The sequence below is a fragment of the Chenopodium quinoa genome, unplaced genomic scaffold (assembly GCF_001683475.1).
Source record: "Chenopodium quinoa cultivar QQ74 unplaced genomic scaffold, ASM168347v1, whole genome shotgun sequence".
Classification (NCBI taxonomy): domain Eukaryota; kingdom Viridiplantae; phylum Streptophyta; class Magnoliopsida; order Caryophyllales; family Amaranthaceae; genus Chenopodium; species Chenopodium quinoa.
Window position 1 is genome coordinate 193,787 of NW_018744991.1, and position 72,089 is coordinate 265,875.

A 72,089-nucleotide genomic window follows, 5' to 3' on the forward strand; every position below is an offset into this window, starting at 1 on the left:
AGCCGTTTCTCAGACAAGGATACCTCTCACTTAACTTAACTATCCGTGTCAACTAACCGATTAAACTACTTGGGATAAGAACAGTCGGTACCTTATGAGTTAATAGCCAACAAACATTGGCGAATAAAGGGGAACAACCGGTATCTACCGCTTGAAACCTCTACTACTCAGTCACTCGGCGACTAAGTAACAATCGTGTTTACTTGGTCACTCCTTAAAAACTTAGTATGAAACTAAAAAGGTGTTCATATAGCGCCTGTCCACACTAGGTTAAATGTGGCAGGGAACAGCCGGTCTGGACCGGCTAGAGTCTCTTGCCTAAAAGCAAGGCAGGTAGGAAACCACCTTCCTACTTGGTTAATTTTACAAACGATAGGACTGCCTGCCTAAAGGGGATCCAGTCTTTAAAATGGCCGACTGATCGCTTAGCCTGGAAACAGACAACCAGTCGTCCAGGGGCATAGGCGGCGTGACTACGTCGTACCAGTCTGAAGACTACCTCGTACCAGTCTGAAACTATCGGCCATGCAAAACAGTCGGTATAGTATGCAATTGGATATCAGAGTTTCGATACTTAGCAAAATAAAAAGCACAAATTCGAAACATTTTGGCAAAAAGGCGACCTAAAATAACGGTCGCCTGAGTTATATTAACAGCCGGCCATAAAGACCGACATAAATATTCATAACCCCGGCCCCTTGGCCTGGTAAAAGATACAAAAAGAAGCTGGTCAATAAGACCGGCAAAATATTCAGAACCCCGGCCCCCTGGCCGGGTAAACAGAAACAAACGGCACGCAGGCTGTAGAGAGAAGACAAAAAGCTTAAGAAGGGGGCAGATCTTCAATAATAGCAGTTGCCGCCTAGTCAGCATTCTTTTTGCTGGACTCGGCTTCAGCTGCATCCTTCTTCGATGCATCCACCCCAAGCGGCACAATCGCCACTACCGGCTCCTCCACCTCAAACGCCTCGTCCTCAGCAGCCGCCAGGATCTCTTGATTATATCTATCAGAACACTGGCGGTACGCTTTTTCCCATGAGGCAAAGTCGGCATTGGGGAAGAGGCGGCCCCAAGTCAGGCGCTGGATCTGAGCAGAGTCTTCCATCATCTCTCGGACCAGCTCCTTCTTTTCCTGCTCGGCCTTAGCCGAGATCTCTTCGGTGAGGCTCTTCTCCTGAGTCGCCAGACGCTCCTTAACGCTCGCCAAGGATTTCTCCAAGGAGTCGAATGAGCTCGCTTTTTGGCGAAGAGGCCTCAGCTCGGCCTTGAGATTGTTGATGGTCGCCTCCAGATCATTATTCTTCTTCTGGGCCGCCTCCAACTGAGCCCGGATAGCAGAAGTAGCCTGCGCCTGATAATAAAGAATATCAGTTGTCAAAATCTCATTTTGGGCAATTTGAAACATTGCCTTATCGCAGTCAGAGGCGGCCATAGCTTTAGAAGCCTTTACCTCTTTGTTCTTCCTATCAAGCGGCTTGCGAAGGCCGTTCACACGGAGCAGGGCCTAAGTAAAAGGGAACATGCGTCAGTTTTAAACAAAAAACAGGCGTCCTGGAATTTAAATGACAAAAATATGCCAAGTATACCTCAGCAAGGACCCCTGCGATCCCGTCTAAGTCAAGGGTGCCGACACCCCTGACCGCCTCCCTCTCAGCTGGAGGGACGACTTTGATCATGGACTTGGCCACCTCGACCAAGTCTGGCTCCTGAGGGTCGGCTGCATCAAGCATAAACGAGCATGTTAGACCTAGTAAAAGGAAAGCAAGTCTGAATTTGCAAGGACAGTTCCATACTCCTAGGCGGCCTGATTGGAGTTTGAGAGGGGGTGGCCGGCTGTTTCTCAGCCGCCGCATGTTTCCTGGCAGTACCAGGAGAGCTCGCAACAGTTGTCCTCCGGGTCTTGGAGTCCGGCTGTTGGGAAGAAGAGGTTCTTGGAGTGCCCGTCTAAAAAAAAAAACACAACAAGACGCACGGTCAGTATCTACATAAACTCTAACTTTAAAAAGGAGTGAGAGGCTTGGAACTTACCAAGGGCGCCTCCTTGTTGGGGGAGTCGGAAGAGGACTGTTGCATGATGGAAGCACGCAACATAGCAGCCGCAGTCTTTGAGGCGGTAGTTTTGCTCATGGCGTCCTCTGCAAGAACAAATACCAAGGTTAACAACAGTAATAACAGTAATGCAAGGCAAAAGAGAGTATTCGACAGTCCGGCTACCTCTTGAGCACCGACTGCTGAGGCCACAGGCGGCCAAAAAGTACTCGTCATAGAGCCATTTAAAGCTCGGGACGCAGTGCAGGGGTACTTGCTCTCGCACCCCTGTAGTAGAGTCGACCCTCGACTCTACTTTGAAGAGTCCTTTATCCAGGATCTCTTTCTTGGCTTTGGGGGGAACAGGCGGCATGCTGCGGCCGCCTGCGAGAAGAGGCGGATCCCTGTTCCACCTGTTGAAGCGCTTGTTCAGCTCTGTGTCTGAACTTTCAATGATAAGGAAGGTGCTTCGCCAATCCTTCCACTTATTTTCTTTACCTCTTGTCATGAGGTAGCCACGGTGGCTCGTCAATTGATACCAGCCGGAACCGCCTGCCTTAGGGGTCCGGCTGAGGTAGTTCATATGGGCGAAAGCCTCGAAGTTTGGCTCCACCCCGTGCAGTTCGCACCCGGCCACATAGCCGAGAACGTTGAACCAGGAGTTTGGGGCTAACTGCCATAACCCCAACTCATACCCATCCAAGATCCGCTGAACAGCCGGATGTAGTGGGAAGCGCATCCCAGCCCTGATTGCCGCCTCGTAGCAGCCAAAGCAGGCGCTATCATAACTAGTACCAGCCGGCCAGACGACTGTGTCTTCTGGATCCGGCACAAAAACTAAAAAGCCGGGGCCCATTGTGTGGTTCGCAATAAAGCTCCCCTCTCTCTCTTGCATGGCCTTGATCCGGCCCTGTGGGACAGTGCAGTAGTAAGGGGTATTTTGCTCTCGGTAAGAGGCGGATGGCTCTGCCCAATTGTCCCCCTTCTCAACTGCGTGAGAAAGCCTCGCCTCTTGTAGGCGGTTGTTTTTCTCCTCTGTGTCTAGAGAAGTATGACCAGAAGAACTAGACTCGGACTCGTCCTCTGACGAGCCCGAAGAGGACGACTCTTCCCCTCTCCTAGAGGGACCCGCCTCCTCTCCTTCAATAGGAGTAGGAGAGAATGTAGACATGTCAACTGTAAAATGGGAGGGGACCACCTTGATCCCTCCCTCAGAGCTGTCGGCGGTCAAGCCGCCTTGGTTAATTTCGGCATCTGGCGCCTGGTCAGATGTTTCACTAATCGGCACCCGGTGGGAAGAGCCGTTGAGTTTGAGATCATAGCAGTCCTTTTTGTTCTATCCATTATGTTCTGCATAGACACAGAGACAGTCGGACTTTGTATAAAGGGCAAAGAGTGGTTCGGAAAAGGGCAGGCGACACTCCTAGTCCTAGATTCAGCCGTCCCCGGTGACCGGCTGATCACTAATCTAGGTCGTGTCGTGTGCTTCCGTGGTGCCATTTCAAAAAGGAAAAAATAAAAAATTAAGAGTAAGAGAATCGACGGTTACCTGAACGAGTGAAGTTGACGAGGTTCTGGAAATTCTGAGCAGCCGGCTTGTCAGAGCAGGCGGTAGGCAGAAAGAGTCCGGAATGTCAGAGCAAGTTCAGGGGTCCGAATGTTCTCTTCAAAAAGTTCTCAAGTGTGAAAATGACTGAAGTCAACACACCCTTATATAGGCAAAATGAGAAGGCGAAGGGTCACTTCCAAATTCAAAATTTGGGCGGGAAAATTTCTCGGCCTTTCGCTGAGTGACACCTGTCACAGGTAACACGTGACCAGTCGCGTGCCACCTGTGAGGGGCAAATGATTAGGGGATTTTTATCCACCAATCAGCATCCGACACGTGGACCAGCCAGGTTTCGCCACGTGTCCTTCACGTAGGCTAATAGGAGCCTGCCACGTGTCATCATGAGATACGTCCTCCATGGACCAATTGTGATGTGACACGTGTCCATCATGCCAAATAGGTAAATCAGCTAACAAGGCCCAATCTTGGTGGGAAGCCTAGTCAGCCTTAGGTTTAACCTAAACCTAGTACTGGCACGCATCCCAAGGCATATAAATATGCCCATTAATCCTCATTAAAGGGGATTACGCACATTTAACACTCTCACCTAGAGAGACCAAATTACATTTATTTTCCGCATTAATTACTCCTTAATCAAGTACTAACTTGACCGTTGGAGGCGGATCTCCAATCATCCGGAGCATCCGTTTGTTTTGCAGGTACAGGCGTCCGGTTCCAGTCTCGGAATTGTAACTCTCCCGCAGGACATCAAAAAACCCCGAAACAATTTCCATCAAAAATATTTACCAAAAAGGGAAAAATTTGGAAAAGTTGCAACTAATACTAAGGATCCAAATATAGTAAAAGTTGCAACTAAAACTTAACGAAGGTAATAAACAGAAGTGAAGGTCATGTAGGTCTTGTTCTTTTGGACTTTAGACCTGTTCAGTTCAGTTCAGCAAATTTCAATTTAGTTCAGTTCAATTTTATTCTATTATTATCATTATAATAAATATATTTATTATTAATAATTATTAATTATTATAATTTTATTAATTATTATCATTATTTATAAATATTATTAATATTAGTATTATAGTATTATTATATTAATAATTTCAATTATAAATTTATTATTATTATTATTATTATTATTATTATTATTAATATATTGTATTTACTATTAATAACTAATATTAAATATTATTAATCATTATTAATAAACATTACTACTAATAATAATGATAATAATTATTATTATTATCATATATATTATTATATTTATTTTAATATAAAATTATATTATTATTATTATTATAAATCAAAAATTAACAAAGTCATACAACCTAAAATAAATTAGTGGGAAGCCGAGATACAATTTGGGCCCCCACTCCTCTAACTATGCTCGGAAATATGCCACCAGCAAGCACTGAGAGTCTGAGACTCTGAGACAAAGCCTAAGCTAATGTTGAGGAAATAAACTGTCATACAAGAAGTGGCAAAGAATAACTCAAGTGCATTAAGAAAGAGGCTGCAGTCGTAAAAGAAATTTTGTGGTTCCGGACTAACATAGTTACATAGTAACATATATACAATTTATTATGTATGTATGTCTTTATTATTCTACGTCTCACAGTTTGTTTGATAATACAAGTGATAGTAGTAAGCAATGGTAACTGTATTGTATATGTACATAAATTTGTAGGAGAAATCAATATCATCCATTCCGATGATAATGATTGTTCACTTAATTAAACCTAGTTTCAAGTTTCAACTACTGTCAGATAGATGTTGCAACTCATCTTTCCTTAATATTGAACAGCTTAATTACGAAGAAGTGCCTTTATTTCTCCAAATATATATGGTATTGTGCTAATATTATTGAACTATACCATCTCTAATAATTTTACTTCGAATTCGAGGATTACTTGTCACAGTTGATAAGAGGCTGAGGAGTACAAAGCAGTATAGAAAGAGATTACTGCAATATATTTGAGACGTAGCCCTAACTAATCAAGACTAATGCAGTAGTACATGATTAATTTCACAATGCATGTAAACAATTCTAAACGAGGCAAAGTACTTCCAAAGGTCTATCTCCAAGGCTTTAAATGAAAACAAGAGCACACCCTTCTTATCGAGTCCATAACAAATTATTGATGCTTGAAAAATCATCTTCGCAAAGGTCTATATATCGATCTCCAATCCTCAAAACACCAAGAGTTCCCGCGTATGGAAGAAAGCAAATGGTTCAAGTTAAATTACATATTGAGAGAACTTGCATCGAAACATTGAAAAAAAAAATTAATTAGAACCAAAAATAGAAGGAAATTCCGTACATCTGTACAAGAGAAGGATTATAAATATACACTGGCAATAATATTGGTGTGATCTCTGCTAGAGGTTGCTTAACAAACCTGTGCAGCTCTATACTAAACATGTCGATGCACTAGAAGGCCAGGAGAATATTAGAAGTGGAAAACACTGCGCGATAGCTCCTGAGTTTTGTTACTACTCTTCCAATGAGTAGACAGCACAAATAGGGCAACCATTCTATCATGAGGGAATGCCTCATACAGAGGCATAATCACCCAAATTTAGTTAAAAGAATAACTAAGTGCGAAATTTCCTATGATCAGATAATGTGATTTCAATCAAACCCTGCGCATTCTTTAAATACGAAGTATAATGCTTCATTCGATAGAGGACTACACTACCAAGCAAATTATGATGGTTTGAGAGGTTATATTATACGAAGTATCTAACTGCTACTATACAGTATACACTACTAATTCCTAATCAGTGTATCTAACTCCATTAAATTAAATATCGAACAAATTTGGTCATCGAGTATAGCAATTAAGTAATCGTAGAGAGAGGCGGCCTACGAACAAGGATTTTCAATCTTCGATATACTTAATATGTACGTGAAAATTTAGTCATTCGATTTTAACCTCAAAGGCAAAGGACATACAAAACTGATGTTGGTGGCCTTGGTGTTATTCATGTAAACTTTGAATAATCAAGCTAAAGTCAATTTTACAAAAATATAATTCATGGCAATTTTAAACAAGCAGCTTAGCACTGATAAAGATAAGATTTTTACAGCAAGCAAAATAGCCTTTGATAACAAGATCACTCTAGCTGAGAGAGCCAAAGAGGCATACCCAAGTAATGCTAAACTAGAAACCAGAAAAAGTTATAAACAAGATTAAATCCATCATATTTAATTGACACGTACAAATTGCCAAATAAGATTCGATTAAATTTTACATGTAACCCCAACAACATGCATGTCACATGTAAAGAGGATACACAAATATGAGCATTCATAGAATCCAGTATACATGCAATGCTCCTTGACTACATAAAAATTTCAAACAATAAATAAAGTTGTATGAAAAAGTTCGACAAATAAATGATACGACATGACTAAGACACACCACTACACCAGTAAGATCAACTCTTGAAGATGTAGCAAGTCATCCACAGGTTCCGCAGATCTCTTCATAGCTCGAATCTGCTCTTGTTCGTTCTTCATAGGCTACATTATTGAATTCCCATCAGATTGGTGAACCAAAAGGTCCGTCCTCTAGGAATATATACTAAGATACACAACAACAGGTCTACAGCCAATAACACAGAGAGAGTCACTCGATTAGGATTTTGGCATGAGGTGAGGACCGCGGAAAGCTCAGCAATTTCTTGATTATTCCAAAGAAATCATCCCCTTGGCCAAAATATCTCTGCCTATTATTGCCCTTTGATTTACGGAAGATCATCGCCTCCAAGCCCTGTGCATGTTGTAACAAAAACTTTGCTATTTCAAGCACATTATGAGTAAAGCCAATAATCTCAACAGTCTTCAGACAATGAGATAGCAGTTTCTTCGATTCCCAGTAGTTCTTGGCATTGAAATTCCATATATGCCTAGGACCTCCTTCATATTCCTGCATAATCAAAACAAGTCCACATATATCACCAACATTTAATATTATACCATATAGATTAGACTATCATGTACTCGTATGAGTATTAAATTAAATACATTGCATTTCCAAAAAAAAAGGAAAAACGCGTGTAGACAAAGAACGAAACAATCAGAGAAAAGATAGGAAAATTCAGTAGTTACCTCATATTCATGAAAGCCAGACAAATCTGCAACAAGTTTCTCTAAGTTGGGTGAAGATCTTAACAGTCTATTGATGCCCGGGAATCCCTTTGCACATAGATTGATATCCAATGTCAAGTGCTTACACAGTAAGATAATGGACGGAGGAAATTTCTGTAATTCAAGTGTTGAGAGAGTCTGAAAACATTCAAAAAAGAACATCGATTAGTACATGGAGCAAAAAAAAAAAAATTACTCTAACAACTTAGATACAGCAAATTAAATCTTGATTCCAATTTTTATCTAATATAAAGTTGATAGACTAACCTGAATTGGCCATGTTCCAACTGTAAGATACTTGGCATGACGAATTTTGTTTAGAAGACGGCTCACCATGTCTTGATAAACATCGGCTACATTATTATCAATGGTTGTAACAGGATTGATAACATCGTCCAGTGAGAATGTAAGAGTGACATGCACCAAGGCCGACAATAAGTTCCTCAAACTTTGCAGCTTAATCCTCATACAACCTATAAGCTCCAATGAATGAAGATTGGGAGCATCAATCTCTAGCCATGTCGTCGGATCAGGATCATTTCCATAATACTCTATTACGAGTCTTCTCAGAGTAGTTGAGTTGATATGGTTATACCCTCCGCAATTTCTTAATAACAGTGATTCCAGTCGAGGACTGCCCACAAGAAGCATTTGAATCACATGATCATTGAGAAAAGCATTCGCAATAGAAAGATCTCGGAGTGTTCTCCAATTCACAGTAGCAGTAGGAAATATCTGGCAAAGAGTTGAGCTTAATTTTTTCATCGATCCACATGAGTAAATTTCTGGCGGCAGCAAGTATAAGCTAGGAAGCTGATAACTATCGAAATCCAAGCAAAGCTCCTCGACATGCTTAAGCACCAATTGATGAAGACAGGAGTTGATTGTCGGAGTCAAAAAGGTTGTGTAATCTGATCTCAAGACAAACTTATGAAGTTTACGAGACCTGTTGAGCATCATGGTTGATATTATAAACTCGTTAAACATTAGCAAAGAGTCATTGAACTCTTAAAAAAGGAATTCGAGTTTGGTGATGGAGGCCCATGACCATCGCCACCTCTCAGACAATATACTCGTTTTTATAGCATCCATCATTGGCATATATGATAGTATGTCTTCAACTATTGCATCTGGTAATTCACTAATCCGATCATTGCCTTCTACTTTCTCCTTTCCTTTCGCCCGCTCTTCCTCCTTTTCCTCCTCCTCCTCCTCCTCCTCCTCGCTGTTTTCTACGTCCAAATCCTCATCCTCCTCCTCGCTGCTTTCTACCTCCCAATCCTCTTCCTCCTCGCTGCTTTCTGCCTCCCAATCCTCGCTTCCTTCTAACTCCCAATCCTCACTTTCTCCAGCATTTTCCCGGTCGCTTATAGTCATATCACTGTCTGATTCCATGATCGGAGAGAGTAGTCTTCACCCTATGATGAAGATGTTCAACAAAAATAATAATTTAGCTAGCCAGATCTCGTTCCTTCAGAATTCCACATACAACACAAAAAATTAAGTATATGAAAAAGATCCATCTTCGGAAAGATACAATAATTAAATAGGTATATAGTCATTAAGCTCAAAATCAGTTATATTATAATCAAGCATCGATTAAGCAACTACAGGTGATCTATCTATATAAAAAAACGATTAACATAGAATCTAAACAAATTCATCGAGGATTCGAGGTTGATTATCTTATATCAAAAAAAATAAATTAAAGGGCTCGAAGTTCACACTTTAGGAACTCAGTAATTAACATATATATGCTTCTTTTTTCTTTTCTTTTTTTTATATATCAAAAATGTTTAGTTAACATCTAATATAATTTATGAGGCCATTGAATTGCATTAATGATATTCATTTATTTGTCGCAATTATAGCAATCAAAACCACATCCTTGTATAAATTGATTTTATCCAAACAAATCAAGCACACTGGAACACTTATCAAATTACAATTTTGTAGAATTACAATTAATCTAACATCAGCCATGGCAAAGACGACTACTTTATTTTTATAGCAAATTCAATTCATTAATACAAAAACGAATACTTTAGTGTTAAGAAATTGAATTGAATTTGCTAATCACGGCAAATTCCAAATGCCTTACAATTGACATATTTTATCAAAACCACAAACAAACAACTAGCAGTTAACTCGAAACGAACGAGAGAAGTCATACCTTACAATTTACAAATGAAATTACCGTAGATCAAGATCAAAAAAATAAATTAATAAACTACATTTAAATGGCTCGATCGAAAATTGACATCTAGAGATCTGATAAGTAGCCATAACCAAAAATTGTAGTAAAACCCTAATACATATAAGCCATACACATGCACGTCATTTGTTAGGGTTTCAATTATTTTTACAAAATTACATCAAAATCGAATTAATCAAACAACAACGATTTGAATTCTCAAAAATCATTTAATTAATTATGTTGTTTTCCGTTGATGCATAAATTTTAGTGAGATTAAATTGACAAAATTCAATGAAATTTGACATTAATATTAAAAAGCCCCTAAATTTTCGCACTAATATTAAACAATGAAAAAAAAAAGATTGAATCTTGGATAAATAAAGGAAGTCAATATCAGAAATTATAAAATCAACAAAAAGAAATGGAGTGAAATTACCGTTTAGAGAGGTGATCAATTGGACGTGCTTTACTGGTTTTGTCGCTCTTTCTCTCTCTTCCCTTGATAGACTGCTCACTGCTTGTAAGAATGAGATGAAATGTAGGAAGCTTTTAGACAGCCGCATGTAATAAAATGACCTTATATATATACCAAGTTGCTAGGGTTCAAACCGGGGTTCAGAGGTGTCAAAAACCGACCCGAATTGGGCTAACCCAAAAGTGACCCGTTTCAAATTTTGACATGTATGGGGACAATGGTTTATAAGCACTATCCCTAAATGCACGTGATGCGTGTGATAGGTTAAAGAATTATCTATTTTAACTATCTATTACGATTTTCTCACATATATATACTCCGTTTGATTGAATAGAAATTTTATATATAAAATATTATATGAAATTAAATATATTAATTTGTAAATACGAAAGGATAAAGGTAGATCATTGAGTTCGATTGACCGTATTTCTTCGTTGATATATAAGCATCAATACTATTACTAATGCAAAGTATAAAACAATATCAATTTTACTAATATATAATAAATATCAATTATGTAGTAATTGATTGATTGTATAGACATAAAATAAATTATGTAATTGTTTGTTTTTGGTTTTACTTCAAGTAATTGAATTTTATTTTATGAAATTATTTGCCTATTGATCTTTCTAGTGGCGATTACACTTTTTAACGACCGAAATACACTTTTATATCCAATTACACCCCTTTGTAGTGGCTTTGTATGAATGGAACCCTTTTCTCTTACTAGCACTTTGTTCTGTTGTGATTGTTTCATTTATAATATTTCATTTGAATAGAAGGAAGGTTTAAAGAAAAATTTAATCTTGTGAGATTTTGTTAATTTTGTCTCGATATTGCAGTTTCAAAATATTATATGTTTAAAATTATGTTAGTAATACGCAATTAAATATGTTGCTGAAAATGACAAAGATTGAAAATAATCAATAAAAGGAAAATGAAATAATAATCATTACGGAATGGAGGGCGAATCTAGTTAGGTCAATTAGATCTCCAGGCATTGAGCTGAGCATTGCACGAGATATAATTAAATGTTGTAAAAGTTTAATTAGGTGTGTCGAATTTATAAGGAAAACTCTTAACGACGGAAATACTATTGAAACGAATAATAATTCTTTTTAATTAATTTTAAGAAACTTTTAATTGAACTTTTTAGCATATATTAAAACCTTATAGTGAGACAATTTCACGCAAGACTTGAACACGCAAACACAGATTTGAGTGGCTCAAATTAGGTCAAATCATAATCAATTAGTGCAATTAACTTGTTTGCTAAGGGTACATACACTTATACTAATAACTAGTATAAATCCCGTACAATGCACGATTTTTACAAATTTTATTACGAATTACAATGTTTAGTTATTACTACAATAATTAATTTTAAAAATGAATTACATTACTGAACATAATAAAACTAACTTCATTATATACAATATATTATAACAATAAAATCTAGGTCAATACCTGTGCGATACACTTTTAGTCCCACACGTTGATAGGCACATGGGTAATTATTTAATTGATAATTTTATTCATTTTTGGTGAATGGTGGAGAATTTAATTTTTGTTTTATTAGTACTTGTAGGAAATATATCAAACATCAACTTTGAGCCCCATTGTGATCATGCAGTTAAGCATGGTGGCGTCCAAAGGGAAGGAAGCTAGTGATAAAAGAGTCGCCAACAAGTTTTGGGAACTTGTAAACCGTTCACAGGTGTGAAGGTTACACCTCATTCACGATCACGGAGATCGCTAACTCCATAATGGTCTGAAACCATGACTGGATATTCGGGGATGATAGTACGAATCCAACCTAAAAGAGATTGAACCCGCCCTAAATCGGCCTCTACTTAATTTTTATGATATTCATGTGCGCTTTCCGATCAACATATATACAATAAATTAATCTTATACCTGTTTAATCTACGTTAGTTGATTATTAATGCACAAATAAATCTATTATTGACGATCACTTGAATTAAAATCATATTAGCCTAATTCATCAAATTATTAATTATCTTATTAGGCGTGATTTCAAGTACAAATTCCCTTTAAACCTGCAAGAAAGGGCGTGATCAAGCAATAACAATAAATCATGAATAATCAAGCAACATAATAATTATTGACACAATAATCATCATAAAAACATAATTAATAGCAAGATCCTAGGCATGATACTAAACGGATTAATAACAAATCCTAGCATGTCACTAAAAATCATAAGCAAAGCATTATCCTAAACATGATACTAGGAACATGATATTAGAAATATTAATTAACACCCTAAACATGATACTAGGAATTAAAATAATAATCTTAACATGGTACTAGAAATCATAAAAACATCCTAACATAATACTAGGAATTGAAATAATATTCTAAGCATGATATCTATATCAAAAGCGAGGATTAAGGATAGTAGATCTACTTACTTTGATGCCTCGTATCACTTTCTATCAAAACAATACACACATTAGTAACTTCAAGAAAGATTAAATCAAACAAATAAATCAAATAATTGAAATATATATTTGAGACCAAACCCTTAGAACAATCAACCTTTCACGTCGAGGTTGAAGGCAATTTCGAGGTTGGCTTGGAGTATTCGAAGCTCGTGAAGGAGGTATGGTGTATGATGATAAAAAGGTGTTGGGTTGTGTTTAGGTCGAGGCTAGAAAGAAAGAGAGAGAGAATAAGCTTTAGCTTAGAAAGAGGGATTAGATGATGATTGTTGGTGACTCAAAATGGGGTAAAACGACCTCAATTTATAGGAAAAACGAGGGTCGAAGATCAGAAAAGAGTCAGAATCCGACTCGGAGTAAAACAGGTTTCTATCGTGACGCGATAGATTTATCGCCGCCCGATAGGCTTATTGCAGCGTGATATTTCTATCGCTCAGCAATGCTTTTAGAAGATAGAATCCGTACGGAATCCGACTTCAAATCAAATTGGGTTAATCGAATTTCCATACGTATTCTAATTTTATCAAAATTAAAATCATTGAAAAACAAGTGTTTTATCCGAAGTAAAATTCTTAAATCTTTATCTTTTCAAAAAACAAGATAAATTAGAACCTTCTAGAGGATTCTAGAAGCTAATAATAAATCTTAATTGACTTAGGAATGATGTTAAGGTTAATGGACCCTCCACATGATCATTGGGCCGTAGGTAAGGCTCGATTTGGGCTCGATTTAGTATTTTGGCCATAACTTCTTCGTTATAACTCGGATTTGGGTTTATAATATATCGTTGGAAAACTCTATTCAAGTCCCATCCAACTAAGCAATTATTGGACCAGGATTATGGACCAAAATAAACTGGTTTGGACGTTTTTATAAATTGGACTCGAAATGAATGGTTTTCAAAGACACAAAATGAATTATTTTGGGTTTAAAGGCACGAAATAAATGATTTTGGGTTTAAAGGCACGAAATAAATGATTTTGGCTTAAAACATTTAAGTAAAGGTTAGAAATGGTTAAGGCTAAAGGAAATTCACGAGACTCTTCAACTCTTCACCTAACTCGATAATCAAAGACGTGAAAGGTACTCATCACTGGGTTTGATTTTTGGGGAGACACAATCAGGTGTCTACAGTACTATTGTTATGATTATAGTCAATGGGTATTTTTATCTAATATTCCTATAATATTAAACAAAAAATACATAGTTATGTATAAATATATAATTTGATTTATTATTTAGGATTGCATATTTGTATCATATTAACAAAATGAAGTGCAATGTTAATAAAAGTATAGATTCTTACAACTTCATTTATTTTACTTTTCAACGAAAATTGTTGATGGGTTATTGTTGAAAATAAAATACAAAGTACAACATATGCATATAATTAGACCAAAAAAAAAAATATTGTTGATGGGTTATTCTTGAAATTAAAATACAAAGTACAACATATGCATATAATTAGACAAAAAAAAAAAGTCTTATAGAAAATTAATACTTTAATACCCAATAAAAATGGTAAGAAAGATATGAAAATATTATTGGTAGAACATATATGGAAGAAATTTGATGTCAAATATATATATATATATATATATATATATATATATATATAAGTTAATATTTGGCCAAAAGAAAGGAAAAAAAAAACACACACACATTAGGTGAGAAAATTTTTAATTAGAAGATGACATGTGTCATTTTAAAGTTCGTCTTTAGAATAAATTAATACGTTAGAATATTATTTTATGGAAAATATGTGAATCACAAATATATATTTTGTTTAAGTAAGTGAATGATTTGGTGAACAATTTTTAGTATATTTTACAATAAGTTGTTGATGTCACCGTGGAAAAAAACTTAGAGGGAAAAACAGTACCATTGTGACACGTAGTAGTAGTAGTAAAAGATATGGAAAATATGTGAATCACAAATATATATATTTTTTTATTAGGAAAGTGAATCACACTCAAATGATTTGATGAATATATATAAAGTATATTTAAAAAAAAAAAAAAAAAAAAAAAAAAAAAAAAAATTGGAGGGAAAATACAACACCAGGAAATTACATATGTCATTCTTGATGTCTGTTTTAATATTATGTTATTGATTTATTGATTGATACCAGCTACCATAGAGTTTTTATAAATCTTGGCATTCTTAAAATAACATCCTACTCTGTATATCAGGAATTTAGAATGCCCAAAATTCTAACAACAGAATGAAAATGCATCTAAAGAGAATCTGGCTCTTTGATATCAAGCCTATAAGAACGTGTATGATCGTTATACATACTATCCAAAATCTTAAATGTGCTTCAATTTTTGTGAAAACCTTTGTAAATTTTAAGTGGTACAACCTTTATTTTATTTTATTTTATTTATTTATTTTTTTTTTTTTTAAGTGATAGAAATCAAAGTGATGAAAATATACCCGGTGTGCTCTAGCATTGCCGTATTGGTCCGTTGGAGTACATATGTATTCTCTCGAAACTTTAGGAGGTACATATTCAATTGTCGATTAGCTAAATACTCTCAGCGTCGAGTATATTCGGGGGGTTTTAAGATAAGGAATAAATAAATAAAACTCAGTAAACATATCATTCAAGTCGTTGTAGTATAGTGGTAAGTATTCCCGCCTGTCACGCGGGTGACCCGGGTTCGATCCCCGGCAACGGCGCTTTTTTTGGTGTTTTTACATTACACAACAGCTTTTTGGTGTTTTTACATTACACAACAGCTTTTTGGTGTTTTTACATTACACAACAGCTTTTTAAAGAGTTTGATGATAAAAATATAAAAAATTAAGCAAGTTTAGTATTTACCTCCATCTATGAAACTACGCAAGTTCACAACTCTAATCAACTATTTGTCTCTAATGAGTATTGCACTATTGTTTGATATATTGTAATTGTTGCCTCAACTAGTCAATTGTACCATTTTTTTTAAGACTAGTCAATTGTACCTAGTTACTCAAAATGTCACAATAATAATCATGCATAACCATTACTTGTATTAAGTTTATGAACACAAATCATACTAGTGAATATTGAATAATTGGAGCGAATGCGACCCATGACAAAGTTCATTTTTCTAGCTTCAATTCAACAAGTTGATGCTTTCTTAGGTTCACCTTATCAAATTTTGTTCTTGATGAACTAATTTTGGCCACGGACATTGTTATGTAGTTGTCACTTTATGCATGCAATCTTTTTATTTCCTAAGAAATTGCGAAAAATATCATTTATAAGACTATTTAAGAAATTACTATTAAAAAAAAGATTCTAATTCACCCCTAAGATTTGTTTACCACTTTACGATATACACTTATATAAATAGAAGGTTATTCATTAGCTACATAAAAATTGTCACTAGAATGAGAGTAAATATCAGCACTTTATTTCTTTGGAATCATCTTGTTCATCCAATTTCTTATATTTTGACCATTGAAAAAGAAAAAAAAGTTAATAATTGTTTTTTTCAGAGAAATGGCAAAAACTGCAAAATGGTGTCTCAAAAAGTTAGTTGTATTTGCAAATTTGTTATGGACAATTTTACAATTGATACAATAATTTTGTAGCCATTTTAACTTTATAATCATGACCATTCATTTTTAATACTAAATCTACATCATTCATTATGTTGACCAAAAAAATTAAGTTGACCACCCGTTATTTTAAATAAAATGTTTTGTATCATAAGCAGATCCCCTTTGGTTCTTCCATTCCCTCTATTTTCATGAATCACGATGTCCTCTCGCCTCTAATTCAAGACTTTAAGCTATTTACATAACTAATTCACGGAACGTCATTCTCATCTTTATTTTATTTGCCGGTGTAATGATGAGCATTCTAAATTTGAGTAAAAAGTTCTTTAACATGATATCTTGATCTGCAAAAATTGCAACATACATTTTTTTAGAGTCACCTTGAAGCAGCTTACACTTTATGTTTTGTAGACTTTTGGACTCAATTGAAAGAATTCCAAATTACTATAGTCAAGGTCTGAGCTTACATTATCTTCAAAATACCCCTCACAACAGGTACACGTCATAATTCATGAATTTCTTGTCTAGAACATTATTTATTATTCGGTTAAATAAACGCGGAACCAACTAACACACCTAATATCCCATACTCAGTAGCTCATTGCAAAACAGAAACAATGTTAACCAAAATAAGGAGTGAAACACTTAAAGGTTCAAATTGGTGAGTCCTCCATAAACGAGCCAAAGCCACCACGCTACACGACATATAAAACCCTCCAAAATCCCGCCTTGTACTTTCAATGCTGCTGCTTTCGTTTCTTGCTCACTCACTCACTCACTGTTGGTAATTTCACAAATTCCCCATTTATTTTACTTCGTAATTCATTTATAAACATTTGCATTTCTTCAACACCTAATTTCACAAATTATGAAACCGTCGTTTATTTTTTAATTTATGTATTTCTAATCAATTCATTCTGCTGAACTTGTTCAAACTCAATTAGGGTTTTAAAGATGATTATTTTGTGATTTCTGGGCTTAATCTTTCTTGATTGTGCAGAGATTAATTAATTTTTGGCGATGGAAACCGTTGAATCAGAGCGAGTTCTTCCTTTTCAGCTTCAATTTGACAAACCAGCGCCTTCTCAGGTTCTCTTTCTCTCTCCTACAGTCCTACTATTACTAGTTTTTGAAAGTTTTAACGAAATTTAATTCTTCAATTTGATTGTTTTTGAACTTTGGATTAGTCGTGAAGAAGTTAACACAATGTTACTGTCGAATTTTATGCATTTGACTAGATAAAACTGGCTGAGTGGAATCCAGAAAAGGATTTACTGGCAATGGTGACCGAGGACTCGAAAATTATACTGCACCGCTTTAATTGGCAACGATTATGGACAATTTCACCTGGTATGTTGTATGTATGTGTGTGTTTTGCTCCATTTGCCTTTTATGGAATCGGGGCATTAATTTGTCAGAAAAAAAAGGTTTAAGGCCATTGCTTCTTGTTAGTTACTTCGTTGAATTTGAATTTTCCTTTGTTGAAGTATACGTTGTTAGAGTTAAGATTAGGAGTCGGAGTCGTTACTATTTATTATGTTTTTTCTTTTTACTAAACTGCTAATTCACGGATGGATTCTAGTTCATGGTGACAATTCCCCTAATATAATTTCTGCCAAGAAAGTCTAATCATGGAATTCTTTATTGCGTTCACCTTGTGCCATTCTCCCCCCTTGTGTTAATGTTTATAAAATTGTTTTGGTATTTTATGAGGCAATAGATCTTCTTTTTCCTTCTTAGGTACTGAATTTCATGGGCAGGTGCTCTATTGAATGTTCCGCGTCTTATATGCTCTTCCTACTGGTGTTTTATTCTGTGAATGAATACATGGTGAACAAAACAGTTCAAAATCTAACTAGTTATATGTATCTCCTGCAGTCTCTGTGTAACTTTGACTTGGTGATACTCTGGCTCAACAATACTTTGGTTTTATATGTTCTGACTAAACATTACAATTTATTGTGGACCATACTGTTAGAAGAATCCTTGAAGTTCTAACTTTTAATTCATGTTTCTAAATCATCTTAGGTAAGTGTATAACATCATTATGTTGGCGTCCTGATGGTAAAGCAGTAGCAGTTGGCCTTGAAGATGGAACCATTTCGTTGCATGATGTTGAAGTTAGTACCCTAAGATGTTGAAGTATTATACAGTTGCTTTTTATTACTCTGCGCCTCGTCATCATCTTATTCTACCATAGTATGTTTATTAATTTTTTTCTGATTACTTTCCTAGCTGTACTATTCTGCTTTACTCTGATTTATGAGTGTTGTCAAACATGATCTGTCTTCTAGTTGTTATGCAATGCTTAACATTGCTTGCCTGTTCATTTTGTTTCTCTCATTATTATTTAACTTCTGGTGCTATTCTTTGATTTACATGTTCTATGAGATTTCTAGTGACAGTGTTTGGGTGTGTGTGTTTCTCTCCCTATCTCTCTTCTTTTTAGGGATGGGGCAGGGGTGAAATGAGTATGCTATTTGATCCATCTTCCACAAGGATATCCGATATCCTGTAACTGCTTTGACTAGGTTGGTTGTTCAACTTTCCCCCTATCCTTCTCACAAATGTACTTCTGACCTTCTCTTTCATGTACTCTAAACCCAAACGTAACTAACAACTACATAAGTAATAAGTAACATAATGCATCAGCTTTTGGCACTTTTTGCCTGCGAATGCAAGCATACTCAAAAGGTCCCCATTACCAACTTATCATCATGGTGAATACGTGGCACAAAATTGGCTCTCTGTATAGACTCTTAGCACTAAAGTTTCATGTATATCTATGATCATAACTTGGTCAGATTATGGCGTGATTTTAGTCTTTGAGGGAGTATATTGTGTTTTTAAGTTTTGAACCTTCCAACCTATCTGTGTAGATTTAAAAGATATATCTTCTAAAAGATGGTAGGCCTCAGTTTTCTCTTAGATGCCAAACTAAAGTAGCATGTTTGACCCAAAATAAATTCAAAATAGTAAGCGTTTCAATAGAGGATTTTTTTTTTTTTTTTCTTTTTTTATGGGGTGGGGGTGGGAGGGAGGGGGGGGGGTGGGGGGGAACAATCTGCTAATCAGGATTTTGTGTGTATTATAGTCTTGAACAGTACAACAATCTGTAACTTGTGCAATCTGGTCTGATCTTCTTTGTATATTACACTTTACAAGGAATTCCCTCCAATAAGCAAGTTGGTAGATATATAGGAAGGCAGATTTAATTCATGATCTGTATCGGCATGTATTTCTCAGTGTTGGAAAAGACTGTTGGTGCACTGAGGCAATTGGTGTCCTAAGGCCTTTGCACAAAGCACAGTTGTATTGTATAATTAATTCCTGTGCCTGCAAATGCAGGTTGCACAATGGACTCTTGGTTCTGCCATTTTATGGTGTTAAAAGAGTGGGTTACTGGTGTAGTTGAGTCCATGTTCCATGGTTAACAGAAGTAAAATTGAATTCTGCATTAAGGGAAATAAAAAGCAGTGGTGATATGTCTTCATGCTTGAGTGCACCTCATCGCAAAAACCTCACCAAGACCTTGAGTATATAAATAATGGCAAAGGATATTCTAAACTCTTGGTTATTTAAAATACCGGTATATCTTGGAAGAAAAATTATTTCAACCTTCTTGAGTATATAAATGATGGCAAAGGATAATACAAAATCTTTGATGTGGGGGTTTGTCATTTTTTGGAAGGCATATTAATTAGGAGATAAATATTATTGATTGTTAGCTATTAAGGACCTAGATGACCTCAATAGTCAATACTAGAGAATGATTTCGTTTTTGTCTATTTCCAACAGAATCTATGATTTAATATTCTTTGATATTATAGCCTACCTTGCTTTTATAGTCTAAACTTGAAGAAATGTAGCATTTAACAGTTTTTCCAAGTTACGGCTTCTCCCGAAAGACTTGGCTCTCTCACTTTACCTGTCTATTGTAGGGCAAATCACTTCTTTTGTGCTATGTAGTTGTGAAACTTTCTCCAACAACAATGCGCGGATTTTATGAATGAGGAGTTAGTGCTGAACTATATGTATATATATTTCGCAGCGACAACTAATTGTTGAGATTCATATTAATAATATAGACTATTATCTTTCATTCTGAATGCTTCTATTACTGCAGAACGGGAAACTATTAAGAAGCGTGAAGTCTCACACTGCTGCTGTAGTTTGTCTTAACTGGGAGGAGGATAATGGACTTGGACAGGTGACTAGAGCTTATAATTGTTTGTTTAAATTTATTTAGTCTTGTACTATTTCTTGCTATCAAAATTCATCCAAACCCCTCAAATTTGAATAGATAAAAAACTTTCATCAACCCAAAAAGAAAATGGAAGTGCTTTGTGATTTGATGCCAAATCATTTTAATCTTATGTTGCAAGGATGCATATTTCGTTGTCTTTTCATTTTAGAATTCTTTTTAGTCATAGTATGTTTCATATTCCCTTGTATTATAACTACATGTATTATTTATTTATTTTAATCCAGGATAATGAAGACAACACCGTGTCTTATGAAGATCGTACATTGCGTTTCTTCCCTCCTGCTCCAAGAGTCCCCCGGATGCCAGGAGTAGTATCTGGAGATTCCACTCTTATAGATAACACTGAAGATTTGTTTCAGGATCTGCTAAATGCTTCGCATCAACGATTTAATATTTTATGCAGTGCTGATAAAGATGGAAGTGTTTGCTTTAGCATATTTGGTATATTCTCCATTGGAAAAATTGTGAGTAACTTAATTGCTTTATGCACTATATTGGAGCTGAATTCAAACTGATAGCTTTCGTATTTATTTTGAGCATCTTTAATTTGGTTAGCTATCAGTTTTGGTTAGAACTGGTAAAGATACACCTGAATGAAAACCAGCTTGAAACAAATGGACTGGTAATCAATATTTTATCATCTACAAATAGGTATTACCTGGATGATGGAGTCAGATGTGAAGTTTTTTAGGTTGACCCATAGGGTCAATGGTTTGTAGCATTAGTTTATGTAGGAACAAAAATTATAAGTTAAAAGTAGTTCTACAAGGGTGAGAGTAGTAATAACCATATACGAGTTGAGTTTTTCTTTTGTAGGGTAGAAGTTTGACTTTTTGTTATCTAGATAATTTTATTTTATTTATTTATTTATTTTTTTAGCTATAGCCACTTACTACAGTAGGAGCAGAAAAGGTGTTATTGATCTGTTTTGATTCAAACCAAAAGATTGGGTTTTTTTCAAGCATTTTCCAGCTTGGGTCGATCATCCAGAAAAATGGTGAATGTTTTAAGTATCTTAGGTTGATCATCCAAAAAAATGGCGACATTGATCAAGGCATGGCCCGGATTAAGTCGGGGTGGCTTAAATGGAGAGCGGTCACGGGAGTGTTATGTGACCGAAGCATTTCCTTACAGTTGAAGGGAAAATTCTACAGGACTGCTATAACACTAGTGTTTCTCTAAGGCACAGAATGTTGGGCTTCTAAGAAGGACCACATTAAAAAGATGGAGGTTACAGAAATGCGCATGTTAAGGTGGATGTGCGGGAACACTCTAAGAGATAGAATCAGAAATGAGGTTATTCGCAAGAAATTAGGTGTGGTTTAGGAATTAAGGGAAAATCGTTTGCGTTGGTTTAGGAATGTAAGACGGAGACCCGAGGATGCACCGGTCCGAAGAGTGGAAGAGTGGGACCATGGAGAGGATAAACGAGGGAGGGAGAGACCGAGAATGACTTGGTTGGAAGGAGTTAGGAAGGATATGAAGATGAAGCCAGGGTTCAAAAATGCAGCCGTATCATAACATATCCGGCGAGTTGTAGCAGTTTTCAATTTTACCGAACCGAGATTTAATGATTTGATGCGGGTTATTATTATACACCGCATTTTTGGACCGAATAAGCCGGAGCATCGATATATTTATGAATCGTCCGAGAAATCGCATAAATTCGCGAGTTTTTCTTCGACTCCATTAGTGAGAATAGGAAAGAGAAAGAGGAGAGAGAAAGGTAGGAAGAGGAGAGAGAGAGAGAGAGAGAAAGAGGGGTGCTTTGATATTTGAGTGGGGTGTGAAGTGAGCCCTCAGGTAGGTGAGGGTTAGGAAGTGGGTATTGGACAAGTGTAATTTACCATTACTTTTTGCTTTTGACCTTTTGACTACTCCAGTAACTTAACAAGTTGTTTTCTTTTTACTCTCTATTTATGTGTTACCCAATGCTTACAGTAGAAGACAATTTATTTTAGAGGAATTGAATTAATAATTGAAAATAATTAAAATAATACTAGTTTTAATTATTAGAAAATGATAAAAATTTAATTTTTTAACATTTATGAGTTTTAATGTTGATAAAATATATAAAATTATAAAACTAAAATTCGGTCCCTATATCCGCGATAACCGCATCAATTCCGTTACCGCGACACGTTACCGTTATCGAGATTGCGACCGAAACCGTGCCTGAAACCGCATTTTCGAAGCATGGATGAAGCATTGGATCGTAAGGGATGGAGGAGGAAGATTTTGTAGATGACTACACGGAATAATCAATTTTGGTTCATGTAGCGGACCCCACTTATGGGATTAACGCTTTGATTGATTGATTGATTTTCCAGCTGGAAATGGAAACTGCATGTTACCTGAATTGATCTAATACAATGTGTACACTAGCTTCTTCTGATTGACAGATAGTTGTGCTTATTTGTAATGTCTTGACCAGTTGACCTATATGCGTATCTTGTTGCATTCTTTCGAGAATATGAAAGTCATGTGTTAGGTCAATCCTCAGACACAATTCAGAGATCGCTCACCCTCATCCACCAATATTCATAATAAAAATTCACACAGCTTGAAACCTGTGCTTCTTACCATCAATCATCGCTTATTGTTTATAAAATAACATTACTGAAATAAAAATATTCACTTCAAAACATAGGCTTTAGTTAAATCCTGTAATCAAAGCCTACTAACATCAAATAATATTCTTGCCATTATAATTTCTTCAAATTTACTGGACAAGAGTCAGTGAGTCACATAAGGCCCATGTTATTTTTGAATGAAGAGAGTATCATTTATTTTACAACTCTGGTTTCTAATAGACTATAATATGCTAACTACACCTCAATTTCCTACTTTGTGACTATTCCTGGAAGTAATGGAATGCCTTTAATTATATTGAATGAGAAAGGACTAAAAGTCATGGACTTATCACTTATGTTCATGTCCTGATCACTTGATAATTGCCTGTTTTGTTTTTGTAAAGGAAAATGACAGCATCTTTTTGTATGGCTAGAAGTGAGATACACTGTTCTAACTTCTAACCTTTCTGAAGCTCATGTGTGGGATTTAATATGAAGTGTGCTCTCGTCTTTGGAAGTTATTTAGAATCTTGTGTTTCACATGGCTCGTTTGATTTACGCAATTAATATTTTTTTCCTGCAATTTATCATTTTTACTAAATATTACCATTCCTGACATCAATTGGGATTCTGCCAGAATATACACAATTTGTCTCTTCCAGTACTTGGCAATCAAGTAGCATATCAGATCCTGCATGCTTCCATTTATAAGGTGAGTACCTTCAAAAGCAATCTATCCTTCGAATGTTCTCTGATATTTTCCCGACTCCAAAATGTAAGTAGTGAGTAACAATCTAAATTGGTATGATTAAGAATATTTTGAGTTTCTTTGATGGATGAATCAGTTAGAGAGCTAAGTTTACATTTGGACACACTGTTTAAAGTATGATTACTATATGCATGTGTTCTCCCTGTTTGTATAGTATTCCTTTTGAGGTGTCAAGTTTGAAAAGATAATTTCCATTTCAAGGAATTCGATCTAGGATTATTTAGTCTAAAAATTGACATTTAGGTACAGCATGCTGATTCTCTTTTACATTTACCTATCATGCATATTCATTTAGCCTTTTTCGAGTTTTTCCTACGCAAATGAACTTAATTTGTGAATCCTAATTTCCTCCTTCCGACGGAATTAGGTTGCTTTGTCTAAGGATTTTTGTCGTTTGATCATCTTCTGCTCTGGAGAAATTTCTTGCAGCAGTAGTGATTTCAATCATGGGCCAATGTCAGGAAATAAAACTGAGGGTATGCATTGTTTGGTGCTGGACACCTCTATTTTCCGGAAAAGGTAATATGCACTTTGAAGATATTGAAGTTACATGGGATCTAGTTTTTGTAGCACCTCCTGATTTAGATCACTCTAGAAGTCTAGAGATATTTCCTATTTGCGCACTTGCTCATTCATTTAGTGGTCTCATGTCCAAATCATGATATTGGCACTTAAGAGCTGTGGTTTCTATTCTCATGCTTATCTCGTCCTTGCTTCAAGTACTAGTGTCATATCTTGGAACTTGAGAGTGATGGTTTTCTGTGCTTAAATGTATTAGCATGATGATTTTCCAATTTAGTAATGCATGCGGAATATTGTGTTTGAATCCCCTTATCTCTACTGGGGAGTTGGCCTTGATGATTATAATTCTTTCCTTTAATACCACTCGTAATAACATCAGTGAACATGCAGATGCAGATATCATCACTTCCTTAGGTACAGTCTTGTAAATTGGATGTGGTAGTTTCATTAGCCATTGGCATCTCTATCTTTCAGATGGGAAATCCTGAAAAGTTTTTAAGCTAAACAGTAGCTGTAAGAGAAGCTTCAAGAGGAACGGAAATAGTCTACACTGGTAGCTGCATCGAATATATGGTTTGGTATAGCTATTTTGTGGTTGAAACTTGAAAGCACTTGGACTTGATATAGAAAGTAATATTCCAGCTAGCTAAATCTGCTAGTTGCTCTATGATATTGGACATAATGTGTGTAAATTCTGGAGAAAAGTTCATCTGCCATTTAGAAATTGTAACATTAACTATTCATTTTTTATTGAGTGGTTGCCCTTAATATTTAAATCATGTGTACATACATAAAAAAAAAAAATATTTTGAATTATATGTGCTTCATGCTAGCCTAGTTTTCAAGTTTAACCAACCTCAGCTTTAATTAACGTGAAAGGAGTTCAAGAATTTGCATTTTGCTGAAGACCATACTTTTTGTAGGAAACAAGAGCTTCATCAAATCGCTCAACAAGCTTCCAGCATTGAAGATTTAACTGAGGTCATTCAAGCATCACTTTCAATCATGTATAAGCAGTGGTGTGATGCCATGCAGATATTCCATGACAAATTTCATTCTTTATCTACACTAATTGTTGACCACGGTAATCTTAATGTGGACCACACTACAGCAACATCTACATTAATTTTTGACTTTACTCTATAACTCCGTCTGTTTCATTTATAGGACTGGACTCATCACCTCAAGAGGAGTTTTTGAGTCTTCTAGGAGGCGCTCGAACTAGTCCCCCGGTTCATCAATTTCTGGTCAATTCTCTTGGTGAATCGGTATGATGAGCTTCACATGGTGTGTGTATGGGAAGGGGCAAAATTTTAGATACTTAGTCTTGTTTCATTCTGAATAGGGACTCAAACGAGTGATGAAGGCTGTATCTAATGCAGGAAATGAACTTCAGCTTATTCTCCTTGATCATATCCAGGTATCCCTCTTTTCCACTCCTTTCACTCTCATCTCATGGCTGTATACTTTTAATCATCTGTTCCATTAACCTCTTGACATATTTAATGGTAATATCAATTAGAGAGATTAGCAAGGGCACAATTCTGTCCTCCATTCTCTCCTCTAATAAGGTAAATTATAAAAGCTAAGTAATATCTATGGAGTATGTTGCAAACTAAAGGGAGACTTATTAACCTAAAGGTGCCTCCTCATGTCTCTTCTATCTTTTTCTCTGTTTTGGCCTACCTAGACTCTCCAGCTATCGTGTTGGAGTTTGTCTTATGTAGTCTGGCTATATGCTTACTAATTTGGTGTTGTTACATCTTGAATTCCTTAAATTTCTAATTGTCTTGTGCTGAATTACCTGCAACTTCTCTTGCTTGTAAAGGCCTCAAGTGAGGCTTATATTCTACAAAACTTCTAAACTCCATGAACTTCTACAAAACTTTACACTCTCTCCTAAGAATATAGATTACACACAGGGGAAATTTTCAGATGGTGGAATTTAGAATAAGGGTCTTAGTATTACCCATTTGCTATAAAATATGTGAACATCTTGAAGCATGATAATTATCTCAGAAATTTCATTTGGAACTGCCATATGATCTGCTCCTTTATCTTACCATGAACTATAATGCAAATTGTAATCCAGGCATGCTAGGATTCGTTAATACCGTAAGCATAATCACTCCCCCACCCCCCCCCCCCAAAAAAAAAAAAAAAAAAAAAAAAAAAAAAAAAAAAAATCCCACCAGAGTTTGCTTTTGAAACATGGTGTGGCATACTTTTGACTCACTTTGAATGTAAATTAGGATTAAGAAAAACAAAACTGATAAAACTTATATAAGCCTTTGTTTCCAAATCAGCATGATCATTCCTTGTCTCCAACATTTTCACAATGCCTCTAAAGAGGCTCCCAACTGGTGAAATTAGGGGTGTTGGGTGTATGTAGCCTTACCTTTGCAGTAGCTCAACCAATCTATTAGCCGTTTTGTTATATTTCATTGTAGTCCAAAAGTCAAGAATATTAGCTTTTTGGGGAATGGACTGACTCCTTCCATAATTGTTGCAAAACTGCTAACCATCATTACCTTTCCTTTGATCAGCCAGCAGCAGAAATTATTGGATTTAGAATGGGAGAACTAAGAGGTCTTTCAAGGTGGCGGGCACGCTATGGTGCCATTGGCCTGGATGAAAAACTTATAGATAATGCAACAGAAAAAGTAGGAATGTTGCTTGTACAAGTAGTGCGCTTTGTGCAGATTCTTTCGTCTGTTTCCCAGCAGGTATGCTTGCTAAAGGTCCTTTTTTTGGCTAAGCTCTTTTGTACAGACAAGAATGTATAATTGTATGATTTAATTTTCACGATTGTCCATTAGCATGCTGCTTTAGAGTCACTCTGAGGCAACTTTTCACCTATCTAAGTTATTTTTCAACCCCAAATCTCAAACCTATTTCCTCCAACTAAAGCCAGAACTAAAACTTCATCACCTTCTTCAGAAAATTCCTATGAAACCTATCATATCAAATAAAATTGTTATGTTTTTTGAAGTTCTTTGCTGTTGATTTACAACGAGGAATAAGCTGAAGATAAATTCCTCTGAATCTACTCTCTCCTCCTAGACCCATAAGTATCAAAACTGTCACTCTGTCAGCTTGTTCAGAAGCCCCAACTGGCCCTATCAATCCCTCTCATCAAGTCTTTAAAGAATTGTCAGCTTGATAAGAATTTATGTCACTTTCTCTTTTTCTTCATCCTGTTTTAATTCTTCTCCTTCAGTTCATAAATTTTTTCAGCTGGCTGTCAAGGTGTATAAAGATACTTATGTCAGAATCTAGTGATCAGCTTCCAGCATACAACAGGTATCTAGCTTTACTTTTTAACAAAATGGTATTTGGAAAGTTGATTGGCCATGTGTCTCTCTTGTAGTTACGTTTCTTAGCTTGCACTTTGCAGTGAACTTGTAATAATGTTTTTGAAGTTTCTCTATGATCGGGATCCAGTAAAGCTGCTGGTGGACCAATCTATGGTTGATCATTATGTACAACTTGATTCGTAAGTCATCTAAGCACTGAAAGTTATATGCCTTTTTCAACCCTGTTGCTCTACTGTTTCTTTCTCTACCTTTCAGCAAGCTCCTCCCACCCCCATCTCACTTTGATTGTTTGACAACTATGCTGGAAAAACATAAGACTCAAAGCAATTTTTATGCTTTCTGGTTGTGAGTTTGACAACCATGTTGGAAAAACATAAGACTCAAAGCAATTTTTTATGCTTTCTGGTTGCCTGAAGGAACAGATCGCGTTTACTTCAGATTATTGGTCTCATATTGTTATTGCCTCAGGGATACAACACAACGAGTTGAAGAACTTGTTAAATTAGGGGGGTTTGCTGATACTGAATGCCTGCACAGAACCTTAGCTAAAGAATTCCAGTATATGGAATCCAGGTAATTCTTTGTATCAATTGATAGCCTTATTTTTATTTAGAACATTATATATATACCCTTTTGTCTCTTTTTGTAAGCACCATTTATGTTTAGTACAATTTTTAAATATTTGGGTGGGTATATTTATTGAGAAAAATAGTGGGACCATATATGGTTTATGAGAGGGTAAAGTGAGGGGAAGAGTGGAGGACCAAATGATCATTAATGGGATATGGCATACATTTAGGGACATACTAATATAGAAATTGGAGTATGCAAAAAGGGTTCGAGGGAGTATATTTCATTGTCTGAAAAATAAGTTTCTCTTTAGTTTTTCATGCCTTGCCCTTCTGTGTTACTGAAAAAAAATATTCTTCCTGTTTTCTTTTTATTTTTACTTATTATTACTTAAAATATTTCTTGTCTATGTATCCAGTGTGTTGCTGGAAAATATTAAATTGAAAGATGTTACCAGTTGTGTAGTTGTCACCCATAGATGTAGTTGCTGTGTTTAGAGGAGGATGTCCTCAGATCTATTTGTTAACATTGCAAGAATTTCTTATTTTCGGATTTACTCCTCCTTCCTTTATTTTAATGTAATGTCACACTTTCCAGTTTCAAGGAGGCGTTCAATATGCCCTATATAACCGTTTCAAAGGAGATAATATGTGAGCAGATGCTGCCTCTCTACTCTTTCCAATCTTCACCGCCATCCACCCATAGCAGTGTTCCGACATCAATATCATTTTATTGGGTAAATGATCTGTTGTACATAATTCGTTACCAATGTTAGTTTTTTTATATTCCAGACAAGCTTGCAACTAATGTAATTTAGTAGCTTCTGGACTGCAAGTGAGTTCATCTCCAGATGTTCTCATAGATGCCTGCTGAGTTTTTTTTTTTTATCCTGAATCGTTTGTGTGCTTTACCTGGTCAGCAATGGTTCATGTCTTGATTAAATGCGATATGTCTCTAGAATTTGCACCCAAAGCTGAATAACATAGCATCAGTTTGTAATTATGTCGTTATAGGAAAGAATAACACAGCGAATGACTCTATAATAGGCCCCTGAAAGGGGAAAAAAAAAAAATTAAAAGGCTGAATAACGTAGCTTCCGCTTGTAATCATGTTTCTGTGAAGCAAAGAATAGCTCATCAAATTGTCTCACATAGATCTGTTGTGAATAGCTAACTGGTTAGGAGGCTTCTGTAACATATACTTCTAAGAAATGCTTCTCTCCTTTTGCACAAGTTACGATTGGAAATTGTGCAGCTTACCCTGAATTGACAGATCTATTCATCTCTAATTCTTTTTTTTTTTTTTTTTTAAGAAAAAAGATTAAAATATACTGTATATGGTTTGACTTGTTTAATTAAAAGAAGATTAGAAATGTTATCCTTTATTTTTCTCGTTTGTCTCCCTCTTAAACCTCCCTGTGAATTGGGATGCATGGAATCAAACCTATTTAGGACCCATATTCTCACTGGGCAACTCTTATGCCCCTATTAAATTGTTGCTAACTTGCTATGGAGTGCAACTATTTGCTGTGACTTGTAGAAGAGTTTTTAGAAAAAAACAAAAATAATTTCTATCTGAGTCCAGTTCGTTATTAAAGAACAATGAACAGTGGAATGTAATAGGTGCTGTATACCCAAGATTTATTTACGGTTTTTCCACTTGATAAACGAATTTTGTTTATCAAGGTGATAAACTGTGGTTTCCTCCCAAGATCACATATCAGGTCACAGTGCAACTAGACATTCATTTGCTTTTAGTGTTCTCCTGAACATGGGTACCTTGCAAACTTCAAGAGTGACATACAATATCCTCTTAAGAGCATCATATGATAGCATCTATGCGGTGTTTTTGTTCCCTTTTCTTATGTGTTGCTTCATTTTAGGATGCTGCCCCTGAATTTTCAGCATGTGAGACCAGTCAAGAAAACCTTGTAGACTACATCACTTTCCAAATACCTGAGTGGTCCTCATCAGATGTTTCAAACTGTATATGCATATTACGGGGAGTTATGAATGTAGCAGATAATATTAGAAACAAATATACTACAGTTGAAGCCTTGCTGTTGTCTGTGTCAAAGGAGTTCAGTTGCATGGATTTATCCCTGTACAAGGTATTTCCATAATACACTTAAAGCCTTTTTTAGCCCTTGTTTTCTACTTTGGCCAACTTGCTTCATGGAAAGATTTTTTTTCCTGAATATTGAGACGGATATGTTTCTCTTTAATACAGGAACGTCAGTTAGTTTTGCTGTTGAATGAAACAACAGCCGCTTCTGACAGCAGTGGAAATGCTCAGCTCATGATGGTGCCAACAAACGATCTTCCATTTGTATCTATTTCAAGATCAACCAATCTAAATTTTTGGAATTTGGATAAGCTGCAGGTAGGTCGTTCACATGCTGAGTAGTGACTGCTATAGTGTTTATTTATTATTTTAATGAAAAAAAAATTATTTCTCCCTGTGAGTTTGTGATCAGAGTGAGTTAAGAGAAAATGATGTAGACAGGATTCAATCCTAGGTCTTGGGTACTACCACCCCCCAAGAATTTAACCGAGTTAGTTGGCATACACATAGTGACTGCTATAGTGCTATACTTCTATTGTTATCAGATATCTTCTTCTTGATTACTCCATTTGTTCATTGCCCCTTAAACCTGTAAAACTGTGTATCTGAACAAAGAAGATGGCCTGAACAAATGCCTTTTTTTTTTTTTTTTTGAAGAAGTCTGAACAAATGCCTAGATCTTCTAAACGTTAAGAATTTCAATGAAGGATCCTGGGTCCAGTTCTGTGGCATCTCATGATCCTTTTGTCTTTTGGATAATGAGCCAATGTAATCATGTTCTCCAATAAAGAAGCAATTGGATTAAAAGTGAAGTAGAACATTCGAAAATCAGAGGAATAAACCAATGGTAAATAAAAAAAATAAAATTAGAAAGCATATTGCTGGATAACTAGCAATAAGTGTTGTATAGGTGAAAATTGTAGTTAGTGACGTATGGGTGATCCCTAGCAACTAGCAATTAGTGACCTATGGGTGATCCCTGCTAGCATTTGATATGAAAATATCTTAATAGGAAGACTAGTGAAATATTTGTCTTCACTTGTTAGTGAAATAGACATTACTACTTTTTGCTACCAAGAAGTACCCTGATTATTGTTTTTTCTGAATTCTTAAAACAGCCAGATCTTGTCTATTAAATTTTATGTCAGGAATTCAAGCTGAATGCTTAATTCTTTCCGTCATTAAACAGTTGTCTATTTTGAGACCAATGCTGAACTTCTAGTTTATAAATGTTGCATTATTTGTTGGAACGCTTTTGAAACTTTCTTGTACTGAATTTTTTCTTACACAAATCCCTCACAAATTGGGAGTTGTGGGTTGTGACTATGATGTTCTTTTTGATCAGTTGAAGTTCTTGATTTTCTAATTAATGCACTTGTATAACTTTAGGATCTTATATTGCCCTTGCAAATGGAGAGTGCAAAAGTTCGAAGTATACCTCACAATGTGGTTCCACCGCTTGCAATTAGTTGTAAGTTATCTTTCTACCTCAAGATTTGCGCATATGGCACTTGGATACAGTGATTTTAACAATTTCTTTTAACAATGATGATGCTGATGAAAATACTTACAAGCATTTTAATTCAAAATTCGCAACAGCATCCAGAGGTGTGGGCTGTGTTTTTGCTGCTAGAAAGCGAGCCTTAGTTTACATTCTCGATGAAGATGAAGAAGAAGAATCAGCCTCAGATATGGATTGAAATACTTGATCATCCAGTGCTGTGTTTAGACTCTGAGCAAAAGGAGAGCAGCGGCACTCAAGCTGTAAGCCTCGTAGTTGAAGTTTGTTTTTACAACGTTCAATTATAGAGCATGGAAACTCTGATTAGGTGGTCTGGTGGTCTAGACCTGCTTTCAGATGTAGGCTGTAGGCCTCGTAGTTGAAGTTTGATTCCACATCGTTCAACTATAGAGCATGAAAACTCTGATTAGGTGGTCTGGTGGTCTAGACCTGCATTCAGATGTAGGGTTTCCCAATCTCTTGCTTTTTCTTTGTCATCCTTAACTATTGTTTCCTGTTTATATCTATGGCCAAACTACCCAAGAGAATTCTCTGTAAACGTTGAAGGTGAAATACTACATTTTTCAGTTACTGAATTATATAAAGAATTATTTAATTTATCAAAGATCTAAGAAATTTACATAACAGATGAAAATATGCTAATTGACTTGAATTCTTATGACAGAAAACGGGTAGTATATTATGGAATGGAGGTTGTTTAATTGTATCAATGCAAAGGTAATTACTAAAATTTACACAGCTTATGTAGATATAATTATATTAATCCGATTTCTTATTCAGTGTAAGTTGCTAAATTGCTTTTTAGATTTCACCAGTGCACTTGATTACTTGAAAGACAACCACCGAAGCCTAAAAAACAGCAAGTATTCAAGCAAGTGATCAAACAGAAATTCAAAAACAAATGAAAAATTCATTCAAGCATGAAATTCAATCTGGTTGGTAATCAAGCCAACTACCACTGACAGTTATTGCTGCGTTAAATAATAAATACAACGGATTTTGTTATGTTAGACCTCATCTAACAAGTCATGATACAAACTACAAGTACACAAGGAAAAAATTGAAGATATAACAGGCCTCTTATTTTAAAGACCTTAATGGAGGTATGTCCATGGAGATATCCAGGGAAAGACCTCTAACCCTCCCATTATCGCAGAAAGTATCTTTAACGTAAGTCTCTTCTGCAATAGCATCTCAACTGAGCTTGATGCCCTTTTATCATCAAGGATCCATAACCAAGCTAGTCAAGAAAGCAGGCATCATCCCACTATAAAATTCAAACAAAGTTTTGAAATTTCGCCTGTGATGAGCATTTGTAGGACATAAGCAAAGTGGGATGAACCGGGCAGCTATTTGTAAATAAAGCACGGCAATCTTAGTAGGGGTTCACATCTATGTATCATCCAACTCAACAAGTTGAGCTCGTCTCTCAGCAGCCTTCTTCCTGACAAATATTCCCCATCGAAGGGCCGCTTTAAGCTTGAGCCATCCCACAACTGCTTTCCCAGAAGAGCGGCCTCTATCCTCATCAAAATTGAAGTTGATTGCTGGTGATGGTGCATAACCTGCCGGATACGGGTATGCTTCTTCAGCAACAACAGGAGTTTGAGCTTGATGACTACCACCCATCCCAAAGAGGCGAAGCAAATGTTGCATGTCTTCGTGTTCAAGCATCTGATTGCTTCTAATGCGGATTTCATCCTCTGATAGTAAGTTCTCACTTCCTCGATAATCAGCAAAGTTGGTGGTTCCAACAGGCTGCATTCCAGAGAAGGATGGCTGTGCTGATCCAAGAGACAATGCATTATTGTTTCTAAGTTGGCTTAGACCCGAAGAGCCCATAAATTGATTTGGAGGCAAAAATGAGGTGGCATCAAATTGTGCAGATCCATTAAGGTTCATTGTTTGTGACTTTGCAGAATATCTTGTACCCATTGTATCATGTAAACCTGAAACATAAATACAAGCTTGTATAAGTAATGCTATATTTGTTGTTCATATAGTAGGTTTTTTAAATCATTTGCTTTGTGAAAAATCCTTTGTAGCAGCAAAAAAGGTGGGAAACAAAGTTTCTTTTTACAAATGCCAGAAATTATACCTCCCATCTTGAGACCAGGATCCACAGAAGGCTGCTCCACAGGAGGAGCAACAGGTAAACTGGGTAGCGAGAGTTGATGGTTGTAGAAATTGGGGTTTGGTTGCGAAATTGATGCTTCAGTCCTCGAAGAATCTTCAATAGTGCTCTGTTTTAAGCTCAAGAGAGACTTACCATCATATTCCACAACATGCATCCAGTTCTCATATGCTTTCTTTATTAAGGAATCCGCATAGACCTGCCAACATAATAGATATTCAGCCAACAAATTAAACAAGCATCCAACCATGCTCAACATGGTTAAGGTTTGCAAAAATCATTCTTCTTTAAACCTTGTAAGGGCACTCTTAAGCTACATATGTTGCCTTTATGGTCCAATTCCTTCTGGGTGATCAACTGATTGCCCGTTTGAATGCAAACTTAGGCATACATTTTCATAATTGAAAGCAACATTATCACCAATGATAACTAACAGTGAGTGTAGGGATTCTTTTTTTATTTGAAAAAAGATAGGAGATTTGTTTTGAGGAATATTCACCTTCTGAGTGTCCGAAAGCGAATCAGTTGAGTAGTACTGACCACCAGCAAATAAGCCAATAAACTCATAAATGCTGTTGAAGATTACACCAACTCCTTGTGGACCATCGGGATAGTAGATAAAAACCTTTCCACTAAGTACGCACGTCTTTGCGTGCTCCACAAGTGCATCCCACATCTTGTTTGACATGCCACTCCCTAGTATCTACAAAGACTTCAGATATGTTAGTCAAATTCCTAAGATTGGATAGTCATCAAATAGCAAAATATATAGCATTCTTACATTTCGCAATCTCTGTGGATCTCTGACAACGAACCGCAAGAAATCTTCAACACTAACTATACCAGCTTTATTCAATCTCTTGTGAAAAGCCCCATCTTTCCCAATCTTCTCTAATCTCCAGACTTCATCATTTAGTGCAGGAGGATAGTGTTTTTTATACACTACAAAAGACAAATACCACAAAAGCGAATATATTAGATGCAAGGTCAGAGTAGAGGACACGGGCGGAAACCTAAGCTGGGAAAAATGCAAACACGGGAGCACATGTAAAGAAAACATAGATTAGAGAAATTCGACTCACATTCCCCTCTATGATCCTTGACAGTAAAAGCTTCTGTCTTTGCTTCACGTATACGAACAACTTCATCATTACCTGCGGCAACCTTCAGACCTAATCTGAACTGTCTGCTTCTTATCCAGCTTGAATTATCAGTGAATGTCAGTTCTCCAAGGGTTCCTACACCTTCTTTCAGTGTCACTTGCACATCTCCAGTTAAAAGGGGCCTCTTTCCTTCACGCTCTTTCACCAAATGACTTTCAAAATCTTCTTGAGTCCAATCAGCATCATCTTCATCATTGAAATCACCTTCAAGCACAACAATATCCAGTTTCGCAGATGATTCTGGACCCGTTGTGACAAGTTGCCCACTATTTGCATCAATTAACACAATGTGGATTGCAGCTCCTTGCTCGCCTTCTACTTTTCCTCCAGTAAAAAGGGGTAGAGAAAGCCTACTTCTAAAATGAAGCTGCAAGTTTCTTCCATCAGGTGCTTCTATCCGCTTGGGAGAAGTCCTACAATAAATTGAACAATGTTCAGCCTTACAGTTCTTTCAAATAATTATAAGACTACAGCTTTGGTTAGAATCTAAGCTTTCTAAATTTATACTTCAATACTAAAGAATTTGACCTTTGAAACCTTAGTTATATTTAGGTATGCAAGAACTTTAGCTAAAAAAAGTAAATTCCTCAAATATCAATTAAGTGAATTTTACCTTCCGTTTCCAACAAGCCTTGCAGGCCCCAACTTTGCCAAAGCACGTTCAACTTCTTCACTAACCTGTTCATTGTTCATTAAGACCGACTGTCAGAGAAGTACAAAGCAGCATGTGTCATGAAGTAGCTACTAACAGTACACAAGTAGGTAGTTTCTACTTTCTAGTGACTAGTGAGGTCAAGAACTTGAGAAGTATGCACTACCCCCTTTCCCGAAAAATTAGAATGTCAATTTAAAAATGGTTTGCTTCCATAAGAAAGTAATAAAAATCACTTTATCATCCAAAATTATCCCTTATTAGAAAGAAAAGAATCATACATAAGTTTGATTATCTTACAACTCTTCGAAGAATGGGTTCCAAGGATGAGCAGAGCCTCTGCAAACTATCCACCTTCAGGGCTTCCACAATCACACTGCAGTAGAGTAAAAAAATAATTAGTACTGAAAAATTTAAGCTCGAGAAACACACATCTTGAAGCAAAAATTCAAAGCTAATGCCAAATGGCCCAAATCTTTAGTTTACAAAAACTGTAAACTACTGCATATGTTTTGTTATTAATCCCATTAAGCAGTAAACTAATATGGTACAAAATTTCTCTACTCAAAAGTAAAGCATAACTCTAGTAGAATTAGAGTACTTAAGCTTTGTCGACGACTTTGCCTACTTTCTGTTTTCGTTTTGGAAATTTCAAGTCATATGGTATACAAAGTAAGTTGTACTCTGGTATACTGAATTTAAAATTAGTCATACTTATGCTAGACATGTTTAGAATGAAATGTAACAACAAAAGACTAGAAAACACTTTTTCTAGCTTCCATAAACTAACTTAAAAAAAACAATGAACAAGCCTCTTGTTGAGTTTATAATTTCATTTCCTATACTGATGTATGAAACCTCCAAATCTTCATCCTCCCCAAAATTATGCTCTTCCAATAATATAAAATTAATTTTAATATTATATTAAACCAAAATAATATAGCAAAAACTAAATTCTGTTATAAACTACTGAACTAAGATAAGATAGGAACATCACAACTTCATTATAGTGACCACTTTACTACCCACTACAACTCTCACCTTCAAAATCCCAAAAATATAAAAAAAATAAAAAATAAAAAAATAAAATAAAATAAAATACAAGAAATAGCTCAATACTATTAAAGATTCAATTTTTAGTATGATAAAATAAAATTGACAAAATCAACCAAACACCCAGAAAAATTCATCCAAAACCCAAAAAAAATCAAACATAAAAAATCCATCAAATCAAACAAATCATCAAATTACACAATATAAGAGTAAAGATTAAGAGAAAAAGAAAGAACCTAGCTAAAGCAGGTCTTTTGCGATCAGGTTGACCATCTTCATCAGCAGCAGTTGAGTTTGAATCCAAAGCTCTCTTCTCTCTCCCACCACCACCACCTCCACCTCCACCTCCACCACCCATACTATTCGATCTTTCCATATATCTTGTCTGCATTCTTTTTTTTTTTTTTTTTTTTTTTTGTCCCTTCCCTTTATAAATCAACAATGGATCTGAACAAACAATAAAACAAAAATAAAAATCCCAGATGCAATAATTATAAATCTCTTATCTCATCCAAGTAAAAAAAACCTGAATCGTCGATTCGAATTATTATTATTATTATTATTATTATTAAAACTCAATGGCAATACATGCTATCGGCCACTCGCCGACTTGACAATAGACACTATAACTACAACTACAACTACAACTCTATGGTTAAAAAAGAGAGCGGGAAAAATAGTTAGAACCTTTATTATTGGATTTATTGGTGTTTTGGAAATAAGGTTAGAACATTCAACGAAAGGTCTGGGAATTTTCCTTCAAAACTGACGGCTTTTGCATCAATCAATAAAAAGATGAAAAGAAAACGCGGTTTTTAAAATGATTTTGTTTTTGTGAGATTTTGTGTATTGAGATGTTATGAATGAGCTTATAGCTTATTGGAGGGGGGTCCTTGACTCTTTGAGAAGTCACTTTCATTATTATATGCTATGGATTGCCTAAACTAACCTTATAGAAAATACCAAGATTGGGGTGTATGATGAATGTTTGTATACCATGTGAAACATTCAAGGATAGCTATAGGACAAATGGGATTCTATTTTGGTGTCGAATACTATTCATTTAATATACGGAGTATAAAGTATAATTCGTTAACAAATTAAAAAGTAATATGTACCTGTTTATTTTGAGTAACAAAAAAAGTATAATGTATACATGAAAATTGAAGGATGGGGATTAGGGTTAAGGTTAGGATTAGGACTAGGATTCTTCAATTGTAATTATTATCACAATTATACTTGAGACACTAATGAACAAACAATACAAAAATTGTAAACAATAATTAATATTGTACTCTCCTCACTTTATTTTCACTTATTCCACGTCTAATAAGTTAAGAATATTCTGATAAGATCCAATAATAAATTTGATGAGATTCAATACCAATATAACATAATATAAAGAATGGTAAATTTAGAGGAATAAGATAACAACTACTCCGTAATAAATTTAGATAAGGTAAAATAAATAACATAAGTTAATTTCAAGTGAAGCTTTCCCCTCATTTTTCCAATTTTGTTCAATAGATATTCACTAAAATTTCACTACCTATAAGCTTAAACATGTTTAATGTAGTGCCTTCGTCACCTAAAATTTCATTAATCATGTCTCTTTCTTTAGGATGTGTTCGTGACACTATGCTGTGTTGTGTCATGACGTGCCTGTGTGCCTAACTTAAATCTCACTTATCATAATGCACTTGATACAGTTGATTCATACCTTTTTAAGTTGTATTTTTTTTTTAAATGGTCTAAACCTACTTTGATTTATAGTGCGGCACACACAAAAAGTTGTCTCATGCTTATTCATGCATGTGTCGTCTCGTAATTTTTGCTGTCGTACGACTTGAAAAATCATCATCTGAATCTTATCGTTCAAGGTCTGAATATGACATGATACTAAAATCACATAATATGAAGATGATGGAGTACTCTAATCCATCTATCATGATTTTTTGTATTTTATAATTACATACAATAAGCAACGCTATAATGCTCGCTTGTCATTTAGGTTGAAAGGTAGAATTTGATCGATTGGGTCATGATTTAAGCTAGAAGGTTGTAAGCCATTTTTTATATTATTTTATCTGAAATTGAGCTAATACCGATCACAATGAATCAACTCTAATTTGATCTTGTATGTTGTGTCATATAACTCAATAGCAAATCAATACACAATAATTCACTTAGTGATCAATTCATTTATCCACCGATTAATATATGTTTATTTTAACTTTCAATGATTTATTTAGTACAAGTAAAATTAAGTGGATTGTCAATTCAAATGTATCTAGTCCCAAATTATCAACTTATAAAAATCGAGTCAATGAGCAATTGTGTAAAATTTTGAAAATTACATCAGAGACGTTGATTGCTTTTAATTTATTTTTAGTAATTTTTTTTAATTTAAGCTATAGAATTAAGAAAAATAGAAAAAATAATAGAGTCCAAAAAAGGATAAATTGCTTTTTTGCTGACTCAGAGGCGCTGGTTTTATTGTGGGGCGGCGCTTAAATGAAGATCTTCACACAAATTAACAGGTACAGGTTTACAGGTAGTTGTATTAATTACATCAGAACCGTTGATTTCATCTGACATATTATACCCTGATTTCAAGGATTATGCACGTGTATTTTATTACTGTGAGTACTTAATTAAAGAATTTTGGAATTATAATCAAGTGTGATAGTGACTAGGGGATGTTAAGGTGGGGTTACTTTTTACTGTCGACTGATTTTATTGTTTTTTTTTTTTTTGTCGGTTTGATTTAACTATTTTCTGTCTTTTATTATTCAAATGAATTTAAATATAAAAAAAGTACACGAGCTGTTGATCAATTGTGTGTTTTTATAATGTTGAAAATGGTTAATCTTGTGGAATAATTCTTTACATTATTATTAGATGATTTTTTTATACTTATAATTATGAAGTTATTGGCCCCATGAAGACCTCCTATTGTGGTGGCAAATAATTGAATATTGAATTGTTTGTAACACATTGGAGCACATGATCACCCACAGCTACATAATTATAGGGTTCGGTTCAAAGTTGATTAATTAATTATTTCATCAGTGTTAAATTAGTTTACAATGTTCTTAATTTTCAAAGGCGCATTGTTGTGCTAAATCTATGTATTTCTCAAAATTAAGTGTCATAATTGTAGTGCAGATAACCATTTAGAAAGGAATGCGTTGGAATTATATTTGTTAATTTATAGGGCTTGTTATCATTTTTAGATGCACACTTGATAACTATCACTGACTTTGAAAAGGGATGGAGGTGTAAATAGGTAATCTGTAACACACATATGGCTTGTTAAATATAGCATGATACCATATTACCAAATGAGTTTATTCCAACTGCCTTGATAACTCTTTTCTTGGAAGAAAATAAAGCTAGCTATAAGTTGAGTTGAGCCGACGCGAACTCTAACATGGCATAATTCAACCAAACTCAACTCAACCTTCTCAAATTAATTTACCAGTTTTAGCTTGGCTTGATTGAAATATATTGAATTTGAATTCGTACTCACCTTGATGCACAATGTTCATGCAATAAACAAAAGAAAGAACTACTGTTGTTCAATTGTTACTTAGCTTATGGTAGTGTTCGATTTGGACAAGTTGTGGTAAGAATTACTCAATTATTCTAGCGTTGGTTTATATGGAAGTTTGGGACTATGGATGGACAAAATGTATTGTATACATTATATAACAATCTCACAAAATCAAAATTTGAAATATAAGGTTTAAAATTGTTGTTGCGAGTTAAACTGTGGCAAGTTCAATCCAATTACGTATTTTATATTTCCTCTGCTATTTTTTAAAGAATTTCCACAAATATTACACCATACCTATTTTATTGAAAATTAATAATTTATTCATTGAGACGATTCCAATAAATACCCACAAGACTATATTTCTTTTTATGTATAAATCACAAACATTAGTCAAAGTAGGTCAAATAAATAGTGTAAAAAGTATAAATAGATCAAAGCAAGTAATAAAATACGGAGAGAGTAACAAGCAAGTCAAGTTGACCCGAATCAAATCTAAATCGTTCATAAGCAACTCCATTTGTACCCACTAGCCACCCCAAAAGCAAGGTGAGAATGTAACTTAAGATTAGAAATTGATTGGTAGGAAAAATGCTTAAATCAAAGCCCCAAATCTAAACAAATCTAAAATTAGCATAGCCAATCACCAAAAATGCACCATATCAAACTTACCTAATTATAATAATATAATCTTAATATGTGATAAATAGAAAGGGTAAGTTGAGTTAGTTAAAGCATTAGTCAAGTCAAGAGAAGTCAATCCTTAATTGCTTCAAAGTTACAAACTAACAAATGCTCACTACAATTCATTGTGATTTGCAGCCACCCCATTCAATAAATAAAAATAAAACTAATTAATAATGAAAATTAAATGCCAAAAACATAAGAAAAAACAGTTGGTGTAAAGATGCCGAAGCATTAATTGAAGGAAATGGGATTGACAGATGCAGATTCAAAGCATAGGGTCTCTCATGCATTTGTTTGGCATGTGGATTTAGCTTGGCTTTAGGATACAATTGCGTTCTTATCACCCCTTTCTTTTGGTAAACCATGTTACCATTATATGTACACAATCTTCGGGAGCGATAAAAAAATTTGGGTGTTGTTAAACGTCGTTTGCAAATTACAAGGTGACGTTCGCATTTTTGACTTGAATTTCCTAATTTGCCCCTCGTATATAAATACTCGTGAAACTAACTTCCGACGCTCACAAGTCATTTCACAACCTACACAATCTCTCTCTAAAATTTTCTCACTCTAAAAAAAAAAGTCAGAAATTAAAATAAAAATCAGAAAAAAAAAATTTCAAAAAAAACCCCAAACTTTGAAAATCAAACAAAGAACAATCCAAGGTTGAATCCAGCTATGGCGGACCGGCGACGCATAAGGCTGACATACGGTGGTCGTGGGGGCGGCGTAAGTGGCATCGAGCAGGTGGGTTGTGTTTTAATTGTTTCTGATGTTATGCGGTGCCACCTTAGATTTCGTCATGTCACGCACAACCTTCTTCGCATCCGGGCTCAACCCACTAATTTTCCGATGCCCCTCCTGATACACGTACAATCATTGGATGGTTATGGGTCCCAGTTGCATCATTTTTAGGCCCGGATCTTCCAACTGTCGGTGATGAACTCGTAATATATCTTGATGTAGAAAGGACAACCATTGGCTTTGGTTTTAGTGTCCTTTTGAATTGCGTTCTCAAGATCTCTCGGCTTGCTCCTACGTCCCCGATCACATCTCAAATATCGATACGTCCTACCATTTCTGGTTTTGTTGTAAGACAATTTGACCAAAATAAATCCGAGATTTATGGCCACAACCACCGCCCATTGAACTGCATCGTCAAACGTTCGAAAAAAACGTAGCTGTGACAAAATTCGCACTGTAATTCACACCGTCACCGCCTTCTTCAAACTCCGAATCCCTTAAAAATACAACAAAACACAAAAAACACGCCAATATTTAGTATTTTACTTATAATAATAACAACACCAATATTTTTAAAACAATAATATTAATATTAATAATAATAATAATAAATAATAATAATAATAATAATAATAATAATAATAATCATAATCATAATCATAATCATAATCATAATAGTAATAATCATATAAAAAAAATCATCATAATAATAAAAATAATAATATTAATCAAAAAAAAAATTGAAAAAGGGACTTCCGCCTTAAAATTCCGGAAGGTCCATGGAGGATCCGCCTAAGAATTCCGGATCCTCCATGGAAGATCCGGATATTTCAGGCAGATGTATAGAGGATCCGGAATTCTTAGGCGGATCCTCCATGGACCTTCCGGAATTTTTGGGCGGAAGTCACCTTTTCAAAAAAAAAAAAATTTGCGACTTACAGATTCTTCCGAAGATGCCTCCGCCGTACAATCATCGTCGTCGTTCATCGTCCAAAACCCGTCGCTAAACCTTGATAATTTTTTTAATTAAAAATTTAATACTTTTGGAGGTGGGCTCGGGAATTTTGGGCCTCGGGATTTTTTTTAAAGGCAAGTTGCTCGGCTCAAAGACCTCGGGAATAATATTAAATTGCTCGGTATGCTATGTGACAAAGTGGTGGAGCCTTATATATGTCAAATTAACACAAGGGCAAAACGGTCATTTCACATTTAAATGGGAGCGTCACCATGTAAATTTGGAGCGTCGAGAATTTACCTCCAAAACACTTTCTAAAACTTTAAAGTGAAAGCGGTAAAAAAAAATGATACTAAAGTAATCGGTGCTTGAACAATATGATGTAAACAAAAAAAAAAATTACAACAGCATATCATAGAGCGTGCTAGAGAAATACTATACTTCCTCTATTCTTTTTTACTAGACCTGTTTCTTTTATCACGCTTGCCAATGCAAAACTTTAACGATCAATAACTTTGATTTTTCTTAAGTAAAAATAATAAAAGTTATATATTATGATAGTACTTATTGAGACGAATTTATAAAGACCCCACATGAATTTGTTTTTCCTTACATATTATTCACAAAAGACGGTCAAAGGAGAAGTAGTGAATAGTGTAAAAGTCAAAGCGGATCAAGTAAAAAAGAACGGAGGAAGTATGTTCTTTCTCCCCCTATAAGCGTAACCATTATCAGGAAGCGAAGGTTGATAAGCCCTTTATATACCACCCGTGTGTACGGTGGTACGAGTTGAACTCTCACAAATGGGGTGGGAGATTTAATCACTCTAATGGGTAAGGTTGCAAGTTAGAACTTTTTGCAGTAGCCTTTTGAGAAAGGGTGACCCAACAAGATTTTGTGTATCTAAATACCAGCAACCTGCTTAATCATTAAGATTCAAATGTACACACAACTCTAGAAGTCTAGAGGTCACACAATTTACAAAATATATGGTAAATTTACATGTATGTTTATTGGTGTGAGGAAAAGGTAATAGCATCAGTTCAATTTCTGCTTGTGTTAACTGTTGATTATGTTTCATTTGTCTCCTAATTCCTGTGCTTAGTTTCTACGTTGAGCCTGCACACCCAGATCAGGCGAACACCAAAGTCACCTCATACGATTGACAAATCAGCACCCCAATCATTGTCACCAGGGCATTGGCAAGACAATCATGCAGCATGGTTGCAAAAAAGGATTGGCCAAAGCATCAAAATTCTTTCAGAACCACTTTGTATGAAGCTAATTGTTTATCACTACACAAGGTGTCCAGTAGCCCCAGAACTCTAGTAAATTTTGCAAGCATAACTATCAGGAAAATGTAAACCTTCAATAGATACATTTAAGTTACAAAATGGGTATTACAAGCTAACGCTTTTTTTTACCATTAATCTTCCCTTTCCTCCTCTCCCTTTTGCTAACTAGCTTTGTCCGGGATCTACCCTTGGTGGATTTTTTAAAGGCCTTCTTCTTGCTTACAGGAATATTTTGCTTTTTTACAGCTTCTCCAGTAGACCCTGATTGCGGTATTAATGACGCTGACTTTTCAGTAGGATTCTCTTCATGACCGATTTCACTTGTAGTAACTGTGACCATTATATCGCCATTTTCATATGACGTTGTCCCTTCAACTAAAGAAGAAAGTGCAAAAGTGTCAAAATCTAGTCATGTAAAGCACAGTCACTCAAATAACTAAGATGATTTAATATATCCCCACCATCCCCCAATCTGAGGCATCTGCTTTTGCTAAAGGGGGCTTATATCTCACATGCATCCCAACAATGTCACAACACAAAATCCCAACAAGAGTATCCTAGGAGAATTTTAACGAAATTTTTTCAGCTCAACGGATATATAGCCTATTTTTAGATAAGAATCTTGTCACTATCAACTTTAGCATCTGAAACTTTAACAAAAGTAATTTTTCAAGGTCCCTAACCATAACAAAGTTCAAAGTGTGGCTAACTGAAATATGTAAAATACATAAGGAGTACGAATTTTTCATGTTTCATTGATTGGTTTACTAGTATTATCATTCAGATCTTAGTATTCTTTGTTGACGTCATAGATCACAGTTATATGTGGCACCACTCTGTTTAGTGTTTACTAGTAGCAGAAAAGAAGCTCTTACTAGTTTGCAACTTTGGGAGAAAGCTACTACTACCTCCGTTTTATATTTTTTGCAACTTTGGAATATTTTATACCTCACGAATAATACTCCAAAGTTGCAAAAAATATGAAATGGAGGTAGTAATTTACCTAAATCATACTGTATTAGTTACATGGAACCCTCAGTAGAATGACTCAGTTTTGATGATACTCAAACCAAAAATTTTAATTGTACCAAAATCATACTCTTTAGTACTTGCAAACAATTTATGATAAAATTTTTTGATGTTATCATTAAAACACAGACATTTAAGCGTAAAATTCCGGTGTTTGTGTGATGGTGAATTATTAGTAAGCAATGTAAATCCATCTAAAAGAGACATATCACTGATATTGGACCACAAGCCAAAAATCAATCAGCAAACCAATTAAAGTAAAAAACAACTAAAGGTGCATGGCATAAGTTACGAAGTATTTCTTTAAAACCATATACAAATATAAAAATTCTGTATAACCATGATGTGTTGGCTCAATGCATAAATAGACTCAAAGATAGTGAGACAATACCAGACGCCAATGGGTTCAGCTCAATCTGATCGTTTTGCTCCAAATCTTCATCAACAGATTTAGCACCATCTTCAGGTGGTGCACCACCATACAGCGCATATTCCTTTTCCTTTCTCCTCTGTGACAAAGAGGAAACCAAATTAAAACACCAACAATAAAAGGCCAGTCAACTGATGTTTACAAAAAAAACCATCTCTTTAAGTATTAACTTCAAGCAAGGAGCCGAATCCAGTAGAAAAACTGACAGTAATTGTAGATCATACCATAAACTAACTGAACTCTTATTTGTTCAAATTATAGGACTGGAAACACTATTATATCAAGGCCCATTTTGCAAGCAAAGATATACTTGTACAATGTAGAAAATTGTAACTTCATAGAACATGTTCCAAGTTATAAAAGGAAAACAAATACTATTGATTACTTCTACAATGCCTATTAAATCACCTAAAGGATAAGAATATGCCCTAAGGACCCAGGTCCAACACCCACCAACATATAGTTAAATTTTTGTGCTCTATGATAGAGAACAAAATTTCCATTACAAGTTTCTTAAATGTGGTAAATATCAACATGTAACCCCAACAGTGATTGAACTACACACGGCCCTGAAACCCCTGATACCTCTACTCAACAAAAATGTCTAAAAACATGCTAATGATGTTCAATAATTTCCATCAACATCAGCAGTTTCACATTCTATAATTCTACCGATGTAAGAATATGTATACAGGTTAGAATATGGAAGTTTCCACAACAGAAATAAAATTAAAGATATGACTATATGAGTTGAACGATCAAAGAATCCCTTTTCAATGTAGATATATGTGATGCCACCATAAATCTGCAGTTGGAGCAGGATAAATGGATAATGTAGATATCGAAACTGAAAGTATGGTGCATCAACACATTTAGATTGTGGCACCATTTGACATCTAAACTCACAAGGATCTTCACACAAGACATAAAAGTAATCTAAAGCAAGAGAATATATGCTATTCTTAATCATGTCCACCTTTCTATTGGAAAGGTGAAGGGATGCTTTCCTTATCAAATGTTCATTTTCTCCATGCTAGATAAAGTGAAATACAAAGCAAACTAAGAAATCATAAGAAAATTTTCTGATATCTCTTATCGCTTTAACACACCCAATTCCATCTCCAACAGATTCAAACATAAAAGATAAGCAAATTTCTAGCTTACAACATAAGAATAACACAACACAGTTCAGATCTGAGAAGGGATGATATAAATGACACCAAAGGTAAATGATGCAATTCTTAAGAGAAGAAACGAAAAAAATGGATTGGCTGTTAACTGTTAAAACAGTCCCATGGAACTCAAGCAAGTAGGTCAAGGGTAAAAACCTGTTAACTGAATCCAACTCAGCAATGCTTTTTCGATGATATATAAATTAAGCTCACAATATTAATGTTTACCATACAATTAAAGAGAAACGACGATAATCATTAGAGCTTCACATAGATTTGATGTAATTGATTTTAAAGCTGATGATGCAAAGAATTATATTGGTCCATGAGAGGGGAAAGGTGGCTGTAGCAGTAAATCCAGCAAAATGAAGCAATCTGATACATAAATGAAGTGGAAGAAGGAAACAGTGGTACATTTGCAAAATTTCATTCCTATTTATTTGTTATTTAATGAAATTTGTAATATATGTTGTACGTTCTGTATGACTGTATCTTGTTTGTCCAATGTTGATGGAAGCTTAACTCAATCCTTTGAGCTGAGATAAATGATTACACACAATGTGATGAATATGAAAGAAGCTGAGAACACTCTGAACTGAATTCTAAGATTATTATCATAAAATCAAAACTAGGGTGATTAGTAATTTTATTGTCTTATGAGTCATATCCGTACGAGTTTTAAAGCTTTCTCTAATAAGGCTAATTGTCCAATTGTCTCAGTCGGTGATTCTTTGAGAAAATTATCTAGGTTCTCTAGTTATATCCTTGACAACTATATACTTTTCCCAAGCTGGTTGCCAACCATTCAAATAAAAAATGGGTGATGGCTTGCCCAAGCAATTTGCTTTGACAGTATCTAGAGAGATAGGGGAGTGAAATTAGAAAAAATGATGGCTAACCATTGGATCACATTGTAGCTGCAAGAAAGTAGCTTGAAAGACCGGTGTGGCATGAAAGGCTATAACATACACTAGCCAGCCGTTGGAGTAGTTCTAGTTTCCTTAAGGACTTAAGGTTATATTCTGTTCTTTCTTTATCTCAAGATTAGCTTTCTTTTTCTCAAGATTAGCTAGGTGTCTTCTATGTCATAACCAAAACAAAGATCTAAGTAAAGACTAGCTGAGATCATCCATCAACATTTTAGGCTAACTAAGCATATAATCAAACAAGACACTTTTAAGTGTCAGCCTAGTTCCTAGGTGTTGTACTCATGTACTGAACTAAACCCTTGTGTAAGCCTTTTGTTCTAGGAACCTACATCACTCTTTTTTTTTTTTTTTGAAGGAAAAACCTACATCACCCTTAATTAGTCAAAGTTATTTAATGTCATTTTGTTTCCCTTTTTTTTTTTTCAATTCCATCTATCTTTTCCCGTCTTCTCCCCTTCCTTTGTGGCAGATCTTACAATAAACAAACAGGGAAAGCAACAGGGGATTTTTCATAATATCGGCTACAAATCATTACAAATCTCAACAAATTTATGATGAAGTGAACCTTCCAGCATTTTGTTAGTATCCCAAAAGGCATGACAATTAGAAAAAGAGCAGTCAATATAAACTAATAGTCATATAAATTATGGGTTATAATGGCATTAGACAGAATGATGTATCTACCTTTTTACGATCTTCAAGGCGCTTGCGCCTTTCAGCTTCTCCTTGCTGCTTCAGAGCTTCCTTTCTCCTCTTCTTCTTTCGTTTGTGGAACCCACCCACATAATCCCTGTTCCAATCAAAATCATAATTACTTCATACCACTTCTCAACAACTTCTTCATTCATCAAGTCAGTATATTCATATACTTAAGATCCCAGAAGCTTATTGACTATAATATAGCCAAAAGTAAGGGTGTTAATAGAAGACCTAAACCAAAAAACTAGACTAAACGGTAGGTAACCGTATCAGATGAATTAACAAAATCAGTTCAGTAAGCGGACAAAAATAGAGGTTAATCGGTTACGATACAACTTTTGACAAAATATAACTTTTTAAAATTAACTGTGGTTAAGTGTTTCACCCTCTTAGCTTTCCACCTGCAACTCTAGGCTCATAATGTCTCAAAGATAATACTTTTGATGAATTGAAATGGGTAAGTCATACTATTTTTTCTTTCAATTCTTTATCTTAAAATATTTTATTAACAAGGGCAAATTTCCCATTACTTCGTCAAGTGTGAAGTGATTTTTAACATGTAGTAAATAAATAGAAAAAATTTGAATCTTTATAATTTTTTTTTTTTTTCATTCTTATTCATTCTCTCATCTGAGACTTCATTACAATATAAGATTTACCGGTTCCCCTTCCACTCACTAATTCTATCTCAAATGAGTAATGGTTTATGGTTAACCAAACCGTTTAAGCGGTAGATAGTTGAAACTGTACAGTTACAATTCACTGAATTGTCAAACTGGAACTTTGGGTAACCGCACTGAAACATTTCCGTGCAATTAACCATTCACAAACACCCCTAGCCTAATGTCTCAAAGTTTCAAACCCAATATTCTTACTCGAGCAAAGGTAAGCAACTGAACCCATATTGAGATGCACAGGTTTTTCAATCTTCACTAACCAAATCAGAGCATTTATACATCATCATAAAGAAAAATGACGTAGCCAACAAATTTTCTCACTTCTCTATTTCCAAGAGTTTGATATTAACTATTAAGTATATAGAAACCAAAGAGTATGAAAGTTTGGCATGACACGATAACTTTTAAACCAAAGTTATGCTAGCGATACCAAATTACCAAAGAAAGATTCATCAACTGAACAGAGAGATGGAGGAATACATCACATGTCGGCTAAGCCATAGGTAAGGTTGAAACAGATAAACACCTCCACAGGTGTATGCAACAATATAATTTACTTAAGCTAGAAGGATGTATGCCAAAGTGGCTAGCGAACTAATAGCGCTTCATGGTACATGGTATATGCAGTATATGTTAATTTCAAGGTCATATAAGAAAGAATTAAAGAATAGAATGAAGAAATGCAACCCACAAGATAGGAATTAGGATATAGTGAGCTCTTTAAAAAAAAAAAGTAGCAAGACATTAATTGCTTCATGCATCATGCTAGGAGTGCTAGTCTTCTGGCAAGAATGTAGTGCTACCAGCTCAAACACAACTCTAAAGGGGCGCTTGGAATGGGGGTAATAAAAGTCAAACTAGGTAAATTATAGTTGATTAGAGGTATTATTATAGAGAGACAAGGTGTTTATGAATGAATAAGGTTGTACTGACATAAGGAAAAGAGAGGGGTGGAGGAATCATTACCCTCAAAATGAGGGTAATAGGTTACCCACCCTCCCCCTAGTGTAACCTATTAACCCCAAAATAAGGGTAATAGTTCCCTTTCTTCACCTATCACCACACCATCACTATATAAATCTTCTTACAATCACATCACCACTAGCTCCCCCTCTCCTATGTTTACTTTAAGTTTTCTTGGTTTGACTTTTATTATCCCTTAATTTAATACTCCCAATCCAAGCGCCCCCTAAGTAAAGATCCAAGCTTGATCCAATGAATTTATTTGACAAACAAGCTGAGATACAATTACAAAGCACCTTTTATCGATATGATCATTCCTATATTATCTTTTACAATCTTTAACTCCTTTTCATGTCAATTAATACCTTTTTTCAATATTATCATTCTTCCATGATGCTTCGTAGTAACTTGTAATGTCTCTCCCTTCACTTGTTTGTCAATTGCCACTAGCAATCTAGCATTACTCGTTACTACAATTGCTTTTAAAGTTCCAACCTTATCTCAATCCCCACTACTTTTCTACAAATGATACACTATTCATCAATAATCTAGAAATACGAATTTTAAGCAACAAATCTTTGTATTTTTAAAGCTAAATTAAAACCCTTTCAAAGCGTTAATACAAATTCAAGAAACTGCATCAACATTAGCCTCAAATTTCTCCCTTAATCAACAAATTCCTAACACACCCAAATCTTATCTCATCAACCCATACCAGCTTACATTAACAAAATAAGTTTAGTGCCATATCAGGCATAATTTATGCTTCTTAAAAAAATAAACTTCGGAAACCATAAATCACCATTAAATCACAAAAATGTACACATAACAACATTTTAATCATTCAATGTACAGAAAGAACATAAATTGATATTTGGGGTTTTTTTTAAAAAAAAAATTTGGGAGATGGGGTTTAATACCTTAGGTCTTTTTCATTGAAAGTGACGGAGAGAGATTTATTACGAAGAGCTCTCTTGCTGATATGCACTCTGTTCATCGGCGGCACTCCGACAACCGCGCCATCCGCCTCCGTCTTCATTGCCACCACCAGGAAGACTCAGTGCGAGAGAGAGACTAGAGGAAGGACTCAAAATTGTTTTTGTGCTTTTTGTTTTGAGTTTTTGGCTTTCTTTCTGGCCCTAATTTTTTTAGCGCAAATCAAATTTGAGAATGAGGTGGGCATGGGCCGTGCCACGGGCCGGCACGGTCAAGGCACGGCCCGGCACGAGCCCGCCTCCGGCACGGTGGCCCACGCGTGGATCGTGGGCCGTGCTGTGAACAAGTTTTTTGGAAATTGGTACGGGCACGACACGACACAACACGACACGACGTTATGGCCCGCGTGCCGACTCACAAGCATGGCCCGTAGGCACGACTATATATATATATATATACAATTATTTATAATACTTCCCGATCATAATCAAACTATTTATTGACTTAAACAATATACAAAAATAGTTTAATTTCATTGAAGCATTAATTGACTTAAACAAGAATGTAACAATTCAAGAAACTAGATACTAATTTGAAAGAAAAACTCATCATATTTTATTAATTAACTTTTATTCCAAGTTTCATTTTTCTTAACACTGATTGAAATAATACATACATGCCTGTTGTAAAAAAAATTAAATAAATAAATTAATTAAAATTGAAACAATACATGCATTCCACACCATGTAAATATGTAATACTTTGTAGGATATAATATAAAAGGAGTAATAAAAATACAAGTAGATAATCTTGAATTACATAATGTCGATTATATTCGAGAAACTAGCTAATAGATACTTAATAAAAATCTAAGTAATCTTTATAATAACACTTGTCGTTCTTACTTTCATCGGTATGATTATCTACGTATCATCTATGATATTCTTGGCGGCTTCGATTAACCATACTCTTTTGCTCTTCCTTGTTCTTCAAGGGTGCATAACAATCCTCATCGTTCTTAGCCTTCTTGCTTTCATCCGTACAACTGTCTTTGTAACTTCCGTGACCAACCATTTTCTTTTCCTCGATCTCTTCTTTGTTCTTCAAGGAGGCGGCATCATCATCAACACTTGAATCAACGTTAACCATACTTTCGAATAACTCTTCCACGGTAGGAAGGTTGTAAGGATAGACGAATTCATCATCAAGATCATAATTAGTGTAGCACTTAACGTCGGGGCAAAAATTTAGAGTACGCAAAAATTTCGTTTCAAGATCATCAATCTTTGGTTGGGTTTTGACAAGATCAAGATTATCAGACAAAGCCATTGTTTTGTTTAGGGTTAAGCCAAGAGGGAAAGAATTATATTGTGTAGCTTAGATAATTGAAGTTGTTAACTGAATAATGTTTATGCATGCATGTATATTTATAAAGCAATGGGTGATGTGATTTTATTTTAAACATAATTTGATATTCTATCACTACGTACGTACTTAAGGAAAGTTTAGGCGAGTAAATTTTTGAACAAGTCTTTAACCAAATACGGACGAAATACGGAGATACTTATTTAGGTAGTGCCCCTAATTAATAAATAACTAATAAGTAATAACTAACCTTATTTTATTTCTAATATATGCTTAAAAAATTTCAAGATTAAGACTTATCTTTTTATAATAGAAACAAAATATACTCTTATTTTGTATCAACAAGTGCAATAAAATCAAATTCGGGTATTATAAATATATGTGCAATAAAATCTATTATAACTAGTATCAATTTTACTAGTACAATATTTAGTATAGCTCCAACTTTTATAATGGGTGCAATTTATTTTTTTTGAAAACATAATGGGTGCAAATTAAAGTGTATCATAAGAATGTTTCTATGGTAGTTATTCTTAAATGATTGACTACCACTATGTTTCTATAGTGTAGTCATTGGCTGATTTATTTATTTATTTATTTATTTATTTATTTATTAATGGTCAAACTTATAAAAAAATGAATAATTTTATAAGGAGAGTGATTTAATTCAATAATAAGCGTTTGAATTAAAACTAGTAATCATTTTATGAGATAAAAATTCTCAATATATAAAAGTAATAAACTCGGTTAAACCAATAACATCGCTTCTAAAATACTCAATAATTATAGGCAGGCATCTTTGCATCATTCTTGATGGAGCTCCTTTAATATATAGTCGCAAAAGTGATAAAACTGTATTGGCTATTAAAATCAGCAAATTTGTGAGACAAGTCTTTTAAATCTACAACTCTATAGCAACAAACACTCAATTCTGCACATAACTTAACCCACAAGATATTTTCCGTAGATTTTTTTTAACCTTAATTAAAAATAATCGGGCTATAGCATTATGTACTTCGTATCGAATTTTGAAAATAACGCCTATGCACGGGCCGAAGAAACTTAAGTAGGTCCTTGCCTTATGCAGTTATGCTCAAGTGCTCGAACAGTCTAGAGGTGATCATTAGGCGGGCCGCCCCAAGCTTAAAAATTATGCCCACTTCTCGGGCCGGAATTTTTGTGCCCAAACCCGTCCAAAATGGTCGGGCCATGCGGGCTTTTCAGACCTAAAAATCAACTAAATATGCATAAAAAGTTTAAAAACGTATTCTCAAACCCGCCAAAAAAAACAAATCGGGCCGGGCCAACGGACCGGACTAACTTTGATCACCTCTAGAGCAGTCGTGCTCCGTGGTTAGAATGTGTTTGCGTCAAAACAAACGACCTTTTTGTATCTTCCCCCTTGTATTGTGAAAAACACGTCAAAATCTGGACTCTCCAAACCAAAATATCCCACTGTTGTACTACCTCTTCTCTTTCTTCACTCATAATTGATTTTAACTCCAAATTCGTCCAACATACTTTAACTCTAACTCATCACTACTGACTACTGAATAGCAGGTAATTCAAATTATTCAATTGCAAATTTTGTTCATTCTTTTTTTCTTTACATAATTGCTTTTATGTATCGCCTTGTTGCTTTAATTTTACTAATTTTACTTCTTAATTGCTGCTGTATGTTTAGGGTTTGTACTTTTTTTTAAATTGTATTATAATACTAATTTGATTTTTGCTTTTCGTTCATAAACTAGCAGTTAATTCCGATTAATGTGATGTTTTCTTGATATTAAGATTAATTCGAATTAATTGTTGATGTTATGATAATAATTTGATGATTGGGTAAAGTTGGTATTTGTTTCAATTTTTTTGATTGCTATTGTTAATTTGTACTGATTTGGGAAATTCTTATGGCATGAAAGATGAAGGATAAGAATTAAGATACTTCATATTAGTTTTTTGGACTATGGTATTGGAATTGGTTTTATGTGATTAATTTATTTCATGGCATATTCGATGAAATTTCTTATATGCACTCAAGAATACAATGCCTTTCTTATGTTTAAATTTTTCTTTTGTAAAATTTCAGACAGATACACTGCACATTCTGAGAGATACAGAGAAGCGGAGAAGGTATGGCGGCTTTTGCTTCAATGAAAGAGACCCATCACCAGGCATAGAAATGTCTGAGGAATGCATCAGAAGTATTGTAAACATTAAAATTAAACCATTATTTTCAATCAAAAACTACTAATCACCTCCAAACATCATTATCTGCTAACAATTTCACTAGCCTTTAAGCTTTATTAAGGTAAATTTTTGAGACTTCATCAGTAGTTTTGGATTTGTTGAATAAAGCAATATAACGAAACATAGCCTTTCATTGCAAACAAGAAATAAATATACAAAATTGCCTACCTGGCTCCCAAGAATCCAAAAACCAAAATAAAGATCGAGCTAACCGGGACAATTGGCAAATAAGCAAATAACCTAAAACTATACAAGGATAAGAAGCTGCCAAGGAGGCATAAGAACCTTCATTGCAAAAGTTATGCAACTTCCTGAGATACTTAAACTACCAAAAAGTACCAAAACAGAAGCCAGCATTCTCCTACACCGGAAATACTAGTATATACTAGCCAAATAAGGGTAAAAGGCTTCAAGAACTCCTATAGATCAAAAGACTAAACCTACTGCAACTCTAGCTAATCTATTGTATCAACTTCACCAAGAAGTTGTGTACAATCTTCATTTCAGGCTAAAGATGCAAGTTTTAGACAGTTGAGCTCCTAAAGAACTTCATCTCTATCAGTAGCAACAGCAGCATCAATAGATTTCTCAGCAGAAGCAACTTGATTCTCATCAAGCTGCTCCTCATCATTCTTATCAGGCTGCTCCTCGTTATTCTTATCACCTTTTGTCTCATCCTCACTGTCAGAATCATCAGATTCAGCTCCTGACCACTCAGCAGAATAGTCAGAGCCTTCATCATGTGGGGCTGCTGCTATCTCTTCAGCTGTTAAATCAACCACCTCAGCTCCATCATTCAACTCTTTTGGTGTAGCACCAGCACGTCGAGTTAAGATAAGATATGTGCTACTGAGTTGAATCCTGATTCAATGACCTACAAAAGGAACATTAGCCCTCAGGGCTCAGCAAGGGCCTGCACCTCAAATATGTAAGAATGGAACTTTCAAAATCATGCTTCCCTTCAGAGAGCAGTTTTTTAGATTGAGGCAACAAGTCACGGATGCACATAACAGGTTAAGTAGGATTGGGCATGGGAAGGAAAACAAGCAAACATGCATGGCTTAGGTCTCTTATAAGTTTATAATGTGATTTATTTTCTGATAACTTAGTCTTTTAAGCATTGGTTATTTATACTGTGATGTTCTATCAACAAATTGTTGGGCATGCATATTGGCCATCGAAAGCCTTAAGATTGGGTTTTAATCTCTGGATTCTCCACTAAGGGTGCTTCAAGGGTAAGGATTTACTTACCTCTCTACTCTCAAAAGTGTATATAACCCACTAATCTGAATTGGATTGACTATGAGAGGTGCGAAGAAAATCAAGTCATAAGGAATATGAACTAATTAATATTAGATTTATATACATATAAATATTAGGAGATTTTAGACAAAGATCAACATATTAGTACTTCCTAGTTCCTACATTATTCCTATTGTCAGCTGGAATTGGTCCTGAGGTTTACCTACCTTTCTCTCCATCATAATATAAGGTTGTTACAAACAAACTAATAAAGGATTCAAAGATATAGATCCATTTATAGATAGTAAATTTTCTTATTTTTTACTCCTTGATATTTTAGGTCACGGACTTGTGAGAAAACGTACCTAAATTCCTCCATGCATGTATCTTACTTTTTAAAAAAATAAATAAAATAAATAAAAATAAAGGATTCATGTGCTCCGATCCTTCCTCTCAATTTTCTCTTATCCAAACAAAAAAACTAATAAAATATTCATGTGTTTTTATCTTTAAAACATGGATAACCAATATGTTAATCGTGCATATTAGATTGGCAAAAGTAAGAAGAGGTTACACATTGTTGGCATGTGTAATCTATCCAATTTTCTTTCTCATAATCATCTCTACCAATTTTGTTTGTTAGCAAATACATTGTTTAATTTTAAATTTACATCTCAAATCGTAATTTAGATACTTAAACTTGTATAATGTACGCAAGCGAAACAAGTTTAGTCATTCCAGAAACATGTGAAAGTTGCCAATAAGCTTAGGCAATTTACTCATACATGCAAAAATGAATAAAAAGTCTTAACTTTCTGATTTTTTCATTTGTAATTATATATATACGTACTAGCTTAGATATTGACTGGAAGACAAATTAATTATATTACTAGCTGAAGCCAATCTAGAATAAATAAATACTTAACAGTATATAAAGAAATAAAACTAAAAGCCAAATTCATTTATAGTTCATAAAATATATGAAAATTATAATGTTCAAAGCATTGACTCCATCATTACCCGGGCCAAATACTAATTTACTTTGAAAAATATGATTGATGTCCATTCATCCATGTCTCCAACACTAATACTCGTATGCAATATTGAACCTTCAAATCCACAATTCCCCATATGTTGGATCATCTAAATACTAATTATGCAATATTGGACCATCTATATTAAAAGTAGTTAATGTTGTTTAAATGTGTAACGAGTTATTGGTTTGGGCGATGCCCCGAACCATTATAAAATTGCAATTTTGATCAAAATTCAATTTAAGTGGGCTAATATTAAACAATATTAATAAGTGACAGAAGATATAATAATTATTATTTTATATATTTTGCATCAATTGTATAATAAAAACCTTTATTATTTTTATAATACTACTATATATTTATGTAAGTGTGATTGAATGCAAAAAACTAATGAAAGGAACTCAAATTTTTTTTAAAAACTTCTTGAAAGAATATTTTTTAATTTATGATAATTAATGACATAAACATTAACCAAATACATATAACATTTTTTTTTTGACAAGAACCAAATATATAACATTACTTGTGGTTACGTGACTGATCGTGCTATAACAATGACCAAAACTTTCACATATAATTACAAAGAGTAAATTAATTAGCCAATTATCAACAATGAATAGTATATCAACATATAACTTATATTTTCTATTAATATATATGGGTTTAGGATCATAACATAATCATGCATAGTCAAAATGGGAAAAACATTTAGAATCACATGAAGTATAATAAAGGGTTACTAATAAAGGGTTTATGGTTTACCATTAGGGTTTAGGGTCAAGCTTTAGAATCAAAGTTTAGGGTAGTAAGGTTTACGATTTAGGGTTTTAAGTTTAGGGTTAACAACTTAAGGTTTTAGGGTTAGGGTTTAGGGGTTTAGGGGTTTGGGGTTTAGGGTTTAGGGGTAGGGTTTAAGATAGGGTTTAGGGAGGTTTATGGTTTATGGTTTATGGTTAGGGTTAAGGGTTTAGGGTTAACAACTTAAGGTTTTAGGGTTTAGGGTTTAGGGGGGTTTAGGGTTTAGGGCTTAGGGTTAAGGGTTTAGGGTTTAGGGTTAAGGGTTTAGGGTTTAGGGTTTAGGGTTAAGGGTTAAGGGTTTAGGGTTTAGGGTTTAGGGTTTAGGGTTAAGGGTTAAGGGTTTAGGGTTTAGGGCCCACCACTCTTGATATTTGATTGCAAACTGGGTTTAACAAGTATTTTCCACTACTGACTGGGTTTAGGGTTTAGGGTTAAGGGTTAAGGGTTTAGGGTTTAGGGTTAAGGGTTAAGGGTTTAGGGTTTAGGGTTAAGGGTTTAGGGTTAAGGGTTAAGGGTTTAGGGTTTAGGGCCCACCACTCTTGATATTTGATTGCAAACTGGGTTTAACAAGTATTTTCCACTACTGGCCGGGCCCACTAGTATAAACTTTTCAGCCCACCAAAATAAATCTTGGACACCCATTAATGTGGGCCCTGCCTAGCCCACCACATTTAACAAGTATTTTTCACTACTGGTTGGGTTCATTACTTGTATGTAATCTATAAATACGATAGATTTTGGACACCCTTTTTTTTATAGGAAATTGTGAACACCCTTTGTTTTTAAGTTGCAACACTTAATTTTGACGTATTTTACAAATATTATAAGAAAAAATATCGAGATAAGATCAAATTCATCAAAAAGAGGTTTTTATAATATTTTTCGTAGATAATAGTCAATAAGAATATATATATTTAATTGTTAGTTGAAATTATTTTACAAAAGAGCTATATTTATTAATTTTCTTTTCATATGCAATCCACAAATTCCGAATTTGACTCATAATCTACTCACTTGAATATCATTAATAATAAAAGAAAATTTAAATAAATAAATTGATCTCTTATACCTTTCTCCATATCTCTCTACTTGTGACGCTTTCTTTGACCATGGTTATTGACTCTGTTTACATACTAAAGACACCTTCATTATCAATATCTAAATAATTGTCACTTATGAAGTTGAACTTTTAGCTTTTATCTAAAAAAAAGGTATTTTGATAAATAATTATTACCATGTGCTTTTCATGATCAATCATCAAATACACGCATTATCATTGTGTTTGGTTCATCAGGTTGGAATGGATTGATATGAAATCTCATAGTAGAGAGCTATGTTCAAGCTTTCAACAGTCAACACTATCAACAAGTTTGCAAAAAAGAGTAGGAGAATCAAAGATAATTCTAAGAGGTTTAAAATTGAACCTTGGAGTGTGGAATATTAATTGGATCCCATCCCTTTGTCCGGCGGCAGCGGCTGCAGTTACATGCCTCGACAAGCAGGGCATGACCAAGTTGGATTTTGGCGAGCTTCCAGAACATTTTCTCCATACCTATAGACATGTAGTGTAGCACAAGCACAACTTAGGACAGTCACTCAAAAAATAAATGTAAAGCCAATAAAGATAAATGTAAGTTACTAACTTTACAGTATTCTCAGTCATTTATCAATCAAGCTTTTAGAGCTTGAAAACAAAGCAGTGATTCGAAAGATCAAATACCATACATCCCTTTCATCATATATACGACGATTCCCCTCGAGATTTTGATACTCTAATTCTGATTCTGCCACATAACGCATAACCTATTCTTCACACTAAGCTGCAATCTAATGCCCGGGGGACGTAATAACTTGACATTTCCCGAGATTACTTAATGGAACCGTAGTCAAAAGGTCTTTGAGTACCCCTTGTCTCGCAAATGCTATGTGCGCGCATACCAACTCTTTTGAATCGCTTGTTATTGGCCTCGAAGCGGCGGTCCTAATGGGGTTTCAGTTCCTATAAGTTCGCGGAGATTCCAAGCTGGTCATTCGACAGCTCACTGGTGAATCTAGGGTACCAAGTTGGAAGGTAGCCCTGTGCCAAAGAAAGTACCGATCCCAGCGTGAGAAAAGCATAGCCATCAAACGTTTAAATACAACAGATGCAAGACAAAACCGCGTCTACAAACACTTCCAAAGGAAAAAGGCTGACTGCCTATAGAAGCATCACTTATACAGGGTTGTGCAAGATTATATAAACATCTTCTACATAATGTGAAAAAATTCACCAATTGCCAAAAAGTACTAAATCTCAAGAAACTATAAACTTGTTCTTTTAACCCCACTATTTTTCAACCTCTAAATTATTGACCATATGCATGCCTAACACATCATACAATAAATCACTCTTTCTCTACACCTTAAGATGAAAACACAAAAGGTGAGGAGCAATAGTCAATATGCAAAATTGGCCGGGCATTTGTAGCGTATAATTTCATTCCTAAGAGTATTATCTGGTAAGTTAGGGATTGAAAATCAATTGTACACATAAAATGAAGCAACAATCACCTAGTGTACAAGCATTCTCCACATATCTGCCCCTGGGGAGTCCTACATTTACTGCAATAGGGAAATTTCCTGGCACGCCTTTGCCTGCAACCACATGAATCATCGAAGCAATCAGCAAATTCAAAAACTCAATACAATTTAATGATCAAATTTAACTTTAGAACAAACCCAAACAAGTAAATTCAAAACACATGATATCTCTAGTTTAATAAAAATGACCTGCATTGGTGACAAGGTGGCCTTTCAAGATCAGGTTCACCATCCTCGTCTAGGCTATCAGCCTCCAAGGTCCAAATCGTCTCGCAATCACCCAAAAGCTTTTCATCTTCTTCAGTATAAACCTCGGTCGAAATTCCCAAAAGCTTTTCTCGAAATTCCCATCTCTTTCAATGACCTCTCAGTCTCCATATCCTTCAACCTGCAAATGGTTACCATTAAAATCAAAAATCCAAACTTACTACTTAGTACAATTAATCAAGCATCAACCCAGCAAACTACTTTTTATGGATTACACCAATCATACACAAATTCAATCAGCTAATTCATATCTTTAATATTTCGCCTAAAATCTAATTTATTTACCTTCTTATATAGATTATATATGTACAGTAACAATTTATCTACTTTCAAACCAACTTCTGAAATCATATTTTATCACTTTTTTATCCCAAATTTTTGTATGTAAATCAACAAAACATTTGTATGCCAAATGACGATGAATTAAATTACAAAAAATAAAAAAAATAAAAAAAATAAAAAAAATAAAAACCCACAAACGAAAGGACAAAATTGGATAAACCCATAAAAAAAATTCCCCAAATCTTTACATTTCAAAACCCTAAAACAAAAAATCAACACAAACCCAGAATTATAAGTGTAATTGTCAGCGCTCTCTTTTCTTGTTGTGGGCTAAGAATTAACAAGGACGCAAAGAGACCTGTCGTATTGAAAGGCGGTCTCTATGAAATAATCTTCTTGAATTAACCAAGGACGCAAAGAGACCTGTTATTGTTAGAGGCGGTCTCTTTTTTAAAACCGCTAATGGTTTTAAGTTGAACCAAAAGCAAAAAAACGATCGTACATAGACACTATGTAGGGAATTTATTTTAAAATAATGTATTATGGGAATTGATTTTTATTTCAACAATATTATGGGAAATCGTTCATTAAAACAAACCAGAAAACCTCCTCGCATAATCATACGAACGATCGCGAACACGAGGATAAAGAGGAGGATAACGCTTCTTCTTCTGAGGAGGGTTTTTGCGACGACCCACCTTTTGATTACCATTAAAAACTTGAGAAGAAAGAGTAAAAATCCCTAATTTCTCCATTCTCTCTCTGTTTTCTCGAATCCTCTGTTCTTTAATCTTCTCATACTCAAATGAACTCTCATTTTCCTTCTCAGAATCTGAGTTAAATTCAGATTCTGAAGAGGAAAAAGTCTCTCTTCTCTTAATGGGTTTTGAATTTTTCTGGGTTTTCTTCTTTTTTGGTGGGGTTTAAGAATCAGACTCAATTTGTGGTGCAATTGAAGGAACCCTTTTTCTCAAGGTCATCACCATTGTTGCTTGAACCAAGCTTTCTCTCTCTAAATTCTGGGGTTTTTTCTCTCTCTAAATTGGAGTGTTTGAGTGTGTCAGAGAGAAGAGTGAAGGAATGAATGAAGGAAAATATATTTATTGCGAATATCATGCCTAATTTGAAAAATAAATGGCATAATACAAACAATATAGGGCATATTTAGTGTTTTTTTGGGTGGTTAAATATCGCCCTCGAATATCTAAATAACGCTCGTAAAATAACATAAAATTACGTACTTATCCTTATAATAACAATTATTAAAATAATTAATTTTACCTCAATTTCACACTTTTACCGTACATAAAATTTTAATCGTTCTCTCTAGTGGTCAACGGCCACCAACGATCATCGGACCAACCACCGTGATTTTCAAAATCAAACAAATTTATTAAATTTTGCAAAATCAAATTTATTGGATCTTATGGACGACGACGAAATACTGGAAACACAACTTATGTTGCTCGCTGAAGGCTCGTCATACCATATGGACTCGGTGTGTGATGGAAAAAAAATTTAAAAATCGAAACCCAGGCAAACGCCTAGGATTTTCAAAAATCCTAGGCTGAAACGCCTAGTTTTTTCGAACATCCTAAGGAGTTTCAAAAAAACTAGGCGTTTCAACCTAGGGTTATCGAAAATCCTAGGCGTTTGCCTGGGTTTCGATTTTTTTTTATTGTTGTGGTTGTTTGAATTTTCTAAGCGATTCATCTCAACCGCCCAGATCTTTCGTACAGCCATACGGTTATTCCAATGAACTAGGCGTTTGAGCCTAGGTTGTTCGAAAAAATAGGGCGTTTGAACTCGATTTCAGAAAATAATAGAAAAAAAAAACAAATCTTGTCTTCGGCGACCGCCTTCCCCTTGTCCTTCCTCGTCATATCTGCAGCTGTGTAGATCGAGAAACCGAAGATTAAAGGAGGAGGTGGTTGGTGGTTAAAAGAGGAGGTGGTGGTGGTGGTAGTAGTGGGTGTGGTAAAAGGAGGTGGTGGTGGTGGTTTAGAGAGAGAAGAGGTAGTGAGGGTGGGTAAATTATGTTTGAGGGGGGTAATTTTTTTTTTAAATACAAGGGTAAATTTGTAAAATATATTTTATTTGCGGACGTTAGTTAGATATTCGAGGGCGACGTTTAGCTTTCCACTTTTTTTATTAACAATATATAGAGCATAACTAGAGTTGTTTATTTATTTTTTTTTTTTAAAAAAAAAAAAACAGTTGACATTGTGGACGCGAGAATATTAGTATGCTTTGACTTAGGTATGATCGTACGATACATGTTATGGACTAGACAAGTAGACATAATCACATAAGCAAGTAAGTTAGCCAAGAGGGCAAGAGGCATGACACGGGATGACGGAATCATTTTTGTTGAGCTTTGTTGATAGGATTTGAGGTTTTCTTTAAGAGAAATTTAAATAGAGTGGGTAGCAAATTTAGAGGTGGAAAATGGATTGATTCAATGTAGGTCAAATCATCTTTGATTGATAAGTCATTTAACTTCGATCTAGTCAATTTTGTACATATTGAAACTTACGGAGTACATAAACAAGGAAACGAGTGTTAATGTTAAGATGTTCTACGTATATTCTATAGTTTGATGAACAATGACACAAAAATTCATGTTGAGTGTACATGAACATGAACAAGGACACAAATGTTAATAATATACAAGTAATTTGTATTCTATTATTTGATAAACAAGTACACAAGTATTATAAGAAGATAGGGTCATAGGGATAGAGATTAAAACCCCGTGATCAATCCTACTATCATGCGAAGTATTTTTATTTAGGGGCAAATATTAATGAAATTTATATAAACAAACACTCCATTAGAGTTGTTGGACTTGTAGCCTTGTAAGAACTAGGAGTATGTGGAGTTTTATACTGTTTGAGTTTTGAATCTTTTGACTATTCGCGTTTAAGTTATATTGGTATTGACATTTGACAAGATGATCAATTAATTATAATGATTGACTTACTCGTTTTTTGATTCACATGCATAATGTGAAATTTTTTCCGCTTATTAATATATACTCCGTATTACAGAGTAATTTTTATCATTAACATACCGTATTTAATTATATCTTACTTAAAAAACTTGATATTATAGAAATATATATTGAAATAAATTTAACAATATTCAATATTGTTTCCAGCAATTTCTATCTTACTCCTGGAGTATATAATACTAACTCTTGTGTTCTTCGAAAAAAAAAAAAATATCGTAAATGATTATGTTTAATATACAAATCACAAAATATGGTCAAACCAAAATACATGAGTACTAAGGCTTTGTTTAATTCAACTTATTTCAAAAAAAAAAAAAAAAGTTCAATCAGATCAGATCAGGAAAAAAAAGAAGTTATGATCAGAAAAAATAAGTTCAAATCAGACCAGATCAGAAAAAATAAGTTCAAATCAGATCAGATTAGATCAGAAAAAATAAGTTCAAATCAGATCAGATCGGAAAAAAAATAAGTTCAGATCAGAACAAATAAGATCAAATTAGAAAAGATATGAAAATTAAATATTTATAAAATACTCATTATAACGAATCTAACAAGACCCCACTTAATATATTCTTTCCTTACAGATTATCGTACACTTAAAGTCAAAATTTAGTCAAATCAAACAATCAAATCAGACCAGATCAGATAAGATCATATAAGTTCAGATAAGCAAAAATAAGGTGAACTAAATAAGCCCTAAGTTGTCTAGAAATTATTACTTAGTGATGCGAGTAAAAAAAAATACTAATTTGAAAAAGGAAAACCTAATTTGATTCAATTTTATGTATTTGTTAATTTAGATTTTATTTGTAAATGTCGTATGACTTTTTATTAATGAATTGATTTGTTTCAAAATAAAAATGTAAAAAAAAAAAAATACTGCATAGATTTTTTTTTTTTAACACAAAGAGATTTAGATCAGATCTAACAAATACATAATAATTTAATCAAACAAAAACATTCAGTAAGCAAAGCTACGATCTTTGTTGTAAATTGTACAATGTTTATACCCTCTTTCATATCGCTGTAATTTACAACCTTCTTTGACCGGGGGGGGGGGGGGTCTATCGATCTGATGTAGCCGTGTAGAAAATTTTTGCTTGATTCGTAAGATTGTAATCGAGATATTAACCGCTTGTTCGATCCCGCACAAAGTTTTATCCATGAAACAACTCTATATCAATCCATGAAATGAAAAAGCAAATCCTCCCTCAAAAAAGAGAAGAAAATCCGGTCTTTCGAAGGAGCCAAATCCTCCTAAAGAAGGTGGAAAAACCCTGTCTTTCGAGGGAGAAATGTTCCTCCTAAGGCCTTACTTGGATTGGGGGTAATATATTAAAGGGGTAATAAAATTCAAACTTGAAAAAACATAAGTAATTAGAGGTAGGTGTTGTTGTAGGAGGCATGTTGTTACAAATGAAATAATATATTTGTGCCATAAGAAAAAGAGAGATGGAGGAATTATTACCCTCAAAATGAGGGTAATAGTTACCCACCCTCCCCCTAGTGTAACTAGTACCCCCAAAATGAGGGTATTAGTTCCTTTTTTTTTTCACCTTATACCACACCGTACCATTACTACATAATTTTCCTTACAATCACACTATCACCTCTTTCCCTATTTTCACTTTCATTTTGCTTAGTTTGACTTTTATTACCCTAGTAATACATCTCCCCCAATCCAAACATGCTCTAAAAGGAAGAGTTATTATAAACCTAAAACAAGAGAAAAAGCACACAAAAACAACAATTGGGGCTTTCCACCAATAAAAACCAATAAAAGCCCCTCTAAAATTCAAGAATGGAGGCTAGAGATTATTATTAATTGTTACATTAAATATTCCCACTTTTTTTTTTTTGCAAATGTTATATGCAACCCTTAATTAGATACAAGATTCCCTTGTATTTCCAATAATATAAATACAGTTCTTAATAATAACTCATTTTATGATTCCCAGTAAAATATTTAATCACATTAACTTTTGGCAAAAAAGGGGATAAAAATTTGGCGCCGTATTCTATCAAAATTTCGCATCCCTTCAATTTCCTTTATTTGGTCTTGTCAAAAAAAAAAAAATCCAATTATGGATATATCAACCATCATTCCATCGAAATTTCTTCTGCAAATAAATCCTATCAAAAGGTACTGCTAATTTGGGGCAAAAGACCACATCAAGAACCCACTGGTATGTATATATGTGATTAATCACTTTTGACTAAATTAATTCTTTTTCTCCCCCTTTTTCTTTTTTTTGTTTCTTTAATTATATGTGCATAAGATGAAAAATTTGTAATCTTTGTTGCACTTAAAAATTGCAGATTAATATGCCCATCATGTGTTCGATAATTTGCCTCTAAGAATATTACTATTGTTTCACTTAAAATTTTTGAAGTCTTTATTTTATTGTTTGCTAATATGAAACGTTAAGAATGTTTGTTATCTTTTCTCATATTTTTAATTTCTCATAATCTAAAATGAAATGATAATTTGTCTCTGTTGTATCATAATCTACTTACTCATGTTTTTAATTTTTTTTTTATCCTAGTATTTGTGTTATTTTTAATTTTTTCTAAGTGAGGTATCTTGAATTGTTAAACAGATTTTAGTGATGCTTGATTTTGATTTGAATGAACCTTTAAATGAGGAAGATCAGAGGGATTATGATGAACCTTTCATTGGACAAACCTTTTCAAGTCAAGAAGAGACATTTGTCTTTTATAACAATTTTGCAAAACAACAAGGTTTTGTAGCTCGCAAAGATCGTTTAGATACTAAATATGGAAGGACTACTAGACAAGATCTTTTATGTCATCGCGGAGGTAACCAACGTTTAAAGATATTTAACCCCTCTATAGCTCAACGAAATAAGGGATCAACAAGATGTAGTTGCAAAGCCCATGTGCGGATTACTTTGAAGAAGTGCTTTGACATATTTCCAGAGGAATGACATATAACAAAATTTGTTAAGGAGCATAACCATGGTATGGTGTCATCACAACAAATGCGTTTTCTTGCAGCAAATCGAGTTATCACAGAAAGAGGATGAAAAACAAATTTTATTATACAAGGAAGCGGGATTGCCGGTAAGACAAATAGTTCGAGTGATGGAACTACAAAAAAATTGTTAAGTATGGGGAGTTATCTTTTCTTGAAAAAGATGTTCGTAATCTTTTGCCGACTCTAGATGTTCGTAATCTTGTGTTTCCTCGTCTTAAATTCCAAGTCATTCATTGAGTCAACTTAGCACATACAATTATAACGGTGGGTTTCAATTTTCTCAAAACCAAATCGTTGCAAATTTGCAATATCCCCTAAATCCTTAGACTCTTTAATTATCATGATACTCCATCGTTGTTTACAATCATTTATTGTCATAAACAGCAGAAATATGCACACATAACTTGGTAGGCGAGCTTCCATTATTAAACTAACTCAACATATGGGAAAGCTATTATCTATTTATTACACGAAACAAAAAAATACATAAAAGTCATAAAGATATTTATAAAAAGACATTGATAAACTTCTTAAACTAAATAATACGTAGTAATGACGGTTTAAAAAACTACTATAAGTTAATCTAAAAGAAAAATTGAACATGATTGATTATCTAGAATATATACAAGATCATCATGAACTTGAATATAATCTAGCTACATATATAAGTTCAATAGTTGATAATAACTCTTTTTGTTTCCAAAGTACAATTGTAGAACTTCTTAATTAATTAATTAATTCCGCCTGCTAAACTTCTTTAGCTTCTTTGATCAACCATAATCTTCTGCTGTTCTTTCTCCTTGGTCAAGGACTCATCGGAGGCTTCATGTTGATATGTGTCATGATCATGAAGGAAAAGGACTTTATGAAACGAAGAACCCAAACATGAACGGATGGCATTGTGAGTATCGTTGTTGACGTACACAACCTGAGTAGTACCCAAAATCGACATCGCCTTGTAAAGATCATGGAGATAAACAGGTTTTAAACCATTTATGACCTTTGGTTGAACATCATCAACGTAAACAGGAGGAAGAAATTCATCTGCGTACGAAGGAGGCATTGCGGCCATTGTTGTGTTTTAGCAATTTGGGTCAAGAATCGAAAGAATGAAAATATGCGACTAATATCTACGTTAATAATACGGAGTATAGAGTATTGATGAATAGAGCAATTATTCTAAGAGAATTTATTTGTAACAATAATTTGAAGGCCCCTAGGTACTTATATACGTAGTAGTTTTATATTATAGGTCGGTTTAATATCTTTTAGGCCAAGTTTAGGAAAGTTTTTTTTTTTAACCAAAAGTTGAGGTTATGGCCAAAAGCTCTATTTGGATAAGGAAAGTTAAGGGAGATTATATACTTCATCATATGTTTTTCACTAAAATTTTATCCAAACACGGTTAATTTTTATACTAAAAAGTTTATATTTCAGAAAAACTTCTTGATTGAATTTTTAAAATTCCAATAAATATACTTCTTCTGTCGCTATATTTTTTCCTATTGCAAACAAAAGGGTCAGATCTTAAAATCTTTGACCACAATTTTCACTAATCAACAAGAGATAATATAGTCATGTGAGGTCTTGTTAGATTCGTCTCGTTGTTTTAATTTTTATGTGTTTAGAAATGAAATTATATACGTTTTAAAACTCGTTTTGGAGACTGTGAAAAATCAAATGGGACAAAAAAATAAGGACAGAGGAATTATATTTATAACAATTTTTGTACATATACATATCTGAGTGAATAATAATGTGTAATAATCATAGAATCGAAGAATTCTGATCAAAATAATTGATGTTTTGGGAACATATTTAATACATGTAATTAATATACTCCATTCTTTCTAGCTTTCTAGTGTATAAACTAGCTAGCTTAGTACAATGGTCGTAATTCGGGTAAAAAATCCCTACATACAACTTAAATGGATGTACGTAACTTTTTTTGCTACCTTTTAGACCTTTCTCACTATGTCGAGATTGTCGACCACTTAAAAGTACATTTTGTCACAAATTTTACAATTAGTACAAAGTTAATTGTCATGTAAAATTAACCAAAATCCGATTCTATCCACTTGTACACGTACTAATTCTAGTCTTCTACCATAGAGAACTATATAAATACAATCATTTGTATTACTTCCCGATCTTAATCAAACTATCTATTGACTTAAACAATATACAAAAATAGTTTAATTTCATTGAAGCATTAATTGACTTAATATAAACAAGAATGTAACAATTCAAGAAACTAAATACTAATTTGAAAGAAAAACTCATCATATTTTATTAATTAACTTTTATTCCAAGTTTCATTTTTCTTAACACTGATTGAAATAATACATACATGCCTGTTGTTAAAATAAAATAAAATAAAATAAAATAAAAAATAAAAAATAAAAAAGATTGAAATAACACATGCATTCCACACCATGTAATACTTTGTAGGATATTATATAAAAGGAGTAATAAAAATACAAGTAGATAATTTTGAATTACATAATGTCAATTATATTCAAGAAACTAGCTACTAGATACTTAATAAAAATCTAAGTAATCTTTATAACAACACCTGTCGTTCTTACTTTCATCGGTATGATTATCTACGTAACATCCATGACATTCTTGGCGGCTTCGATTAACCATACTCTTTTGCTCTTCCTTGTTCTTCAAGGGTGCATAACAATCCTCATCGTTCTTGGCCTTCTTGCTTTCATCCGTACAACTGTCTTTGTAACTTCCGTGACTAACCATTTTCTTTTCCTTGATCACTTCTTTGTTCTTCAAGGAGGCGGCATCATCATCAACACTTGAATCAACGTTAACCATACTTTAGAATAACTCTTCCAGGGTAGGAAGGTTGTAAGGATGGACGAATTCATCATCAAGATCATAACTAGTGTAGCACTTAACGTCGTGGCAAAAATTTAGAGTACGCAAAAAATTTGTTTCAAGATCATCAATCTTTGGTTGAGTTTTGACATGATCAAGATTATCAGACAAAGCCATTATTTTGTTTAGGGTTAAGCCAAGGGGGAAAGAATTATATTATGTAGCTAAGATAATTGAAGCTGTTAAATGAATAATGTTTATGCATGCACGTGTATTTATAAAGCTTTGGGTTTCGTATGAGAATAAGGATGTGATTTTATTGTAAACATAATTTGATATTCTATCACTACGTACGTACTTAAGGAAAGTTTAGGCGAGTAAATTTTTGAACAAGTCTTTAACCAAATACGAACGAAATACGGAGATACTTATTTAGGTAGTGCCCCTAATTAGTAAACAACTAATAAGTAATAACTAACCTTATTTTATTTCTAAAATGCTTAAAACTTTTCAAGAGTAAGACTTATCTTTTTATAATTAGATGCAAAATATACTCGTATTTTGTATCAACAAGTGCTATAAAATCAAATTCGGGAATTATAAATATATGTGCAATAAAATCTATTATAACTAGTATCAATTTTACTAGTACAATATTTAGTATAGCTCCAACTTTTATAATGGGTGCACTTTTATTTATTTATTTATTTTTTTTTTTTTTTTTTTGAAAACATAATGGGTGCAAATTAAAGTTTATCATAAGAATGTTTCTATGCTAGTTATTCTTAAATGATTGACTACCACTATGTTTCTATAGTGTAGTCATTGGCTGATTTTTTATTTATTTTTTTAATGGTCAAACTGATTAAAAAATGAATAATCTTATAAGGAGAGTGATTTAATTCAATAATAAGCGTTTAAATTAAAACTTCTAATCATTTTATGAGATAAAAATTCTCAATACAAGCAATAAACTCGGTTAAACCAATAACATCGCTTCTAAAATGCTCAATAATTTTAGGCATCTTTGCATCGTTATTGATGGAGCTCCTTTAATATATAGTCGCAAAAGTGATAAAACTTTATTGGCTCTTAAAATTGGCAAATTTGTGAGACAAGTATTTTAAATCTATAACTCTATAGCAACAAACACTCAATTCTACACATAACTCAACCCACAAGATATATTCCGTAAATTTTTTTTAACCTTAATTAAAAATAATCTGGTTATAGCATTATGTACTCCGTATTGAATTTTGAAAATAATGCCTATGCAGTCTGATAACCGTACACTCGGGTATATGTTGCATAATGTAGTATAGGTTTACATAAGAGGAAAAAAAAACTCATCACGAAATACCACTGAGTTTTAACAAAATTCACCAAATACCACCAACTTTTTTCAAATTCACCAAATACCATTCAGTTTATACACATTATCACAAAATGTCTATTTTCTTAACAAACGTTAGCCTGCCATTTGTGTAATTTTATACATTTGCCCTTACTTCTTTAATGGCGCCATTTAAAGCATTGACTCTCCCAAAAAAGAACAGTATACTTCGAAAAATTTGACCCATGACTTCATCTCCTCCATTAGCGCACTCTCTGTTCTTCAGCAGCACACTTTAACCCTTAAAATTGATCAAAAAGCTTCAATCTTTTGAAGATTTAAGGCATACTTGGAGGAGAAAAGTACTTTGGCGCTTCAGATTGAACTAGAATCGCAAGATCGCGTCGGTAGTCGGAGGTTTTGATGATTGTGACTGAAATTCCAACCAACTCAGGAACTGGGCTATTCGAAGCATATACAAGGTAAAATGTTGTTAATCGATTTCGCGTTGTGATTTTGTATTTTATTTGCAAAATTGAGTTAGGGTTACGGTTTTTTCAGAAATTGAGTATTTGCATGTGATGTAGGGTTTTTTTTGCGAAATTGCTTTGGATATATGTCACTTTGTTGTAATTTAATGTGAATTGTGTGTGTGTTGATTTTGAAATGTTGTTGTTTGTAATTGTTTCGTAGGATGAGTGTATTGTGGCTTTTAGTTCATTATAGTAGTGATGCTTTTGATGTTAGGGTGGATGACACTAATAAGACTAATTTGCTGGAGTTATTTGAGTACTTGTTTGAGGATTCAGTTAAGCAGAATGTGTACTTCTTAAATCATTCACCATGTTTGTTGCTAAATCTAGAACTAATCGTAAGTTGGAGTTGGTGGATGATGGGGCTATGTTGAAAATGTGGGAATGGAATGAAGGGAAAGAAGAAATTGAGGTTTTCATAGAGGAAACAAATACATCATCTCTTGT

The 72,089-nt window shown here is 34.3% G+C and overlaps 4 protein-coding genes, 1 long non-coding RNA gene and 1 other non-coding gene across 13 annotated transcripts; 2 read left to right on the top strand and 4 right to left on the bottom strand.

Moving 5' to 3' along the window:
• Positions 1-7,227: 7,227 nt before the first annotated feature.
• LOC110706743 (F-box/LRR-repeat protein At5g02910-like) lies at positions 7,228-9,143 on the bottom strand. Its single transcript, XM_021884699.1, has 4 exons — positions 8,797-9,143; positions 8,016-8,694; positions 7,710-7,886; positions 7,228-7,527 (listed from the first exon to the last, which is right to left on the bottom strand). The coding sequence occupies exons 1-4, from the start codon at positions 9,141-9,143 to the stop codon at positions 7,228-7,230; spliced, it is 1,503 nt and encodes a 500-aa protein (XP_021740391.1).
• Positions 9,144-15,495: 6,352 nt separating this feature from the next.
• Positions 15,496-15,567, top strand: TRNAD-GUC. The gene has a single exon. It is a non-coding gene; the product is annotated as a tRNA-Asp (tRNA).
• A 1,467-nt stretch (positions 15,568-17,034) lies between these two features.
• On the top strand, positions 17,035-32,633 carry LOC110706807 (anaphase-promoting complex subunit 4-like). Of its 6 annotated transcripts, XM_021884757.1 has the most exons (20): positions 17,035-17,218; positions 17,435-17,523; positions 17,673-17,784; positions 18,463-18,554; positions 20,561-20,644; positions 20,926-21,165; positions 23,912-23,986; positions 24,411-24,562; positions 25,489-25,649; positions 25,733-25,833; positions 25,911-25,985; positions 27,112-27,291; positions 27,786-27,868; positions 27,963-28,061; positions 28,351-28,455; positions 29,050-29,188; positions 30,335-30,562; positions 30,682-30,834; positions 31,906-31,987; positions 32,116-32,633. In XM_021884757.1, the coding sequence occupies exons 2-20, from the start codon at positions 17,455-17,457 to the stop codon at positions 32,214-32,216; spliced, it is 2,331 nt and encodes a 776-aa protein (XP_021740449.1). In that variant the 5' UTR covers positions 17,035-17,218; positions 17,435-17,454; the 3' UTR covers positions 32,217-32,633. The 6 variants fall into 6 exon arrangements, with proteins under 6 accessions (XP_021740449.1, XP_021740448.1, XP_021740450.1 ...); XM_021884756.1 differs by lacking the exon at positions 17,035-17,218 and having other exon boundaries at positions 17,265-17,523; XM_021884760.1 differs by lacking the exons at positions 17,035-17,218; positions 17,435-17,523; positions 17,673-17,784 and adding an exon at positions 20,376-20,468 and having other exon boundaries at positions 18,495-18,554.
• A 295-nt stretch (positions 32,634-32,928) lies between these two features.
• On the bottom strand, positions 32,929-37,946 carry LOC110706809 (calmodulin-binding protein 60 B-like). Of its 2 annotated transcripts, XM_021884764.1 has the most exons (9): positions 37,728-37,946; positions 37,277-37,487; positions 36,288-36,363; positions 35,949-36,013; positions 35,255-35,748; positions 34,954-35,114; positions 34,672-34,875; positions 34,137-34,371; positions 32,929-33,987 (listed from the first exon to the last, which is right to left on the bottom strand). In XM_021884764.1, exons 2-9 carry the CDS (start codon positions 37,429-37,431, stop codon positions 33,431-33,433), a joined length of 1,947 nt encoding a protein of 648 aa, XP_021740456.1. In that variant the 5' UTR covers positions 37,432-37,487; positions 37,728-37,946; the 3' UTR covers positions 32,929-33,430. The 2 variants fall into 2 exon arrangements, with proteins under 2 accessions (XP_021740456.1, XP_021740455.1); XM_021884763.1 differs by having other exon boundaries at positions 37,277-37,946.
• A 6,287-nt stretch (positions 37,947-44,233) lies between these two features.
• LOC110706810 lies at positions 44,234-51,316 on the bottom strand. The gene is made up of 4 exons (XM_021884765.1): positions 51,097-51,316; positions 48,522-48,627; positions 45,698-45,815; positions 44,234-44,652 (listed from the first exon to the last, which is right to left on the bottom strand). Exons 1-4 carry the CDS (start codon positions 51,213-51,215, stop codon positions 44,390-44,392), a joined length of 606 nt encoding a protein of 201 aa, XP_021740457.1. The 5' UTR covers positions 51,216-51,316; the 3' UTR covers positions 44,234-44,389.
• Positions 51,317-54,755: 3,439 nt separating this feature from the next.
• On the bottom strand, positions 54,756-62,035 carry LOC110706811. Of its 2 annotated transcripts, none has more exons than XR_002508394.1 (5): positions 61,529-62,035; positions 60,571-60,769; positions 60,352-60,435; positions 59,226-59,878; positions 54,756-55,598 (listed from the first exon to the last, which is right to left on the bottom strand). It is a non-coding gene; the product is annotated as an uncharacterized LOC110706811 (long non-coding RNA). The 2 variants fall into 2 exon arrangements; XR_002508395.1 differs by having other exon boundaries at positions 54,756-55,637.
• Between the last annotated feature and the right edge of the window lie 10,054 nt (positions 62,036-72,089).

Bases quoted from the DNA above. Each gene is read 5' to 3' on its own strand.
- LOC110706743 (XM_021884699.1), bottom strand. From the start codon at position 9,143: ATGGAATCAGACAGTGATATGACTATAAGCGACCGGGAAAATGCTGGA. The intron at 8,695-8,796 runs GTCATGGGCCTC...GATGCTCAACAG, and splicing joins TTGTCTGAGAGGTGGCGATG to GTCTCGTAAACTTCATAAGT. The intron at 7,887-8,015 runs GTTAGTCTATCA...GAATGTTTTCAG, and splicing joins TTGGAACATGGCCAATTCAG to ACTCTCTCAACACTTGAATT.
- LOC110706807 (XM_021884757.1), top strand. From the start codon at position 17,455: ATGGAAACCGTTGAATCAGAGCGAGTTCTTCCTTTTCAGCTTCAATTT. The intron at 18,555-20,560 runs GTTAGTACCCTA...CTATTACTGCAG, and splicing joins TTTCGTTGCATGATGTTGAA to AACGGGAAACTATTAAGAAG. The intron at 25,650-25,732 runs GTAATCTTAATG...TTTCATTTATAG, and splicing joins TACACTAATTGTTGACCACG to GACTGGACTCATCACCTCAA.
- LOC110706809 (XM_021884764.1), bottom strand. From the start codon at position 37,431: ATGCAGACAAGATATATGGAAAGATCGAATAGTATGGGTGGTGGAGGT. The intron at 36,364-37,276 runs GTTCTTTCTTTT...ACTCTACTGCAG, and splicing joins AAAAGACCTGCTTTAGCTAG to TGTGATTGTGGAAGCCCTGA. The intron at 35,749-35,948 runs GTAAAATTCACT...AATTTATTGTAG, and splicing joins AGGCTTGTTGGAAACGGAAG to GACTTCTCCCAAGCGGATAG.
- LOC110706810 (XM_021884765.1), bottom strand. From the start codon at position 51,215: ATGAAGACGGAGGCGGATGGCGCGGTTGTCGGAGTGCCGCCGATGAAC. The intron at 48,628-51,096 runs GTATTAAACCCC...TGATTGGAACAG, and splicing joins TTCAATGAAAAAGACCTAAG to GGATTATGTGGGTGGGTTCC. The intron at 45,816-48,521 runs GTAGATACATCA...TCTTTGTCACAG, and splicing joins GCCTTGAAGATCGTAAAAAG to AGGAGAAAGGAAAAGGAATA.